General features: G+C 51.6%; 2 protein-coding genes across 2 annotated transcripts in view; one reads left to right on the forward strand and one right to left on the reverse strand.

Annotated features, from left to right (window-relative positions):
- Positions 1-7,410, forward strand: part of LOC119094454 (DNA polymerase alpha subunit B) — a 24,358-nt gene extending 16,948 nt beyond the window's left edge. Inside the window, exons 7-10 of the mRNA XM_037217511.1 lie at positions 1,222-1,301; positions 5,038-5,235; positions 5,576-5,765; positions 7,111-7,410. Of these exons, the coding sequence (XP_037073406.1) occupies positions 1,222-1,301; positions 5,038-5,235; positions 5,576-5,765; positions 7,111-7,251 (609 nt within the window). The 3' untranslated portion in view covers positions 7,252-7,410. The remainder of the gene's footprint in view (positions 1-1,221; positions 1,302-5,037; positions 5,236-5,575; positions 5,766-7,110) is intronic.
- A 6,627-nt stretch (positions 7,411-14,037) lies between these two features.
- On the reverse strand, positions 14,038-26,371 carry LOC119094621 (uncharacterized). The gene is made up of 4 exons (XM_037217711.1): positions 26,288-26,371; positions 20,424-20,624; positions 14,737-14,800; positions 14,038-14,371 (listed from the first exon to the last, which is right to left on the reverse strand). Exons 1-4 carry the CDS (start codon positions 26,312-26,314, stop codon positions 14,346-14,348), a joined length of 318 nt encoding a protein of 105 aa, XP_037073606.1. The 5' UTR covers positions 26,315-26,371; the 3' UTR covers positions 14,038-14,345.
- Positions 26,372-72,089: the final 45,718 nt, after the last annotated feature.

The following is a 72,089-nucleotide window of genomic DNA, read 5'->3' on the forward strand; positions in this document are numbered from 1 at the left end:
GGGAAGGTCAGAATGCTTGTAATCTCTCCTGCACGGCATTGACTGATGCTGACCCCCGTGGTACGGAAGCCGTACGGGTTTTCCGTGTTCTTTCCGTCATTGGTGTCCTTGCCGTCTTGGCATCGAACTCACGAGTGTTAGACTGAGCGTCTGCCCGGTCTGGTGCGATGAGTTTGTCTTCATAAACATGCGATTTATGCCTCAGATTTTACCGGTTGCTGATCTTTGAAGCGCATTGCGCTGGTTTGTAGTAACTCTGAGTAAGCAGTCAGTCGGGACTCTTAAACAATCCGTCGAAGCACTTAGTAGTCAGTTGGGGCTCTAAGTAGTCAGTAGGGTATCTTAAACAGTCATTTTGACTCTGGAGCAGTCGGTCGGGGCTCGTCATCATCATTATCATCATCAGGCGACTGGAGTAAACGTGTGCTCACTAGACAGCAGCCATCCATCACCGGGGACTGCGCAGCTTCCGGAGACCGAACGGGTCCGTCTGCTGCCGCTGTAGGCACCCGCCAGCGGTCCAGGCATGTTCGGGTTGAACGCGCTCTGAAAGCTCGAGCAGCCCCTGGACAGTCACGACTCGCAACTCGCTCATTGGCGAATCACCGGTGGCTGATTAGCGCGCGATCTTGATTTTTTTTTGTCGGATTCAAGGCGATCTTGAGGTGTTTTCCTGGTCGGATTCAGGGCGATCTTGAGTTGTTTTCCTCTTTGGATTCAAGGCGATCTTGAGTTGTTTTCCTCGTCGGGTTCAGGGCCGTTTACTCACCAGCTAAGAGCACCGGAAAGCCGACAGAAGACATGTCTGGCATGGCCAGAACCGGTCCGGGTATGAAATGACTGTGGCGGATGACGCGTCCGTAAGCACCAATGTTTAACGTCATGGGGAATGACAACTCGGAGGTAGAAATGCTGACGTTGCGGAGTGCGGAGTGCGGAGTGCTGGGGAAAGCTTCTGCTGGGCCAGCCATTTCTCCTGTTGCAGGTTTGAACAGTGCGCTGTCTGCCTGGCTACCAGGTGGTTGGGTGCGTGTGGACTCGTGCCCGTGTGGCTAGGGGTATGGAAACGCGTGCAACGCATTTGTATGGGGTCGCAGGATCGTGAACATGAGGTCTGTTCGTGCCGCCGATTTTAGTACCGATGGCCCCATCGTCCGCGTAGGATGTTGACCTCCAGTTGACCTCCAGGTGTTCGTCCCGCTGACGGGTGTTCGTTTTCAGATTATTGAGAACGAGCTGGCGGAGACGTATCAGCAGCTGTGGAACCGGCTGTTGGAGCTGATGCGCACTGCGCTGGCCGGGTAAGTCAGATCAACATCATCCGTCGACTTAGCTGTTGGGGTACTCTGCCGTAACCCGACTGCTGAACCGGCAAATCAACACCTTTATTGGTCAGATTGTTCTGGATATCGTTCCTTTGATTATGTGATTCTCTGAATGCAGCTATGTTACTCCGGGCTCGATGGAAGTGGTGGTCGTTGAGGTGCAGCCTAGGGCATTCCTTGTAGATCATACCGTGAGGATAACAATTGGTAGAGAAATGGCCTTATTCGTAGGAAATTCAACATTCTCGAACTCCAATTGGTGCAAGTAATCTGCTCCATCTCTGTTCACTATTTTCAGGTATTAGATGTTTGCCCCTTGATCATTGAAGGTGCGGCTTCACGTGGCATGAGAGCTGTAAAAATAGGAACTTAGAAAGTCAGGATGAACCCATGGCTTTCAGTGACGCAAAACCGTGAGGGATACGCCCCCACAGTCTATAACAAAACGCGGGCCGTCTCCCACACCATTAGACACCAAAAATTGTCGCATGCGTGCACTTGTTTCGGTGGAGCGAGTAAAAGTGTGAAATTTTTACAGAACGCTAAATTAAGTGGCACGGTCATGGGCACCGGAAGTTCTCTCAAGAAAGGAATATATTCTTCAATTTTTTCTTTCCAGCCATCATTCATAGGGGTAATGATAACTTTTCAGAAAGTTGTAATTTCCGCTCGTCTCCCACGTGCCCCTCCCCCGGGCCCTTGTTTCCCCGTGCCTCTTCCGTCGGTGTGTGTGTGTCTGAAGCGAAGTGTCTGAAGGGAAGAAACACGGCTCTTAAATTGTCGCGGAGGTGCTGAACCGAACATTGTGTTTTGTTCTCCAAAATAAATCTCATTCGGATATTATGGTGTAGTGCCGCCCTACTCCTGTCTACTACGGTGCTGCTGTGAGTTATTATAACATATATATATATATATATATATATATATATATATATATATATATATATATTTATATAAATCCCTGTCTACGGAGCTCGTGTTCTATGCACGAAACGGACTTATTGGTGTTGCTCTTCCTACACATAGACTGCAGCACACATTTGGACGGAACGCGTTGTCCGATGTTGCGTTGTTGGTGTTGTGGACGTGCTCGCTACCTCGCAACCTCCCCCCACCCCCGGCTGTGACCGGACTGCCGGGCCTCCTGCTCAGCGGGGAGCGGGCTCCGCTGTATCCTCGCCCAGAAGTGATCACCCGGGGGCGGCCCGCCACGCTCTGTCTGCTCGCGGGACTCAGCAAACACGCGGGTCGGGCAGGGGTCCGGCGGCCTCGGGCCTCGGGGCTGCCGGCTGGCCGGCTCGTGGCGTGCTCAGTACGCTCCTGGCGCGGCGAGAACGGGGCCGCCACATGCGACTCCGCGGCACATGTGACCCGGCTGCCACCCCAGGACTGGCGCCTCCCCCCCCCCCCACGTCCGCTAGACGCCGTAGGCGGAGCCGGCCGGACGCGTCACCCCTGCTGCCGGTCGCTCCGCTGTGCGTGCGTGACTCTGGCCGGTGTCGCCGACAGAGGGCGGCAGGCTGAGAGTCCGACTGAGCAGTCGGCCAGGCTGGAAGGCCGAGACGGCCACGCGGGTGGCCAGTCCCCCTCCCCTTCCCCGCACCTTCACCGTCACCCCCAGGGAGAGTGGTCCTTGCTGAGCTTGTTCGCCAGGCCACCACGTACATTATGGGATAGCCGTAACAGTACATTTGTACACGCGTTGTACAATGGGATTGAAGGAGCCTGCAAACGATTATTGCTGACCGCGTGTCTTCCGCCTGAAGACATCAGGACACCAGCCTTGCCCGGGCTTCAGTCCCGTTTGTGGCATGGGCCTTGAGCTCTAATGTGAGCCGACGAGTCGCTGGATATGCGTGAAAGGTTGCGCGACGATGTTCGTCGCGTTTCATAAAAAAGAATCTTTGTTGTACGTTTCGTTGGAAGTTCAGGCGGAACGTGCTCCAGGGGAACTGTTGGAGCACGACTCTGCAACGTCATCAGAACAGTTGTTGTTGATTGGAGTTTTAGGGCGCGTCGACTTCTGTGGTCATTTTGCTCCCATAACAGCTTATCAATGGCTACCTACGGCGGTAAATGACTAAAAATATATAACATTATTCGGAAATGAAAATGGTTGAGTTGTGTCTCAGAACAGCTGTAATGTGTGCGGTAGTACTGACAGCTCTTGCAGTCGTGCATAAACCTCAGGCACGCCACTGTTGTGTCTCAGCTTTGCTCAGCCGCTGTGCTGGACAGGAGGAGAACTGTCAAAACGGCTTGTGACTGATCAAGTGCGACAGGCCACCTGATCGTACTAAACACTTCCGTGGAAGGGTGCGTCGTGTGGTCCGTGAGGCCCGATGCGTATCGCGCCAGTCGTACGTGTATTGCATTCATCAGTGTGCTCCGCTGGCGGAAGTATTGGTCCGGGTGTGTTGGCTTGCGGGAGGTGTTCGTCTCCCGCCTGTTCCAGTGTCCACTATTGGGGAAACATGCAGCACTGGTCCGTCTGGGTGGGTGGACAGTTCGGCCGAGCTTCCTCCAACAGGGGTCGGTTAAGGGACTCTGAGCTTTTGAGGACTGAGAGCAGGGCCTCGCGGACTTGATATCAGCTCCGGAGTGTCCGATGACGCATTTAATGACGTATTTCACGCCCATGATTAGGGCCAGCGCTTTGCAGTAGTGTGCAGCCAGAGTGCAGCGGTCCGCGCCCCTGACGGAGCGCATTTTCAATAAGTCGCTGGTGCGGTTGGGCGAGGTATTCCTGTTTTGAGTCTCAGTGCACTGCTTAAGTGCGTATGGATCGGGAACCACGAGCTAACCGGTGACGGCATGGTTCTCCTTTAAAACCAGTCAAATGTGACGCCGGCCCTCTGACTGCTATCCAATTCCGTTGCCGTCGTGCGTATGAAATATGTAAGAAAATGGTCAACAGAGCTGCGTGGATGCCGCAGAAACATGCTTGGTGTGTGCAATATCGCTTAAAAGAGATTTTCCCTCTGTCGAAGATATTGAACTGCACCGAATGATCCTGAAAGTGGCTCTTTCATCTCAAAACCCCGTACATATGCGGAACACTTCCTTTAAGCTCCGGGCTGTTTGGAATTATGGGTTTCCAGCTGAAAATAGCTGAACCCAAGAATGTTATGAAGTGCCGTATAAATGAAGACATCAAACAATCATTGTGATATGTCGTGAGAATACTTGCCGTTTCAAGGTTGGGCATATGGTCACTAGTAAACGAGTTAATAGAATTAAGATGATTTATGGAATTAAAATAAAACTTGGGACGTTTAAAAGATTGAACATATTTGGAACGTGTAGCTGCACAGACAGCGTCAACAACGCAAGACAGCGTCAACAGCAAAATAATAGCTTCAGTCTGCCAAACATTTCTAGCAAGATTACGTGCTGAAGGTCGAGCCTGGAAAACGCGTCATATTGTTTTAAAGTTTGCAGAGTTGTGCGTCACACGCTATGAATCGCTGCTGGACTAAGGTGTGCAGTTGCAAAAGCACGAGCCGGAAATTGTCGACCCGGGATTTTCCACCGTGACTTAATTTCAACAAGTCATGCTCAACGGTCATAAGCCGGGGGCCCGCCGCTGCTGGTGCAGGCTTGGTCTAATGTTCTGATGTCGCAGCTCGCTGCAAGCCTTGCCTGGTTTGGCTGCGACGGCTGCGGTCCGCCGCTGACCTTTGCTGACCTCTGCTGACCTCCACCCCCGCAGGTCGCACACGCAGGTGCTGCTGCTGCCGTCGACGGCCGACCTGCACGCCGAGCCGGTGATGCCCACGCCACCGTTGGCCACTGCCGCCGGCCCCTTCACCATGCTGCCGAACCCGTGCTGCTTCGCCGTTGACGGCCTGGTGATCGGAGCGACATCTACCGACGTGCTCATGCACCTCAGTCAGCAGGATATCAAACTGTGAGGGCGCCACCGACCCCCCGGCCCTCGGAAACTAATAGGCGCGGATGAGAAGGGCTGCTGTTTATCTTTGTTACCAATTTCATGACTTTTAAGTAGTTATGTTAGGCGATGGATTATGTGTGCATGTAGTTCGCAACGTCACGCCAAAATAAGTACGCAGTTGGCGATGCAGTGCAAAATAAACCGCAAGGTGTAGGAGTCATTCATCACGTCGTGCACGCCGTAGTGCGGTGCAAGAGTGTTCACATACTATCAGTCATTCAGCGCCCGTACTGGAAAACACGAGCCTCTGAAAGGTGCAGAAGCCGTGACTGACGCGTGGCTTGTGCGTGGCCAGGCCGGGCCCCGGTTCCAGCGACCGGCTGGCCCGCCTCTCCGGCTACCTCATCGGCCAGCAGTCGTTCTACCCGCTGTACCCGGCCGAGGAGAGCGTGGGCCTGGACTTCCAGCACTGGCAGCAGCACTGTCAGCTGCCCGTGCTGCCGCACCTCCTCATCACGCCCTCCGACTTCAGAGGCTTCGTCAAGGTGCGGGGCGAGGCGGGTGGGGGAGGGGGGGGGGACGGTGAGACTAGCGTCTGGTGTTACGTCACCTCTCGTCTGACGCGCCGCGGATGATCGCCGCGCCATGCGTTACCGCCCGCTCCGCGCGCCAGTTGTCACATTTCATCGGTAGCCGGAAACCAACGCGGTCCGCAATCGGCGTGTTATACGTGCAGCAGGATTTTAATTATATCATTTTCTTTTGGCGTGCGACCGGTCGATTGTCCTGCTCCACTGTCACGTGGAGCGTGGGTGGTTGTGATAGTGTCGACGGACGGCGTAGCGGGTAGCCGACAGAACAATGCATACCGACCTCCGACTGACGGCGGGGCCCATGAGTGCACCCACTGTGCAGCGGCCGTGACACTGCAGCTCATGGTCCCCACCGGCACACCTCTAAACAGCCACTATTGTTGCTCCCTTGCCGCCAGTCGGGTCAGTCACTGGCGTTGTTTGTCGCACGTCCACGCTCCGAACCAGGCACGCCCTTGTTCTAGTCTCGTGAGCGCCGGGGTCAGTATGGTGCTCACAGTTCGCGCGCACACCCCGCCCATGCATTCCGAGTCTGCGGCCCACCTCGGCCACGCTCACCTGTGAGCGCGCTGTCATTGCTCGCGCCGCTGCACCGGGTGGGGGACCGCCGGGACTTAACCTGGGTTACCCGCCGCCGCTCGTCCACGTGCCGTTGGCGGCTGATCCTGCAGCTGGAGCAGGCGGCCGGCCGCGGCTCGTTGGGTCAGGGTGCGTCTGTGACGTGCTGTACTGTCGCCATGTCACCTCGCGGGAATCCTGCCGCCGGCGGGTCGCGGAGCCGGCGCCGGGTCCCCTGGCGGTGGGTCCCGGAGCGGAACGTAATGCGGGTGGTGGCTCCCCGGCCGGCCGGACGCAGTGCGGGCGGTGGGTCCCCGGGCCGGGGGGCAGCGCGGACGGTGGGACGCGTTGCGGGCGGTGGGCCCCCGGGCAGGGCGCAGCGCGGATGGTGGGTCCTTGAGCGGTGGGTCCCCGGTCGGGGCCCTGACGCTGCCTCCTACCGTCGGGGACCGTTGCTGGTGCAACGATCAGTGGCGATGGCGTTTGGCTCTGAGCAGCGGCAGGTTTTCTCTGGTGTGACCCAGACGTGCCCCCGGGTTCTAGTCCTGAGGTCAAGCGGCGCCTGCCGTCCGAATCCGTGTTTCGCTGCCGGTTGCGAGACGGTCCCTGACTCCCCAGTCATTTTTTTCTCACGTCGTGCTGGTCACTATTGGCAGACCCCATATGTTGTCCCGGACAGTCGGAGGCGACTGACTAACCCGTCGCCCCCGCCCCCTGTTGACGCGTTGACCTGTTGCAGGAGGTGAGCGGGTGCCTGGTGGTGAACCCGTCCAGACTGGCCCGGGGCCAGGTGGGCGGGTCGTACGCCAGGATCAGGACCCCGACCACCAAGGACGGCTTGTTCCAGGACAAGTTCGCCGTCCAGGTGCTGAAGATCTGAGGTGGCCACGGACACGAGCGGGCGGCGCCACGGGTCGGCGCACGATCGGCCGGGTTTTGTCTGCAGCGATTTTCCGCGAGGAGCGAGTCGAGTCTGTTGAAGTCTAAGCGAGTCAGTTACGACGTCCTTGTGTCTTGTTTCTTTCTGTGTATGTCAATAAACTGGTGAGTACAATGCCCATTCGTTTTTTACGCCTGCCCTGAGAGACATTTGGTACTTCGGATGCAGATTAGCCTTACGCTCATCACCACATACAAGGCGCTGTGAGGACAATGAGACCATGCAGGAAATGCAGACTGTGAGGAAATCCTCAAGCGCTGGATTATCATGCCTGGCGACAGCGGACAAGAGCCAAGCGCGAAAAATGCTGATAACCGTTATGATTTTTATGGACCTTATTTGATGTAGATACCAAAGTGGGGCCAGTTTGCATAATTTCTACACGCCGTTGGAGTTTCCGCGCGCCGCGGGCGTGTGACACGGGACCGGCTGTCCCCGGCGGGCGTGCTTGTCATGGCGGCGCTTTAGAGGCTGCCAAACGTCACGCTTGCCCTGGACACCATCCATCATCCATACATGCGAGCTCGGCTATCTGGGCCAGAGTGTCAGGGTCGGCGGCCAGAAATGGGTGTGTCGGTCAGTCGTTTCGAAAAAGTAGTGAAAGGTTTCTCTGTCGTGTGGTTGCGGTGGCCAGTTTTGATGGCAGTTTTGAGAATATGGTGGCAACTCCGAATGCTATCTTACGCGAAAAGAATACCCACAATCGGGCCGCAAAATTTACAGACAGCAAACCTGTAAATTGACGTCAAAAGGCGGATTCCCCAGACAAAAATCAATTCAACAGTGCTGGGTCATCACTTCAACAGTCGCCCCATGCCGGTGTGACTGTATGATAACTGCATGTTGTCTGTGCTATGCTTCCACTAGGGTTATGAATATATTACCAGTTTACCCATGACCAGTTAGAAGCCGGCGAATCTCATACGCATTTTGTGGTAATGGTACAGTGTCTGATGACAGCCGGTTTCGGGATCCTGCTTACGTAAGGACAGATTGGGGTCTGCGCCGGTGAGAAAAAATTAATTTCCACACAAGAGGTGTTAGACCTCATGTAGCATTACATACCAGCTCTCCGACATTAGCATTACATTACATACCGAGAAGCGGCTATAATGAGCCTCAGCTGTCAATAAATTAGTTGCTTGTAAATGGGCAAATGACTAAATGTCTCCTGAGTATCCTATTCACCTCGTTTCGATGCGCGAAATTGTGATAGCCAATCAAAATAAACCTCGTTTAGTCAACATAAGATCATATTTTTCATCAGCGAACGTGAATAGCAAGATGGCAGCTGCAACATGACGGTGATATCATTTCTTAAGACGTCAAGCGCAATGAACGTACCACTATTACGCACAAGAACAATTATTTCTAGGAAACGCCGCGCGGTTTGACCGGGTCAGGCCAAGCTGGTTCGCTCACATAAAGCATTTCGCCCTGCTGTGCCGTGCAGCTTGCTTCATGCGCAGCTGTTCCTCCACGCCTCAGTCGGCTTGCCCGGCATCCGCGACGAGGGTCGTGCATGCTCACAGGGTTATGTTGGAGCCAGCGCGAGGAGGTGACAGTGTGTTGTGGTTCCGCGACGACGGTTGCGGCCAGCTAAGGCTAAATTCAGGGACCGTGATTTGCCGAGGCGTGATGTCCTTCTCGGTCAGCTCAGTTGGTGGAGGACTGAATCGCAATCGCAAGACCTTGATTCCAACCCAGCGGTTCCACGGAGGGAATTCGGGTTGTGGAACGCACGTGACTGAAAGCCAAACATAGAGATTTTCTGAGCACTCCATAGCACCTGACGACGGTCGGAGAGGTACTTGGCGGAAACGTCGTGTACCTACCAGCACACCACACGAGGACAATAGCTCGAACAATTATTACGTCTCTGTGTAACGCAATTTGTGGACGGGCAAAGTTTTGCCTCGGGTTGAGCTTGGGCAGGCTCAGGCTGGGCAGGCGAGTGCGCGGCGGTAGTACTGTATTTTGTCAGCGGTCTTAAACTTTTCAGCACGTGGTAATGTGTGACGGCATTTCATTTGCGAAAAGTTTCTTTTCAAATGAAGAATTTGCGTGTTGTTGAGAAAGCAAACTTGGAGCATGTTTACTATTCTCCGGTTTCCTAAATGGAAGCATGACATCATGAACGCTAGCTAAATGAAGGCTGCGTTTTGCTCCTGTTGAGCGCACGCGTGTTTAGCACGTATATGCACTTTGTGACGTCTTCCTTCGATTCATGTTGAGCCACCCGAATGTTTTATCAAAGCATGTGTCGATAAGGAAGGATCGCAAACGATGACTCGGAGGGATACAGAATAGGAGCTGAGCCTTATGATAGGATGGTATATTGCGATACGCGGACTATTGAGAATAAACCCCAGAAGGAAGGGTCACGGTGAGTTTAGCTGAAACCGGACAAAAAACCGCTTTGAAACTTACGCGCTCGGGTGGCCGGTTAAATACCTCTCGCTCGGGTGGGGGTCAGTTGGACCCCCTGAGATCTCAAAAAGCAAGGGAGCTAGAAACACCAAATTCACGGGGGGTGTTGACCTGTACGTCATCGCACTTGGGTCAAAGTTTGAGGTTCCTAGATCATGACCTTCGGATCAAAAAGGTTGAACAAGGTCAAACTCTAGGATGGTGTCCAAAGTGCCCACACAACCTAGATATCTGTTCTAAGCAAAAGGTCTCATGCTCATTTAGGTTAAGTGACCTTGTTTGACCTTTGGAAAGTCATAGTGACCAAAGTCATGCAAGACCATGGAAGAAGACCAAGACCAAGAAGCCCATGGAAGATGTATAATGCGGTTCCTGTTATCAATGAATTAGAAATGAGCACCAGAAATAACCCTACACCGCAAACCCTAGAGTAAGAGAACAGGTTGGCTTTGACATAAATATCACCTTCGTGTCTGACCCAAAGTCAATGGAATTGTTCATTCAATTGCTGTGTGGTCTAATAAAGCATCGCAGAGATGTTTGGCTTCGTCTACCACTCCGTTGTTGCATCAGATTGAACGATTCCCGAGAAATTAACTTCGCTGAATTCATGGCTTGACTAACCTGACGTGGGTTAGCAAGCTTACAAGGAATATGCAAGTTGTTTATACCAAACGATCCTTTAATCAATTGGCTACGGCTGTACCAAATTTGGTGCTACTCCGCGCCGTTCGAAAACTAGTCTGGAAAAACCCTCAGAGGGTCAAAATGACCCTCACCCGATCGCGTGTTAAATGAAACCTTAAGTTTTTGAATGAAGCCTTTTCACAGTCCAACATTTAAGTAGGTCACGCCGTCATGATTCTCCGCACAGACACCACATATACGAAAATCCATGATTGCGACCCGTGTCAAGGCTTCACAAGGCTCCATTTTTGACATCTTAATCTTTTTTTCGAAATAGCATCAGCATTTCCATACCCTCTGAGGTGGCAAAAAAGCTACCTTGAAGGAACATCGATGACGTCTTTGGACCGATTTAAGCTTGAGAACGACGAATTAATAAGCCCGGCACTTCCCATAGTTATTAACATAATACTTTCAATAGAGTTTTCAACATGACACTTCTAACAGATTGCCTTAGGAAAAAGTTATGATGATCTTTGTCTGACCCACGGACCTGATTTGGCTAAGTAATCACAGGTGGGTCTCCAGTTTCATCCCGCGATGACAGCCTGTTATCTGCCGTCGAGAGCGGACTTATTTCCCGCCTGATGATTGCCTACCTGTTCGCTCCCTGGCCTCAGTATCCATTTGGTTTATCGTGTTAAGTTGGGGATATCGGCGAGCATCACGAGTAAAGTAATTTGTCCAATCGTGCGGGTAGCTTTACGGCGCCGCTGCATGTTAGAAACAAAGTAAAGAGCTTAGAAATGCTGTCAATGACAACAGTGCGCTGCGATGAATTGGAAGCCAAAATAATTTTGCTGTGACGTTGTCTGCGTACGTCTGCGACGTTATACAATCAGTAGTAACGGTTGGGATTCATTTGCTGATAGTTGTCCCTGGACCTTCGTACTGTGAAACATTCATGCTTTTATTAATCCTTCGAATACGGCAGCGATGTTCTCCGTTGTCGGCGGGTCTTTCTCTCCGACTGGTCCAGAATCAGAGCACGCGACACTGAATAAACATTTCACTTTCACACCCCGTGCGTTTGCTGTTCGCCATTCATCTCAGCGGCACCAAACCAGCGTCGCTTGCCGCCTTTCACCAAAGCATTGGTGCGCGGCCTGAAGTTGTGCCGCAGACTGGCGGCGGGTCCCTCACAAGACGCCGCCTCCGCTCGCTGAGGCTCGGCCTGTCGGCGCCCGGTCCTCGCCCTTGACCCCTGACCCGGGCGTGCGCTTCGGCCATAGCTTGCCCCGCCTGACCCGAACATGGCGGAAATGCATCGACAGCCCATTGTATATGTTTATGACAGCGGAGGCTCCGCATCTAGGTCGAGTTCAATACTTGCTCGTGCCTTCTCAAGGACGGGCTGGGTTGTTACAGCCGACGAAAGGGTGGGTCGGCGGGCGCCCAGACCACGCCCTGGTGGCCGGAGGTCAGGGAGGGTGGACCTCCGGGGCTGGCGCCGCCCGGTGGGCGGTTACTGCTGCCCCGCGCCGTGGAGGGTCTCAGGTGATCTGACGGTCTCAGCCGCGGATTGGTCGATGCAGCTGTAACTGCACAGCTTATTTGGGGGTCACGGCCCTAAGGAGGGCATTCTGCAGGTCATGGCCCTAAGGAGGGCATTCTGCAGGTCACGGCCCTAAGGAGGGCATTCTGCAGGTCACGGCCCTAAGGAGGGCATTCTGCAGGTCACGGCCATAAGGAGGGTGTTCTGTGTGGCATAGCCCTAAGCAGGGTGTTCTGTGTGGCATAGCCCTAAGGAGGGTGTTCTGTGTGCCATAGCCCTGAGAGGGCGGTGCCAGACAAAATATGAAACTAGCGCAGAAAAAGCAGTGCACTGGTCAAAACGGGCTATACTTAGTTCATTTTCTTCTTTAAGCAGATGCTAAGGATAATGACGATGTTTTTTTACTGATGCTATCAGAAAACAAACCCGGGATTCTTTTAAATGCCTGCGATTTTGTCCTGCGTGGCCATTTGATTGGGTTTGCCGCAAATCGGCGATTACCCTGTTTGTCGACGATGTCAAGGAACAGCAACCGTAGGCCGTCGTTACATTTGGGATCGTGCTACTGTTGCAGCTATTATACCTCTGCAGGCCCTTCAGCCACACTAGGCTTATGTGGTTCATCTTTGCTTACGTGAAGCCACATTGGGCTAAGTATTGAAATCAACGTCCACCGAGCGCGAAGCACAGACCGGCATGCTGCGAGAGGCGATTGTCGTGGGTAAGATCCAGCCAAAGGCGATCGTCCCTGTCGGACGGGATATGAATCGGTTTGACCTTTCCCACTGGCAGCTCTTTCGTGACTTCGCACTGGGTGACAGAGGTGGCTCATTGTTGTTTTCTGTAGGTGGGGGTTTAGTTATCTGATTCTGGTTACATATGTGATGGGGTAAGTGTCCAATCCATGCTTGGTCTCGAGTCTGGAATGATCTGGAGCGGTACAGCAGTCCACGCCCGGCCGAATTCTCACCCATGTCCGGCCCCACTCGGTGTGCTATTTTTCCGAAGTGAAATAAATACATGCGTTTCTGAGATATAAGTTACATAGCCGTTCAGTGTCGCAATGATGGGCCTTCTTCCAAGCATTCGTATTGTTCCCTGAGTGAAGAAATTGTGCGCCTGGTCGTACGGTTCCCACGCTCATGCTCATGAGAATGGTCGATTTCTGCTTTCTCGGTGTTTGCTTAAAGCACGTGTTCACACAGTATAGCGGTTAAATAAACGTTTATTCTCAAGCGATATTCTCAATACATGACAAACTATTCTAGCGCTACAACATCACACTCACCTATCCAACACGCATGACGCCCAACAAAAGCAGCTTTCAACACGGCCATCGCACCGGATACGTGATTTGACACGGTAGCGACACAGCAAAACGCTTTCGTGCACTTTCATATCGGCTAGATTACATGCAACACTAAGTGGAAATACGTAAGGACGATCGCCGTCTCATGCTCCAGTGTCCACTTCGGCAAAACTGCACCGATGTTTGCCAAACGCATTTCGATGAAAATGCGCCCTTAACTGAAAATAAATATACAATAATGAATGAAAAATAATCACAGTTGAGACCCTCTACATGGAATGTGGTATTTGAAAGGAGAACCTGAATCTGCAGCCTTTGGTCGATTGAAAGCGACTGGTCCTCGTTTCGCGTGCTGATCCGAGCCTCACTGTCACGTGCTCCACTTGCCTAACCTGTCATGCCTAGCTCTGGCATCGGCAATTCCAGACAATGGGGGCACGCGTGCTTTGCGTCTCACTTTGGCATTAATCAAAAACGTCGTTCTTAAACGTCAATGTTAGTAGTGAACAGGTACAGGTTTTGCATAAAAGCTCACAAATGCAGCCAGATTCATTGCTCCATTTTTGGTTTTGTCTTTGCTTTGTGTGCCGCGCGATGTTTGGCCTACATATCCGTCAGGCATTCAGTATCTCTGCCCGTCCCAACAATCGTCACATGTGTGACGGCACTAGGGCAGAGCTCAGAGGCCTGACCAATGGCCATTGACGTCAGAGCTCGAAAACTAGGACATGGCGCTCGCCACTGATGTCAGAGTTCGGCCAAATGCTGGGCATCTCGTGCAAACGTATGTGCAGGCGCTGTGCTGAATGCAGGTCGTTTCGTATATGTAATATTAAATAAAAGGTGTGCAGTTGGTCTCTGGTCGCAGAGTTTAGAAGACGCGCGGCTGGTCACGGACGTCAGAGTTCAGCAGGTGCGCGGTTAATTGCTGACGTCAGAGTTTAGAAGGTGCACATTGGGTTGCTGACGTCAGAGTTCAGCAGGCGCGTGGTTGGTCACTGGCGTCAGAGTTTAGAAGCTCTACGACCGGTCGCCGCTGCCCTGCCCTGGACAGTATCCATGATGGTCTCCCGTCACACTGCCGCCAGCGGTGCACTCTTGTATCCGCCGACTTCAGAAGCTTTCCAAGCCCAAGATTCCTGCAACGCAGAGTAGATCATGGTGATGGGAACCAGCGAATCGCGCACATACCATTGTTGACGTCATACTGAGTTTTTAAGTATATCTGCTTCTTCCGGCTTGCACTGACATAGGTTAGTAGCAAAGGAAAGCTGGCATAGGAACGCTTGCAAGTGCACTGCGCTCAGCATTATAGAAAAAGAGGTCCTTTGAATCTCTCTCTGTTTCACCAAATTTTCAAAATGACGCCTCGAACCTCCAGCAGGGCAAGTAACGTTCGCCGAGAGCAAAAAACTCCCAGGGCTCGAACAAGGCAAGATTAGCACAAAGAGACGACCGCGCCCGATCAACACAAGGAGTGAACGCGTGCAGTTTGATGACTTACCTCCGAACGGCTCGAAACTCGTGACGAACATCGGCCTCCTGTACTTATAGAACGGCGTGACATCCTGAAAACAACAAATACGTGATTCATTTCCATCACCTACTGGGAACATTGGCGCAGTCCGCGTGCAATATGAGGTAAAGCAAATTTGCGCTCATCCTGAAGGGATAGGGGTTTGAGGTAGTACTAAATCATGCGGCAGTTGCGGCAAGCCTGCCGTCTGCACAGAACGTGGAGTAGAGTCATACAAACACATGAAGCCTGCCTGAGACTCCGAAAATTGCCAAGTTTGTTTAAATATGTGTGTCAGACATTTGGCGATATGATATGCAACGACCCTACATGCTGTTCTTGAAAAACAATGCAATTAGGCCAGGACTGAACATCTCCCTCTCCTGAAACAGAGCGCAGCAGATAACAAAAACAGATGGGAGATGACGAGCACAGTGTCTGCAAGCGTGAAACAAGCTCGGACATGCGGCTCGCCGGTTCCGTATTGTACCAAATTCATCTCATGTTTTAATGATAGCTATAACAATTATACTTTGAGATGGCAGCACCTTCCGGACGTTATATTCTTTATTTCTTTTAGCAGTGGCTCTCTTGACATTCTACCCGGGTGAAGTTGTCGGCAAAGTCCCATTCGCATCAGCATCCGACCCAGCAGGACGCGTCGCGCGGACCCGGCTCCACAACAGTCAGGCCAACCCGAGATCATGTCCAGCGTTGCGCGGACCCTGGCTCCACAGCAGTCAGGCCAACCCGAGATCATGTCCAGCGTTGCGCCACGTTAGGGGCAAACCCGGCTGTCGAACTCCTTCGCTCTCAGAGGCAGCGCCGGTTGTCGAACCCCTCCCCCCCCAAACAGCCCCCCCCCCCTCCCGCGCTTCCTCGAGTCTATGGCATCACTCTCCGCCGCTCCGCGTCGGGCGATTCCACCTGCGAGCAGCGAACCGTCGGCTCGTCGGCTGCAAGATGAACACATACAGCCTGCGGTGCGTCGGCGTGACTCAGTCGATCAAATGGCCCGGCCCGGTTCAGGTGGGGCCCCGCCTCCAGGCGAGCCCTGCGAGAAACGGGCCACGGCCGGACGGCCGTCGCTCGGCTACCGTCGAGGTGCGATCGCTGAGATTGCAGGCGACGACAGGCACGATCCGCGGGGGCAGCGCCAAAAGAACGCCAGCTGGAGCGGTCGGGGGATAGGTCTGACAGGGTGCCGTACGTTTGGGGGATAGATCTAACAGGGCGTCGTTGTACATTTGGAGGAAAACTCCGACGGGACGCCGCTGTACGTTTGGAGGATAGCTCCGACAGGGCGCCGTTGTACGTTTGGAGGATAGCTTCGACGGGACGCCGCTGTACATTTGGAGGGTAGCTCCGACGGGGCACCGCTGTACATTTGGAGGATAGCTCCGACAGGGCGCCGCTGTACATTTGGAGGGAAACTCCGACGGGACGCCGCTGTACGTTTGGAGGATAGCTCCGACGGGACGCCGCTGTACGTTTGGAGGATAGCTCCGACAGGGCACCTCTGTACGTTAGGAGGATAGCTCCGACGGGACGCCGCTGTGCGTTTGGAGGATAGCTCCGACGGGACGCCGCTGTACGTTAGGAGGATGGCTCCGACGGGTCGCCGCTGTACGTTAGGAGGATAGCTCCGACGGGACGCCGCTGTACGTTAGGAGGATAGCTCCGATAGGGCACCTTTGTACGTTAGAAGGATGGCTCCGACGGGACGCCGCTGTACGTTAGGAGGATAGTTCCGACGGAACGCCGCTGTACGTTTGGAGGATAGCTTCGACGGGATGCCGCTGTACGTTTGGAGGATAGCTCGGACGGGGCGCCGCTGTAGATTCCGCGGTGCACTTAAAGTCGGGCAAATAACAGGCTCTGAAGAAGGTGGACAGTGCAATGTCCAGAGAAGTGGCGACCGCGGCAGTAAGCGGCCATCGTGCAAGAACATCGACAATGGAAATCCCGCGACCTTTATTGCAAGGGCGAATCCTTTTCTTTGGAGCGAATGGTAACGTGAGTGAGTCACGAACGAAGCGATTAAGAAATATGTTTACTTCGAGTCGCTGAGCAAATGCATGGACAGGATTGCGAAAGTAAGACGCTGAGTGCCATGAACGACGCAACTGGAACATTTCGTTTCCATCTTGACCTACATGCATACATATGTCATAGAGACTCGAGAATCGCGTGGTCGAGACAAATAGAGCTTAGCAAGCAGACTTATTGCTGGTTTGTTGGAAAACTCGATGGCAACCTCGCAAAGGACGTCAAGGCAGCAATACCCGCATGTTTTTTGTCAGTTCTTTTAGTGCTTATGATTGGGCGAGGAGCCATTAATCCCATGAGCCAAGCCGATGCGGACAGGAAATTAGGACAGGAAATTATTTCTCACAACTTGCTACAACACTGCCTATTCACCGTCCCAGCAGCCATGCAAGCCCGGTAGCGTATCATTACACCAGCGGGCCATCTGTCAGCCTTGCGAGACACCTGATTACTGCACGCTGCGTTTCCTAGTCCCGGGAGTGCGGTCGGAAAAGGCTGCGGACACTCCCGCCGAACGTTGCACCCGCTGCGGTTTTGCGGCATGCGGCTTACCCGCCGCACTCACATGTTTCGGGCGGTTTCCGGTGCCGTCGATCGTGAGCCGTGGGAGCGGGGGGCGTTACGGGGTGACCGGTGGGCCTCTCGCGGGAGCCGCCTCCCTGGCAGCGGAGGCCGGCGCCGGGGGCCGCGTGTTCGGTAACCGCCTGATCCGTGATCCGCTTTACCGCCGCGTGAATGGCGTCAGAACGCCCCCCCCCCCCCCCCCCCGGGGCGTTGCGTCAGGACACAGCCGGCGGCCGGCGTGACGTCACGTTATGTCATGTGGGGAGGCCGGCCAGGGTAACCAGTCTGGGAGACTGCCACGGGAGGTGACGTCATATACGGGGAGGTCGCTCGAGGGCGACGTGACATGGCGGGGGCCATCTGGAGTGACGTCACATTGGGGAAAGATCGCCCCACGAGGTCGTCACTGGTGTGGCGGCGTTTTCAACATCTCGTCGAAATGAGGAGCCAGTATTGAACAATTTAAACTTCGCCTTTTGCAACATTGGATTTTGCACTCAAGGTAAGCGTGATGAGCGAAGCCCAGACTAAAGACGAAGGATTTGCGATCCTTAGTTGCATTAAACTGAGCTGTCATCTTCTTGAAAGCGGAGCAGTTGCTACCTGACTTGCAAACAAGACGCACAATGTTAAGAAGCCTCGTTCGCTTGAATCACGTTGTAGAGTAGCAAAGGAACTAGGTCGGATTTAGCACCGTGATGGCAAGAGGACAAAGGTCTTGGTAAGTCTGGACAGCAGAGGGTTGCTCTCACCCTTGCAATGGAGTCAGCCCTTCTTGTGTTTCTACCGTGCTTTTTAACGCATGCACGACCAGTATCACGAACATGAGTTATAGGTTTAGGCCGTTACTAACACTCGGCAGGCTGGCGATATATAACGCAGGTAGTGCGTTGTGTTCCGCTGATTATCCCTGTTACCTCAGCGGAAGGATTTCTGACATAATTCGATTGAAAACCATCTCAATAACATTGTCACAAGATGACAATAACAGGAATTTCAGCAGTGAGTATTGTATTGCATAGGATGTAGCTGTGCTCAGCTCTGACTGATGTGTCACTGAAAAGGCTCTATTATTAATTAAACCGCCTTTATTTTGAATGCAGCGCTTTTACAGCAGCATTTGCTAGTTACTATTTACTATTTCTGATATAATTCGATTAAAAACGATCTCAGTGACATTGTCACAAAATGACAATAACAGGTGCCACAAAATGATAGTAACAGGAACTCCAGCAGGAGGTACTGAATAACATAGGATGTAGCTGTGTTTAGCTGTGACTGAGTTGTCACCGAAAAGACTCCAATTTTTAACTAAACTGCCTTGATTTCGAATGCCAGAGAAATGGTCATTGTATGCATTGTTGTGTAGCCAAGCATCTTGAGTGCAATCTGCAATGACATTGTGTAGAGGTTAGCCTTAATTAACAGCCTTGACAGTTGATTTACCAGTAATTTCTATGGCCGGCCCCGTGACCTTTCTCGTGTACAGGAAGTGTGCTGTGTTCTATGAACCCTTGCCATCATTTCACGGCCGTGCAGTTAGTGCGTTGACCACTATGGCGTGTCTTTTTCAATTATCAATGTTGATTATATAGACTGCAGGATGCTGTGGCTACTCTGGTATTGGTCAGCACGCGTCTTCAATCAATACAACAAATGCGGAAGAAATGATGCGCGTGTTATTTGTCTAGCCGGGAAGCCAATCGAGGTCAACATCTGGGAACTTAATGTATGCGACAACGTATGACAGCTCGAGACCACCACGTGAGATTAGAGCAAGTAGGTCAGGGCACTTTTGCCCGCTCTAACCTCTTATTCAGCTGTGTAAATTTCCATACAACTTTTTCGGACGCGGTAATTTCCACGTCGTCATATACATGAACTACACGTTCTGGGTACTCCGAATGAGGAGGCGCACGGCAAACCGTGACGTGTTGACGCCAAGATCTGCCGAATCCAAAGGCTCGTTTAAGACTGGGTCATCAGTTTCCGTCTGGCCCGCCCCCGACCCGGTGACCTTGCCCCAGTGACCGCGTGCTGACCGTGCGGCAGCCATCGGCGCGCGCGCCAGCGCCGTCGACGTGGCCCGATGAGCCCGATAAGGGAACTTCAACGACTCAGCGGGGTCTATCACCCGGGTGAGACAGGCGACTTTCCCACGCTGCGGGGGTGGGCAGCTATCGGCGGCGAGATCTCGCTGCCGCCGGCCACGGGTGTGGAAAGGCGGGCAAGGTTGACTGGGCCTTATTTTGCGGCTATTTAGCGTAAAAATGGCACGGTTCCTAGTCGGCATGGATCATTTTCTGCGCGTTTTACGATATCTTCCTGAACGCTTTGGAGCTTGATGGTAAAGCACTGAGAGGTGCCGATAAACTGCATTGGCCTGGTTTGTATTCTGTTGTCTGTCGAGAATGTTTAAGTCATGGATCTAAATATGGAAGGCTTTCTCGAGAACTAAACTCGAATATCAAAAACAAGAATCCAGGCAGATATAGGTTTGCAGCAAAATTTTATCAATGAATAAATGCAGATGCCAGCAAATGATTATTCTGAAGTCGTGATGCTATCGACATCGCTCAAGACGCAATGTCTTCCATTTTGCATTGAGTTGGCAGCTGCAGTGACGCGGGACCGAAGAAGCTGATATTCTGTAGATGTCAGCAGTGTTAGCCGGCAGCTAAATGGGGCTCCTTTCTTTAGAAAAAAATCTTATCAGCATTATGCATGAATGACATTGGAATTCCATCCCTTGTAAGTGGAGCTGGCCACGAATTCGAAGACTCTGGTACCATTAACAAGTGCTGTTCTAGTTCGAAGAGTTTTCTTTTGCTTCGGCATTCTTTTCCAAACAGAAGCGAGCATCCTTCAACGTGGCATGCAACGTCACGACGCGTCCGCTCTGATTCAGCCGGACCGTCGTGGCCAGTTGACAATTGCCACTTGGGGATGACCCGCATAAGTGTTGTAGCTGTGGTGTGCACCTACATGTCCGTCACACCGCGGTCAAGTGTGTGACGTCACACCAGCTGTGCTGCAGCGTCGGCAGCCTGCTTGTCCCTCACCTGGATGAAGTTGGAGTCGTAGTCCGAGGTGCGGAAGAGCCTGATGGCGATGATGCTGGCGGCGCGGGCGGCCGCCAGGTCCTCGTCGTCCTCGGGCACGTCGCGTGGGAACAGGTCGGCATCTTGGGGGCCCGTTCCGTAGCCGGTCTGGTACTGGGCCCGGCTGAGGTGGCCCACAGCCAGCAGCAGCAGCGCAGAAGCCTGGCGGCGCAGAGTGGCGACCGTCACACGCGCGGACAGCCGTGGGCGGACAAGGCTCCACATCCCGCTACTGTCTCTGCCTGCGGCTTAGCCCTGTGACGGTGGTACTCGTATTGTGCGTGAGACGAAACTGACTTCACCGTTCGTACATTGCAACACGTAGTGTTTCCGCCACGGCGTCATAACTATTAGTCCAATTGCTTCCTTGAGGATGTTGAAATCGACAACTCGACGCTGTGACGGCAGCCGGTTGCATCACCGGTTACGGCTGCTGGACATCCGTGGTCGAGTAAGCTTTCGTGTCGCATTCAGTTGTAGATAATTTCTTCCTACACACAATTTTATAAGGACATATCCGTAGCACAGATTTTCCCATGAAAAACTTCGTATGCAAATCTTAAGACGCATAATTTGGTGTCGCACATGCTCGTGCGTGAATGCTTATAAGCAGTTTTTCGCATCTTGAAAGCTTCTGCTGTTACGCCTTCCCTCACATCGCATTTTTTTCGGTACGTGATCCCTTCTATTGCATTTAGGTATGCGGGACGATTCTTTGCATCAAACTTTCTCCTAAAAGCAATTATTGTCATTGCATTTATTTGCATTACATTTGTTAGTAAATGAAAACTTTTCGTTGCATCTCTTGGCATCAGCAGTACTTCATATGGAGTATGGGGTATCTAGTGCAGGAACTTTGGTATTTGGTTGTCATCCTCATTGCTCTGCTGTTCGTTCCCCGTTGCACTTTTCTTACGTTCTTCCTGATATCTAAAATATTTATGCTAAATATCTGTGATATCTAGGAATTACATAAGGTTCACGCACAATATTATACCCTACCTAACATGCACGTGTTTTAAGCCATCCAGTCAATGCGTTGCGAGCTTGAATGCATGGCGCATTCAAAAGCTAAAGAAAAAGCTCAAAAGCGAACGCAAATCTGAATGCAAATTTGAATGCGATGCAAAGAGCTGGATGTGAAAGAAGGCGACACGAATGATCGCACTAACGAAAAACGCGGTTCTTAAAATTACGTATACGAAGAAACGCGACTCGAAGAATTACGCATGCATATAGCTGAGTGTACCAAATAGTTGTGGGTTCGAAAGCGAAGAAATAAAATGAAATAAGTACGAATACCACGTTTTTCTGGTGCGAAATTTTGCATTACAAGCATCTAACCGTTCAAAGCGATGCATTTACGAAAACTTGCGTCGCTGAAGATGTGCGTAGTAAGAACACTATACGAAGATGTCCGATGCGAAGCTTTGCACCCGCGACGAAATGTGATGAGGACATTTGGTCCTGGAACAGTGAGAGCCGGTGTCAGCGGCACGTTACGGCAGCGGCGCGCCGCGCAACTCCGGCCGGGCCCGGGGCCCGTCACGACGGGCCGCCGCGGCGACATGCGCCGCAATCGCCGCGACATGCGCCGCGATCGCCGCGACCCACGACAGCGGACGGCCGTGACCGGCCCCCCCCCCCCCCCCTGGGAAGACCACGCCCTCTGGCGGCGGGCTGACAGAGCGGCCGAGCCGGGGTCACGGACCTTCACCCGCCGTCGCCGGGCACGCGAAAGGACGTGCTGCGAACCGGAGCCGACGTCGGAGAGGTGAGGACAGGGGTGCGGATAGGGGGGAGACAAAGGGAGGGAGTGCCTGCCCTCTCCCAAACCTGTCGAATCCAGCGGTAACTTGGTGTAGCAATGCATGGACAAAGGCAAAACACAAACTTTATACGCCTCTTACCATGTCAAAGGTCCCAACACTGCTGGGCACAAGGAAAGGGGGTGGTGAATGCCTGTGTGGGCTCGGGTGATGGGTCGAGCTGCTTAACTGCGTGCTGCAGGCACCAGGTTATTATGGGAGCCGACGGGCGCGGTCTGAATGAAATCACTATCCCATCGTATCTCAGAACCGAAGCAGTTCCAGGGCAACCTTTGCCCTCCGGGCATTTGCGACGGCTTAGTGATGACAATGCCGCCCTGCAGTTAGCATACTTTTTGTCAGCCAAATGGCCGGAATTAGCCTTGATCTGTGCACCCCAGGCTATTTGGATCCTTCACACCATTCAAAGATGACGTGCGCCTTTGTGCTGTGCCGACCGTCGTAGCTGAGGAGCAGCGTCATTGGCATGGGAGCAACCATCACTCTGGAATCGGTGGAGTCTGGATCACAGAACCCATTGAACAAATTTGATTATATCCCTGTTTTTTACCAGAAAGCATTTTAGGCGTGGTGACGTACATGGCCGAAGGGGACGGGGTGGAGGTCAGGACTGCCTTGTGTAAACTTCAACGGCAAAGGCGAACCGCCCCTGTCCAGTGTCGTGTCCCTTAATGATCGGCATCACTGGGACACGGGTTTCGACCCTGCAGACAGACGGGTGCATCCGCTAGGCGGAACATCTCGGCGAGGCGCCCGGCAGAAGAAACCCTCCCACTTTTGGTGGAGCGGTGGAGTGCACGTCAAACAATGTGGACGCAGTTTTCGGATGAAACGTTTCAAAAACTGAAATTTGACACATCTGTGTTTAATGGTGATGGTCACTGTGCATTTAAAGTATCTATGACCTGAATTCCAAGCTATGAATTAAAGAAATCAGTGCGGGTAAACATAGCGTCTGTTCACAGATCTCTTTCCGCAAGGCTTGGTCTGTGTACAATCAGCTGATGTGAACGAGATCTGTGGGTAAAGAAATCCGCACAAATAGACTCGATTTTGCAGAAGCGTTACATTGTACCGTGACACGTTAACGAGATCGCTGATAAGGGAGATACTGCAAACTAACTGCAACTGTGCTATGTGCACTATGCACATTGCTCACACTGCACCGTTCTCCCCTGGACCGATACCCACTTATACACATGTCCGGATAGCCGAGTAGGCATCCGCTGCATTTATCACGAACAACGTCCTCGCTCTAGTCAACGTCACATTGTCATCGAGAAATGTTGTTACCAGGCGACATATGACGCATGTATTGTGGCCTACGATGCTTGAAGAGTTTGAAGTGAACTGATTGAACAGCGCATAGCTTTGAAACATGTTGGAGAAGCTGCCACATTCCCTGCTGAGTTGAGCAAGCATCATTTTATCATGTTATGTTATCATGCTATCATAAGCATTATGTTATCACACGCATCATGCTATCATAAAACTGGCAGGTGTGAGCATACAGTGTGCTCTTCATTCGTCCTCGCCGAATTCTGGCGAGCGTTCGGCATCTGATGTGGGATGTGGAACCTTGGAGGCTTAGTAAGGCATTCTTCCTGAGCTCTGACATGGCCAGTCGCTGATTGGCTCAGATTTTGCTTCAGCCGTACTGTAATGCTAATGTCTCGCTAACCGAGCTTGGACAGCTGGGCGTCTTCCGTTTTGTCACGTATGTATGGCACGTTTTGTCACGTATGTATGGCACGAGGTGAGGTCTTCGGGCCAGCGTCCGTTGGCTCCTCAGAAATACATCGGTTATGCGATAATTACCAGTTCATGAGCCTGGGAGAGCTGCACTTGCTGAACATTACATGAATGGGCCCGCCGTTTGTCAGAGTTGCTGTTGAATTCGTTTTTAGCTGTTACCGTACACGGTGTCTGCGGGAAGGTGCACCCAGTAAGGTCACTTTGGTGTCGGCTGTTTCGGCGTTGGGTTTGCTGGCTGAATTTACCAGTGTATTGTGACCTTCGTGGCATTAATCACGCGTGCTTGTGAACGCTTTAACGTATCATACAAAGCGCCAGTTGCTTCCAGTAAAGTGAAATCCTTTTAACAACACCGAACTGGTGAGTGATGGTTTATCCGTCCTCTGTGGAATCGTGCTGTACTTCCCGAAGCCATTATTTGCTGTCTGATAGTAGGAGGATGACATTAGGCGAGGCCAGAATGCGATGTATTTACAGCACTTTTTAGAAGGGTTCTATCCAAACCTTTTGAAGGATTGGTCTCTGGAATCGCCGGTCTGTCAAGAAGCGCTTGTGTTAGCCTGAACCCTGCCATCCGATCGTGCCATTCCAGGTTAAAAACATAGGTGGCAAAATTTTAACATGCCGCGACGCTCGGCATGGTCCGTCCTGTCCTCTAACGCAATCTGGTATTTGGCGCGATCGCTGCCGCCGGCCGCAGGCTATAGCTGTCAACGGAAAATTGTGAGCGCCTTAAGTTGCCTAAAGCGATCGAAGCCACCTACCTGCAACTGAGTGGATCGGAACACATGTCTTCTTACCAACTGAGCTATCGGGGCAGACATTATGGTAACACTGGTCCCCATGTTCCTCAAACACGGCTACACCCGAAGCTGAACGACTTCTAGACAGCTCCTGCTGCACAAGTATGTTCACACACACACACACACACCCGTCACTCCCTGAGTACCTGCAGGTCGCGCCGCGCGCGCTCACCGAGCCTGTCGGCGGGGCCCGCGGCCGCGCCCAGCGCCCGCCGCCGTGGAAACGGGGCTAATGGGACATTATCGATCCCGGCATCTCGCTTGGAACGATGCAGCAGCCGCGGCTCATACATCGGCAGCCAGAGACTCTGTGCCTGGCCTCACACCGGCCCGACCCGCGCCGGACCGGTGTCCGGTCTGGTGGAGGCTGTCTGGTGTCAGCCACGTCAGATATCATCGAGATCGCTGAATCAGTTTACATTTAGTCCGACCAATCAGATTGCTTGGACGGGTAGTTCCTTTCTTTCCTAACTTTAAGCCGGCCGAAGGAAGTAAAACGGCCTTGAAATGCCCCCGTGCCCGGCATAAATGATGTTTGCAATGACCGGAAATGAGTATTGACCAGGAACATACAAACCGAACATTGTTGCGTGCGCTTCTGATAGTTCATATAGTTACGGTAGGTGAAATGATGCTACAAAGGTACAGCATGGCATAACACCATATCTTCCGAAATTTTGCACCCGTCCTTGATCTTAATCAAATCAACCTTAAGTAGCTCAACTTGAAAAAAATGGCTGAGGCGGTTAGTAGATTATTGGTGTCCATCAATACAAAACGTCAAAACAATGTCAAGTAACTTTCGATTTCAAGTAACAATTTTAAGAACAATTTCAAGTAACTTTCGCTAGTTGTCAGCATTTGGTAGGCGTAGGAGCTGAACAGGCATAGCTTTCGGTTCTTATTTTCAGATGCAGTTGTTTTCTTCCGTCGGATGAATCCAATTTTTATAGAGAAGGGGTCATCCAACCATGGCGTCAGGAGACCATATTGCACGAAGTTGCTAGCATTGCTAGTTTTCTTATTTTCTCATTAAAAAACGATACCAGAGGGCAATTCCGACAACCCTTTCAAGCATATATCAAGCACATTTTTGTTCAACCCCAGCTCAACACGCATGAGGTGCACTGCAATCGTCCAGCAGCTTGTTGGAGCCAACTTAAACAATTTCGGTATCATTCCCGTTCTGATGAATGATCTGTCTTTTTTGTTGGCCTACCTTCACCGCGAGCGTTGAGCAGCTTTCAAACTAATCCCCAGCCGACGCATAGATGAATAATCGAACACATTTTGACTTTATTTTGATCAGCACTAAACCTTTCGTCAAACTACGAATTGCACCACGGCCAGGTTTATTTCGACTACCCGACACCGTTGGCAGACGCCCGTGACCCGACCCCCTCTCCGGAGCCCGCCGCCGGTCGGCGAGCGTACTCACGAGCGCGGTCTGACTCCAGCTTGCCATCGCGGCGATGTGCGGCGCGGCCGGTCACGAGCGCTCAGCGGGGTCTGCCGCGCGGAGCGACTAACTGGCGTGCAGTGGTGGCCGCCGTGGCGACGGCGCCGTCCAGGTAACCCGCACCACGCCCTCCCCTCCCCTCCCCGCGGGCAGTGGAGTGACCTCTGGGCGGCGTGACCGGGACCGCGCTCCGCCGCTGGTCGGGGGCGGGCCGGCACGGGCGGGGGAGGGGGTGCGCGCACACGGAAGCCGGCACAGTTCCGGGAGGCAAGCGCCGCCGCCGCGTCAGCGATCTCCGTGTAAGCGGTCTCGGAAGCGGGACGGCGATATGAGTCGTCCCGTGCATTGTTCTGCTGGGCTGGAGTGACGTCATGGAACGCATGAGTACGCGTGCGCACCGTGGCCATCTGGATGGAAATGCTCTCGGCGAGCTGCCTGTTGCGCAGAAAATGATTGTTCGAAGTCAGAAGCGCGTACGAAGAGACTGATCGGTTATCTAAACACGCACGGTTCTTTCGTGACTGTGACGTCACGCTGCGTCACGCGTCACGTGTGACGCAGTGTTGCGGGACCAGAAGCTTCGTACCAGCGAGGGACTGCTTGCTGGTTTCCCATATCCCGGTCGCAGCGCTGATAGAAGACGGCGATTTAGCGAGTGGGCCAAGGGTAGTTCCTTCCGTGCGGAGAGCTGAAGGGTAGGTCTCGTGGAAGGTGTTGAAAACTGCAGCGTGGCGCTATGACTATCCTTCATTCATGACGGCAGTATGGCTTATGGGCATTATTTTCAGAGCGCAATACCGCACGCAATCATGTGTGTTTTGCATTTTAATCACTCAATTATTGGTGTTTTCCCCTTCGCTGGGTGCGTAATTAAGTGCAGTGATATAACACTCACGGCTTACCAGCGTACTTCCAATGGTTTGGATACGAATTGTTTCACACGTCTCTTTACTGCGTGGAGTTTTGACGAAAACGTCGTTAACGGCCATGCCCAAGTTCTATCGATGTTGTGGGCGTTATACCATCTAAAAATACATCGGTATTCTCAACCCAAGTCGCACCGGGTAAAAGCGCATGTAACTTTTTGCAGAATAACGTCCTCTTAGAAACTTCGAGGAACAAGAGTTAATGACACTCTCACCCGGCTATCTGTAAAGTTCCGGAAAATAGACTTATTACTTTACAATACGGACGGGCATGCGGACCATTCTCGTTTGGAATCGCATTCATGGCACAGATATGAAGAGAACTGAAAGCGGCTGCCAGAAATGTTCTTACTTCTCACGAATCCAAAGCGCGCGCTGACGCCTTTGAATTGGGAAACGAGTTTTCATGACAGATCGATTTCAAGATAATCGTATTGTCTAACTCATTTCCTGCATGCTGCCAAATGTGGTGGCAATCAATACTCGCAAAAATGCACAAGTGCGTGGGTAAGAAAACCATGAAATAGTCCTGCAGGATCTAGCTGGTGACGTGGGCTCACTGTCGACTTGACCGAAGTTAAGCCCGAGTATCGCCTTTATATCAGCAAGGGAATGGTGATCGAGCTTGGATGACGCGTCACTCGGGATAGTGAGCAGGTAACACTGCATGGCTTAGTAGTGGTGAATGATTGGGGAAGTCGGAGGCGTAAACAGATTCAACTAGTTTTGCACCATAGGATTAGCATTATGTCTTACCAAACTTTGGGCAGGGTGATTCCTGCCTTCTTCTTCTTCCTCTTCTTCTTCTTCTATCCGACTAATTCACCATCACTGGATGATGGCGATGAGAAACATGGTAACTCCGCCCCACCCTGTGTAGCGTGGATAGCTGACCGGTGACGAAGCAGACTCATTGCAAGGTCGGGCCGACGTAAAAAAGCTTGTTATGAGAGAACTTACCATTGTCACGTGGGGCGAAACGGCCTGCGCCGACCACCACCGAACCGTCCGCGAAACAGCGCGTTGCCAATTGGTCGCATGCGTCATGTGCCCCGCGCGACTCCATCTTATTCATCATAGCCAGCTGACCGGTACGGTGAGCTCAACTTCACTCGAGGAAAGGCGATCACAACGGCGGGCTGTACGGGTGGCGTGTGGTTGGGCCCACCTGCGGTTGTACTTCTCACAGGATGTTTGAGTGTGATCCGCCCCTGCTATCCTCAATCTTGCTTCATCCTGTACCCCCGCGACACCCCGGCTGTCCGGGGCGGGCTGCATACACCAGTCACGAGTGGGCCGAGAGGCCCCGTGGGAAGGGGGATCCTGACCGGGTACCCGCGCATGCGCGGACTAAAGTTCGGCGGTTGGCCCCCAGGCGCATGCAAGTCTGTCCCACCGTTAACCATTTTCCTTCATCCCATAGCCCTGAAATGGCCATTTCTTTTCGAAAAGGCTCTAATGCAAAAACCCATAGGATGTTTGGGTGACAATGGTTGGACGGACCTGCGGCCGTGCTTCTCACACGCTGTATGGGTGGCACCTGGTTGGACCTACCAACGGTAGTACTTTTACTACAGCGGTAGGTAGTACTTTTCGCGAAATGTTTGGGTGATACGTGGATGGACCTACCTGCAGCTGTACTTCTCACAGGCTGTATGGGTGGTATATGGCTGAATCTACCTGCGGCTGCACTTCTCCGCGAATCACACCTAATTGATTCCAGAGCGGGCGAGACTCGGCAAGTGTTTCAGTGGAGGCGTGGATCAGCGACTGGGAAGCAATAAGGGAAGAGTGGATCAGGGGGTTGGGAAGCAATGGTAAAGGAATGGATTGGGGAGTTGAGAAGCAACGGTGTAAGAGTGGATCAGGGAGTTGGGAGGCAATAAAGGAGGAGTGGACCAGGAAGTTGGGAAGCAATGGGGAAGGAGTGGATTGGGGATTTGAGCAGCAGTGGTGTAAGGGTGGATCAGGGAGTTGGGAGGCAATAGTGGAGGAGGGTGCATCGTGAGTTGGACCTGATCCCGACGCATGTAGATTCACCTAGGCTCGCGCTGGCGTGTGCAGCGTATCTCATTGATCCCAGCCAGAATATACGATGTCATGCTGAATCAGAGTGGATCGTGGATCTGAGAGGCAACGGCGAAGGACTGGATCGAGGAGTTGAGAAGCAACAGTGGAGGAGTGGAACAGGGAGATAAGAACCGATAGTGGACTGGATCGGAGTTGGAAAGCGACAGTCCATGGCACATTAGACGACAACCTAACATGAAACTCCGTTGTATTGCTACAACCACCACCACTAGACCATCTACCGTCACATGGTGCTCGGCAGCCATAAGCGCACGCGTTGGCGACGCGGAGGTGGCGGGGTTAGCGATGGCCGTTATTAGCGCCTCTGAATTCGCTCCGCGCGAAGAAGCGGTCCCGCAGGCCAGTCGGAGTCCTGGCTGGGCCGCGTGAGACGGGTAAAAGGGGCACTTCGGTAAACCACGTGGCCGTAGCGTCGGCTGACATTAAAGGGCACGAGGCCCAACACAACTCATCAGGATCTGTACCATTATAAATGTACCAAAGTCGGAAGCGAGGGCATGGGCAAATGCCGGCTTTCTTGCCCCGATAGCCCCACCTGCTCTTTCGCTCATGTCGCTCAAAGCCGACGGCTTCATGCATACAAAGCGATAGTGCCGCGGCTCGGACATGTCCGTGCCCTGTCTGATGAAACACCTGCGATACAATGTGGCATATGATCAACAACATTTCCAGCTGCCAGAGCGCTGTACGCCCTTCATAAATCATTTGTACTCTCCTGCCAGCGACCACTGGGGTCAAATGTGAGCATACTACCCCATGCATGCACAAGCTGAGCCGTGCCTCACGCCAACAGGGACGTTATATCGAGCACATGGCACAGCCTGCGAGGAGACAGCCTGCGACACGGTAGCCGTTGCTGGGTCGGGCGTGACTCGAACTGATGTCTCGTGTAGAAGACCCTGATCACTCCCCAATGACGGAACAGAATCGAGCTGAGCGCCAAAGGAGAGCGAGCGACACCAGTGTCTGAGGAGAGTCGCTTCTGAATGCCGCGGAAGTCACGCAGTCGATTCGCCAGAGCTAAGCCCACGACAGTCCGCGTCAGCATGAACTGGCCAATTCTCTGGCGGGCTAGTTGGGAGCCTGTGCCGATAGCGTGACGGCGCCAAGGAAAAGTGCGGAGGAAAATGAACTAGTTTGGCCTCTGATCTTACAGACAACGATCCCGCGCAGAGTTTGGCCTCTGTGCCTGCTGCCTTCCAGCGGTGGAACAGGGCTCTGTCACGCTTTCCTCTGCCGCTAGGCTATTTCACATATTTGTCCCTGTCAAGTCATCGATCAGCATTTTCCCCGATCATGCTATGACTACAAGTGGCCCAACTGTGGCATTATAGCCCCTTTTTACAATGTTTTCAAGATTAAAAAATTGTGATATCAACGTGTGAAATGCTGGGCGGCGGGGGCTGTTCCACTTTTCACAAATGGATAGTTGCAACCACCTTTCAATGCGCCATTTTCTCGGAGAACTTTCTAATGGAATTATTTTTATTTAGTCCATATATTTATCGATTCAAATGGTTCACCTCGTGGGCAAATCTGTGTCAAACTCGCCCTCCGTGCGCCTGTTTTCCCACACCTGCCGCATTGGAGTTGGCAGCACGTCAACGGCGGGCTCCTTCAAAAGGGGTCACCTTCCAGATCATCAATGATGGTAAAAACGAATTGCTGAACCAATCATCAGTCGCGTGTTCCTCTTTCGCCATCCTTTCAGCGTTCTCGCGAGCACCAAATAGGCACGGCGCGATGCGGTTAAGTGTCGCTAGATTTTCTAAGGGAGTACGGCTTACCAGATTTTTGTCACAAATTTCTCCAGTTCTAGTGGAAAGCTCAGCCATTTTTTGTCGGGTCCGGTTGTGGTCCGTCGGACCGCCGGACTCCGGACCGGACCCGGTCCGGTGCAGGGCCTGGCTGTTGTATGAGCTGAGTGCGTTACCGTGGTCACATCAGGTCGCACAAATCATATCGTTGGATTTAAAGTGTGGGTAAGCTGACGCGCATCTTTGCAGGTCTACTCATTGGCATGACCTGTCAGGCAGTTCGACACTATTTTCTCTGGTGGAGCCGCAGGGAAATTATCTACTTATCTCAGGCAAATTACCCAATATGACTATCCAAGACATATTTCCGGCTACATATCTCTATGTGCCACAGCCGCCTATAACCGCCATTGACCATTACGTCATCTACACCAGGCTATTGTCGGTCATCATATCACGTGCAGCTATGACGCACCAAGGCTGAGTAAATGGAGCATGCTTGACACAAAGGAGATATTGCAATTTCCATTACCTTCCGGTCATTTCCATCAGATTTTACCTTTGAACCTTGTTTTGCCTTTTAAGTTATTTCTTGTTTACGAGTACCTGTGTCACACGTGTGCTCCCGGCTGTCATCATGTTGCTGCATTTTGAAGCATGGCAGCGTAATGAATTAATTCAGGTATTTTGACGTACTAAAATCTGATTTACGTTACCGATAAACGGCAAGTGCGGAATGAAAGAGTAATGTGCATCATATCAATAACCATGATTTGGTCCCCGGACTACGAGACTGTGCTGCCAGATTTGCACAAATGTAGCGGGCAAAACTTGCGAACGGGTTCGCAGTCTGAAGAAATCCTCCTTGAGTTAAAAAATTCAGCTGGAGCCACTTGGTCTACTTATTCTTACTCGAACAGCAGAGAACTTCAGCTGGGGCGGCTCAGCCCAGTCGTCACGCTTTCTAGGAATCCATTTATTTGCAACCACCAACCGTAGCGCCATGCGTTTTTCACGTGGAAAAGGTATACTTTTTATAATTGGTGATGCGTACTTTTAAGACCTCTGCCTATAAGCTTTTATCCGACATGCCTTTCCTGTAAGGCTACAGTTTGACCAAAGTGCGGCCTTTCCCGTTCAATAAATATGGAAAAAGGGAACTTCGCTCATCGCAACAAGTCGCACTGCGAAGACACCGGCAGCCGGGCTGGCAAAACTGTGGCTCGATAGGCTTTAGCAGTCACGTGGTCTCGAGCGCCAGACCTGGACTCGACTGTGCGGAGGCGTTTTTAGGCAATTATGTCAGACATTATGAACCAGAGCAGACCAAGACCCGAAGCTAAGTGCATGTGCAAGGGAAGTATCTTCCACAAATCTCCGACCGATCTGAATGTTTTCTGACCTATAGGTCCGCCAGTAATTGAACGGAAGCAACCAACATGGCCTTTTTCGAAATTAGTCCCCAAGCCATGTCCAGAGACCCAAACTACGGGTACTTATTACTCCGGCATCCTCACAAGTATGTTGTCCAATTATCTGTGATCAGATAGTTGCGACTGAAGTTGGCTGAGGCACTTCGTGATACATTGCAGCCACCTAGGTGACATGCACCGCACGATTCACTGTCCATAACTGTTAATAGGCATTCCAAATGCCACGCTCCATATAATGGAGGTCACCTTTGCAATAGTTTAATGTACGCTTCATGTCCATTTTCGCCCACTTCCAATAAGTGTCAGGCCATTGCCAAATGCCAGGCTTGCCCAGACCCATAGCCAGCCAATTTGCAGACTATGTGATGCCCGAATAGGAGCTTGGCCGCTACAATACCACAGCGCTTGGTTAGACCGGCGACATCTGTGCACGTCTTCACCTGCCAGGCTCTCATCAAACACAGGCATTTCAATGCACGGTCAAAGCCTACTTGCTTTTCCGCTTCCTACTCACCTACCTCCTTGTACGCATGCCTTTCCAGAATCGGTCAGCTCCCTCCCCATTCGTTTATATGCATGTTGGTACAATTGCCACAATGGCAATGCTTGTCTCTAATCATTCCGCTCGTTTGCCTGAGACTGCTGTTGATAAGTGGCATACAATTTTCACACGACTATCCCGGTCGTCTGTAATCGTGTGATGGCAGGTACCGAATGCAGTCAAGGGACCGGTTTTACACAAAAAAAGTTTCAAAAAGTTTTACTCTCATGGCTATTCCGATGCATTATCTATGAACGTTGTTCATGAATGCGGCCATAAAAATGTTGATTTTAAAATTATTTCATGTGTCCCACCCACGCACAAGGTTTCGTTTTGACGATTGTTTTCATGACATGTGCGGCAGCACCACGGATTGCGTAGCCAATGCTCACAATCACTATTCACTGACGGTAGCTAGTGCATTATAAATCAACTGGCGATAAAACCACCATTCAACCTCCACCCTGTGTGTTTAAAAGTTTGCACCAAAATTGGTAATCTATTAAGTGCAATATTTCCTTATAGATGGCGGCGGCATCGCAGCTTGCGCTTCCTGACGTCCCCACAGCGATTAATGCCAAGGACGTTGTTACCTTGGGGGAGTTGTGATCTTGCTAAGAGCCCGCTGCGCCCCTTCTGGCTTGCCATCGTGCCCTCTCTCTGCCCCCTCTTCCGGCATGGATAATTAGTGGCACTCATGGCAACATGATACTTAATGCTTTGGCGGCATGCACGCCTTGAAAGTGAGTGAAGCAGCCTTGAAATGGTCAAGCAGGGTTTTCCTGCTGATGAGCTGTATCTTTTAGGAACAATTGTACGGGAGGGGTGGACGTCTTGAGGAGCGGAGACACCTGGTCGCGGTGCCCATTCCCTAGATGCACCAACAGAGGGTAAACTATTGTTTGCAATCCCAACTCCAGCATTGCCGCCATTCGCGTTGGACTGCACTTTAATGGCGAATCTGCGTTCTAAATGTGCTTTGTTACTTTTTTGGCCCTTTACAATACATGCGCATTACCAATTACGATACAGACTGCAAGAAGTTGCAATCCTACTTTCATGTCTTGAGCTTTTCTGAATATTCAGTACGTCTATCTATTTGCTCTTTCGTTGGGAAAAAGCGGGAAGCCGCGCTCTGCGTTTGCTGATATAGCTTGTGATATTTCTACAATAGTAGTCGTATGGTGGAGGTGTCATTGAGAACAAAATCACCAGCTAAAAACACAATTCGTCATTCGAGCTTGTTAGCTCTCACTGCATGAATTAGGTGGTTGCGCACAGGCCATTGACAGGGCATAGAAGGCTCATATGATGATGAGCCTTCTAAAGGTGAAGATGACGGAGGTGGGTGACGATCAAGAGCCAATGAGAAATGTTAGATGCGTCAGACGAGGCGATGGGCATTTCGAGACAGGCCTCACTTACGGTGGCTCAACAAGACAAGCTGAAGGTTGCAGTGATGATGGTATGCAATTGAAAAAGCTAGGATAAATGTTGCGACGTGGCTCGAATGAAACCGATATTCCACATATGTTTTCAAGATATCAGGAGCCGTAAGATAGCTCTCGGCAGCTCAGAAGACGGTGAGATTGACATTTACAGAAGGCCGCGGTGCGATGGCAGAAGCGGGAGGATCATTGTTGGGAGGAGATGATGTATGGGTATGATGATAGGTATGGCGATAGGTGTGATAGTTATGTTAGGTATGGTATGATGCATGGTATGCTTTGATAATCAGTACAATGGGTATGGCATGTGATATGATCGGCATGGTATGGACGATAGGCACGGTGATGTGCGGATGTGATGTATGCGTAGAGATGGAGCCGTGAGAGCGTCTGCTCACACTGCTGGAGGTAGCCGAGGTAGCCTGGAGGTAGCCGGGTCCAGGCCACTGTCGGTACCGAGGTCAGGCACAAGTCACTGTTCTCGGAGGATTTGTAATACAGCTAATATTCTACTAGGGTGGCAACCGAACCTACAACGTTGCAGGCAGGATATGCCTGAAGACCTACAGAAAATCGCAGGGTTCCATTAACATGGAACTCTATGGGCTCCTGGATCCACCTTTGGAATCCAGACGCATGTCTGGGCGTAGATCTTCTGAGCAAAATAACACGAATGCATTAGCATGAAGAGCCGTGTCAGTATAATAAGGATTACATTGCCCACTGTCTTGTGTATTGTTTGGCAGCAGATAGCAAATGATGAAAAAATATCACCGGTGTACGATGCCATGGCTGCCTTTTTTCATTGAACTCCTTCATCACTTCCATGGGCGCGCCTATGGAGTGGGCGCTGCGATCAGATGTCCCTTTTTACCATTTCAAGGCTTTCCACTCACTTCCAAGGCATCCAAACAACGTTAGGTACCGAGTATGACATATTCCACGAGTGTCACCAATAATTTTTGCCGTAAGAGGCGGCTGGGAGGGAGGCATGATAACCAGCCAGCCAGAACGGGCACAACCGGCTGCTGTTGAGAACACAGCTCCCCAGGACCAGGGCCACGCTATTGAGAACACAGCTCCCCGGACCAAGGCCATGGTAGCGGAAACACAGCTCCTCAGAACCAGGGCCACGGTACTGAGAACACAGCTCCCCAGGACCAGGGCCATTGGCATTGAGAACGACAGCTCCCCAGGACCAGGGCCACGCTAATTGATAGCCACAGCTCCCCAGGACCATGGTCCACTGTACTGAGAACACTGCTCCCCAGGACCATGGCCATGGTATTGAGAACAACACAGCTCCCCAGGGACCAGGGCCACGGTAACTGAGAGCACAGCTACTCAGGACCAGGGTCACGGAATAGCCTCACTGGCATTAGCTGGTGTGAGAACTGCACAACAAACGCAACTAGCGAATGCGAATATGCAATCTATTAGGAAATATTGGGTTTACTTTTAATTTTTTCGATTTTGATGCAAACATCTTAGGACGTCGGAAGGAAAGGTGAAGTATTGTTTTTGTGGTTGCCAATCCATTTACGATACATTACCCAATGCCAGTTATTCATGGCATATTTGCGTCTCTTCTCCAACGGTAAAACCGTTGTGCCTTCATGTGTTCAGAGCAAACATCGTTACAAGTGTATATCATTATGCACGTGGGGCACCCCAAGTAATTTCGAAATCACACTGGACGTGGGGAGCAAAACTTTCGAAACTCTTTGCGAAATCGGTCGCCCTACGGCAGCACAGTGTCCCCTGCAGCCACATTTGTTTCGCGAACACTGTCCTCTAACTGGTGTTCGTCACGCGGCGTGGCTCGTGCGACACGGCGCCGCCTGAGCGAGGACACCGGGGGACCGATCAGCGAGGTCACTCCACACACACACCGCCGGCGGAGGCGCCGCTGACAAGGCAACTCGGCAGGAAGTCGAGCTCTGGCCACCGGGAGCGTGCACAGCGCCTCAGCACAGCACCGTGACACAGCACAGCGCTGCAGCACAGCACTCGTGACGCAGCAGAGGGCTGTAACATAGCACCCGTGACACAGCACAGCGTAATAGCACAAAACCACAGCACAGCACCCGTGCCACAGCACAGCACCACAGCACAGCACCCGTGACACGGCACAGCGCTGCAGTACAACACCCGTGACACAGCACAGCACCACAGCACAGCACCCGCGACACAGCACAGCCCTGCAGCACAGCACCTGTGACACAGCACAGCGTCACAGCACAACACCGCAGCACATCACCCGTGACACAGCACAGCACCACAGCACAGCACCCGTGACACAGCACAACTGCAGTACAGCACTCGTGACACAGCACAGCGCCACAGCACAGCACCCGTGACACAGCACAGCCCTGCAGCACAGCACCCGTGACACAGCACAGCACCACAGCACAGCACCCGTGACACAGCACAGCACCACAGCACAGCACCCGTGACACAGCACAGCCCTGCAGCACAGCACCTGTGACACAGCACAGCACACAGTACGTACGCTGCGGTGTGATACAATCGTTTTGAGGATTGATATCATGGTGACGAGCGCCAGTCACCATGGTGTGCATGGTATCAACAGTCATTGTCATGGTCACGGCGAAGGTTAACGCGCTGGCGTTGTTCCCGTTATTAAGCTTCGAAATTTGACGAAGGAAAGTTCACCTTTTGCCGTCAATATTTTGATGTTCGCAGGGTGTTTACAGTTTCCACCCAATGAGTGGCGCCGTTCTAGATCATAAAAGCACTTCCGCTTACATGTGGGTTTTTTTGTTTAACACTAAGGCGATGCATAATGTATACCTTTACATGATGCATATTATGCCACTTACTCTTCAGCATCCACCAGCGTCAACCCTCCGCTACACAAGCCTCGCCACTCTTTTTGCATCACTCGCCGCGCGTACAGCTGGCTGGAGTCGTACGTGAGCAATCGTTCAAGACGCGTGGCGCTGAGCCAAGGAGCCTGGCTGGATTCCAGTGCGATCTGGTGTCCGGAAAGACAGGATTCCGGTGACTTTTGCTCTTCGCTTGCTTTGTGGCTGATGTTCGTGACCAAAGTGAAAGTGAGTGCCTAATGTATAGTGATGATGTGAATAATTATTGCTGAATCGACATCATAGCAGATTGTTTCACACTTCAGGCGAGTTTGGATCGCCTCTGTGAATGGTCCAAAAACTGAAGGTTAGAATCAAACCCAGCTAAGTGCAACGCCATGTCATTCACCCTTTGCACGTCACCTACTGACTTCTCATATGCACTAGACGGACGCCGCTTGGCAAGCTGCCAGCAGATTCGCGATCTTGACGTCCTGCTGGGCACCACTCACCTTTGCCAATCAGAAACATTCGACTGCCTGAAAAGCAAAAAGGATGCTGGGCCTTCTCATGCAAAGCTTGCAAATGCTGTCGTGTTTCCGTCATGCGTGGCTGAATCATAAGGTTTTGCTGTATGTCTTCAACGCTCATGTCAAATTATTGATATAGCACGGTAGCGTTATTTGGAGCGGTGCTGCCGTTTCTCATCTCGCCCGGTGCGAGCGACTGCAACACCAGTTTCTCATGTGGCTGGGTTCCAGTGCCCAATCCTGGTGTCCTCCACTGGATTAAGAGCATTTTCTCGCTGATAAATAAGACAGTAGTTATAGCCTAATTCCTCATAGAAAAACCGGGAGAATGTAGATATAGATGCGTTAATATTTCGGCAACATGCCTTTATTGAAACGAATAGCAGTAGCAGACTAAAAAGCGGAACTAGCGGAATAGCAGACTACTGCTATTCGTTTCGATAAAGGCATGTTGCTGAAGTATTTACACATCTATTCTCCTCCATTCCCCTAGTTTTTCAACATATCTATTCTAGTCCATTCTCCTGGTTTTCTATGAGGAATAAGGTTATTACTACTGTCTTAAGCCCCTCGCAAATGCACCGTAAAACTTACACCTCACTTACCCAAAAGCAGCACGTATCAAGTCACGCTTTACTCAGCCTGACATATTGCTTTTACGCAACGTAAGTCACCACAGGCCCGACTGCGCCCATCTGACACCACTGTTGGATCTGACCACACCCATCCGACGCTCTCAGCACACCGGCTTTTTCCACGAGCCATTTGCAAGGGTCGACACTGTTAAAATGGACTTGTCACGCACCTACTCGTTGCTTGCAATCGTTTTCTACAGCGTTCTCCCTCAACTGACTTTTTCCAACCAACGCAATCATTTCGATCTGATTTAGTTAGGTTCACAGACGCTCGTGGAGCGTTCTTTTGATGACCGTTTTGTCTGAGTGTGTAAGGTGTATGTGTGATTGTATGTAATGTGCATGTGTGCATGTCGGTCTAGGTTTTTGTGTTTTGCTTTTTTTGCTTGCATGTGTACCGCGTATTAATCATTTTTTTTATAGCTGGACTGGTTCCGCTGTTGGAATTTGCCTGTGGATTGCTTATGCCCTAAATCAACAGTAAACGATACACATGGATACGATCACATAGTCTGTCTGCCATCTATGCCCAACTCAAAGCACCAGTCACGACAAATCACGTACGGACTCATCACGGGCGAAGCCATGACGAGTAGCCATCCTGCGCCAGACATGCAGCAGAAGCCATGAAGAGTAGCCATCCTGCGCCAGACATGCAGCAGAAGCCATGACGAGTAGCCATCCTGCGCCAGACACCCAGCAGAAACCATAATGAGTAGCCATCCTGCGCCAGACGCCCGGCAGAAGCCACGAGTAGCCATCCTGCGCCAGACACCCAGCAGAGTTTCTCTGTAGACATCCAGCAGGATTTCACCGCACCTTCTGACGCCTGACCCTTAAAACCAAGCCTCGGAGCTTTACGAGCCAGACCAGCCCTGACCGACCCACTGGGCTGGGCAGGCTGGCCACAGCTCGATACCACCGTATCAAGGCTCCCAGCTGGCCGCCGCCGTCGCGGTGCTGCGGACGCGGATATAAGCCGAAGGTGTGCGCCGTCTGACCCCGCCGCCCGGCCCGCCGCCCGGGGCCTTGGTGCCACCTTGCTGTGCACAGAGCCCCGGCTCACTGTCTGTCTCCGACGCGGAACGGCGCGCCCGAGCGGCGGAACTGCTCGCGGGCGGGGCTCGGACCTCCGGCTGTAACCATGGACCTTGCATGTGCACCACCAGGCAAGAATATCAGCCGCAGCCGGAGCTAGGAAGTTATCTGCACCAAACGCCCACATTACAGGTGTTTATGAGCACACCAGTCATTTCCCGTACAACGGGATGGATTCCTCTAGCTGGCAGACAGATAGGTGATATGTCTCAGGCAAAGAAAACATGCACCATAACTGTATTTGTCAGCGGAAGAAAGCTGCACTTCAGGAGAGCACCGAATTGCAGTTATTTACTCTCGTGATTGCTTGGCAAGGTTTGCCCCTGGGGCATATTGGTGCATCAGGCGCGAACTACGCTGGAGCACACTGGAGCACACTGCGTTATGCTCCTGCCATCAATCTTAACCGTCAGATCGTCAGTGCACTGGCCCGATCAGTAACTTTGACCTATCTGTTTCCGTACACATATATATATATATATATATATATATATATATATATATATATATATATATATATATGTGTGTGTGTGTGTGTGTGTGTGTGTGTGTGTGTGTGTGTGTGTGTGTGTGTGTGTGTGTGTGTGCGTGTGTGTATGTGCGATATCAACACACAAATTAACCCGAACTGCACGATACGCGTCCGCCATGGCCGGGTGCCGATGATGGGCACGTCACCAGCGTCATAGCCGGCGGACGGTGAACAGGCTCGTCCCGCCACAGCGGCGCAGCTCCAGCGCCGTCCCGCGCCAGGGGCGCAGCCCAGCGCCGTCACCCACAGCAATGCAGCTCCAGTGCCGTCCCGCCACAGGGGCGCAGCTCCAGCACCGTCCCGCCACAGCGGCCCAGCTCCAGCACCGTCCCGCCACAGCGGCCCAGCTCCAGCACCGTCCCGCCGGGCGCTGCTGGCCGAGGCGCGGCCGAGTTCCTCGGATGACTTGCAGCTCGGATAAGTGCCGGGCGCGCTCTGTGAAGGCTGGGCTGGGTGGTAACGGAGACGGAGGGGCGGGGTCGGGAACGAGACAGGGAGGGGCCGCCCCAGATACCGCTGGCGGAAGTTATGGACCGTGTCCAAAGACCGGCAACCCCCGAAAACTTCACCTCTCGTAACGAAGTTTAGCATGTTTCACGCGAGGTGTTTGACGTCACCCAGCCGGATCAGACTCGTGACCAAGGTACCAAATAAGAATGCACCGATTATATTCGCAATCCTACAAATTTGTAAAGGCTGATTGCCTCGTGTATATGAGCTCCAGAAGTCCCGACGCTGCTCTTTATGCACCGTGCACAGCCGGTTGCCACTAAAACACCAAACCTGACACAGTGAATGCACAGATGTGGGTGCCATCTCTATGGAGAATCAATGAAGCATACATTCACAGCCTTGTGTCCACGTATTTTACTTACTGATATGTTCAATGGCTGGAGATAAGGCATGTAAGTGCGCGACTTAAGTCAGTACGAGCAAGGCCGAAGACGCAGCGGGCTTGCGTAAAAAACGATAAAACATGTCCTCAAGTACCCCGCTGGGATATGCTAGGCCGTTGCGTCTGATAGACGCCAATACCCTGACCACCATCGACCGCAGTTTTAAGAAACAACAAGCACGATTCTTGAAACATTGTGATGTATGTTCGCTGAGACATTTTCTTACCATGTATTTGATCCGTTCCGATTTTCCTGCACATTGCCATGCGAAAAAGTGCACGGTTTCAACTCCAATGCCGCGATAAGCGAAAATTTTTCGATCGCCGAAAAGTCGCACCACACGGATGGACCACGCCCAGATTTCAGCGGTCCATCGGCGTTGCAGCACAGAGCCAACGCCGTTTCAAGGAGGAGAGAGCTGGCGATGATAGAGGCAGAAACGCGGCACGCATGCGCAACGAGACACACGTGCTCGCATGCCAACCATTACTATGTCCGATTTTGGGACGTTTTGTGAGGATTGAGACCTCTCGATAGCCAGGATAGACAAACGCGTGAAGTCGGCTGCGCGGTGTAGGCGAATGCGCCGCAAGCGTGAGTGTTTTCAGCACTGTCTGATCCATAGACACACCTGCGCTCGGCCGGTCGGAGGCCATTGCCTCCTGTTCGCAGCTTGGCTCAAGTACAGTACGTTGAGACCTACACTGAGAGAAATTGTACGCTGACGACAGCACTAGAGCGTAGCGTAGTCCTCTGTGACGTTTACCAAGTTGTTATTTGTTGTGCCATGTTTCGGCAACAGTCAAGAAGGCGTACCTTGTTGCACATCCATCCATTTCGTCAGCCGACTGTGCCAAGTATAGCCAGAGTTATCTGTAGGCAGTTAATCTTTAGGCAATGTGGTGTGTGTTAGTTCACGAACGTCCTCCGCCTTTCCGACTCGCATGAAAGTGGAGTTTTTGAAGCACCACAGACCCATTTTACGTGTGGTTAATAGGGGCTGTCTCCGCTAGCCTGGTTTAAATATAGTTTATATGATATTAATTGAGAGTTCCTAACCGAACTGTGACGTCAGTTATAGCCTTGCTCGTCCCACGCCGCACGAGATGTTTCAGTAGTGTAAAATAGCCCCAAGGTGGTAAGGCGTTGCATATTTGTGGCTCTTAGTGCTTTATGCAAACCTACGTACGTGCAGGTATGAAGGAATGTCCAAATGTTAAGATGTTTGCATAAATGTGGACATGTTATTGATAGCAATAAAATCAAAGATGACTGTTTTCATGTTATGAAACATTTATTTTTAGGAGAAGAATCCTTATCGAAAAATTTCATTTTGGATACTGCTCACAATTATGCTGTGTTGTGCCGATTGTTTGCGTTGCAAAATGGTGTAATGTGCTATGCATTCGAGTATCTACCCGTGCGCAGTACTGAAATATCGCCGGGAATGATAGAAGTTTGGTCAATCTAAGCTGAAAGCAGGTCAAATATCAAAATTTTCCAAATTAAATTGTTTTACATGCCGGCAAGACAACTTTGCGGCGTTGGACGAGCGAGGCGGCAAGATGAGTGAATATTATCATCATGTGGGCAGTGTATAAACGAAGCGAATAAAGTTGGTCGGCATTGACATCCCGTTCACGGGTGCCCAGCTCTCGCGCAAATGCACAAACAGCTTGCTTAAAACTGGCCGGGTTTGGGTGCGTTAGATCTTGTCTCTCTAATCTATAAAATTGGCGATTTCATAGCGTTTCGCATTTTAAGAAGCCATGACATAAGCTGTGAGCAAAGACGCGCACGTTTTGGATGCGACGTCGTCACAGTGAACTTGCGTGTACACCAGCGTAGCGTCTATTGGCTTCTCTCAGTTTGTACTTCAGCGTGTCATGTTGTACACAGAGTCCCAAACAGGCGACGTTGAGAATGTGGTCAGTGAGCTAACGCCACACTCACGTGAACAATGCCATTGGTTCCACATCTTTATTTTGGCGGTGTGAGAGAACCCCGCACCGCCACTAGAAACACTACAAAACGGCGGATCCGTGATTTGCACTCGACTGCACGTGACCGCCTGCACACATGATGTTCTTTATAAAAGCAAAGAGCGGATTATATTCAGCGTACGCTCTGTCATAGTTTGTGTCCTTTTCTGATGACACTCTGATTTGAAACGTCTCCCTGAATTTTGCTCGAGAACATGCCTACTTTGCATCCGGTGTAACTGTTCCTAATCACAATCGTTTTTGACTGTAGCAATATTTTTCGAGAATACGGAACCGATTTTGAATCAGTTTCGGGGATGGCTCCGTTCACCGCTCAGTTGAATCGGGTACACAATTGATTCACATGTTTTGCGAGTTATGATAGAATCCAAAGTATTCAGCTCCTCTTCTAAATTTGCCCGAAGGACAAAATGGCTCTACCCCGACCTCTCGTGTCTTTACATTGCCGGCTTGCACAATATGGGCTTCCCAGCTGGTATGTGCTTGCAATAAATGTACATGCGACGCCGTGAATTACCTGTTTGCATGATTCCAGACAAATTGCACTGGAATAGTCGATTAGAGTTGTGAAGACACCTGAATACCAAGGTTGAAGAAGTACAGAAACATACAGATAGGTAGCCAAGGGATGGGCACGGGGAGCATACATCTGAGCCCAGCAGCTCACACTGGATACCTGGCGATTACCTGGATACCTGGGATACCTGGGATACCACACTGGATACCTGGCGATTACCTGGATACCTGGGATACCTGGGATACCACACTGGATACCTGGCGATTCCGCAGGAATGCAGCTCAGCTTCCCAAAAGTTTGGGAAAGCTGGACGTTCTCTGACTGAGGAAAATTTTCGTCACGTGCCGGGAAACAATTTTTTCGCACACATGTGATATATGTGCCTAATTTAGAGCCCAAACAAAATAGACATACTTTAGAACATAACATAATTTAGAGCACAAAGCCTGGTGGGATATATATAGAGAGAGAGAGAGGGAGAGAGAGAGAGAGAGAGAGAGAGAGAGAGAGAGAGAGAGAGAGAGAGAGAGAGAGAGAGAGAGAGAGAGAGAGAGAGAGAGAGAGAGAGAGAGAGAGAGAGAGAGAGAGAGAGAGAGAGAGAGAGAGAGAGATATATATATATATATATATATATATACATGTATATACGTGTATGTATATGCATACGCATAAATGTGTATATATATTCCGTGTACCTAGGTACAGGAACTGTTTTCAGGGAAACAAGCTTGATTCATGTAGGAAGGAGAATCGGTGATTTTAGCTGTGATTAAGTCACTTCCAGATTCGGCTCCACTTTCTGCGATTGCTCTGAATCAGCTTCATTTCTGCAGCAATTTTTCTGGCTTGGATTCAGAATCGATTCCATTCGGGTGGAATCAAACACAACTCTGCTTCCCACGCAGCGTGGTTTTGAACCGGAAGACACGGCACCGCGTCTGGAAAATATGCAAGGCTGCTCACAGATGGCACTAAGATAGTATTCCTAGATGGCAGCACCAGCGCCTCATCACTTATGCTGCCAGTTCTGCATCGGCACGAAGGTCGGTCTTGCCAACGCTGCCGACGAGCAGCAACATTTGCTGCAACAACTTGTACAGTTGATACCACTCGTGGCATGATTTTGAAAGGTCGGGCTCACTTAGGTGAAATAATACACTGAGCTAAAGCGTTCCATAAAACGGATTGTTCAGCTTTGTATAAGAGTGCCTTGAATAGCAGAAGGTGTTTGTTTATCTTCTGATACCCAGGGGTAAGAGTTCCTGAAAAACAACCCTACTCAGTGACAGCAAGCACGGGTGAAGGGCTTATTTCTCGGCATGGCTTCTGTGGCAGACATTTTTTCTAAACCATACCACTCCATCTTGGGAATCGCGCGATAAGGCGTGAATGGGTAAGTTTCGAGTCTTAAGGCAAGCGCGACATGTCATGTGTAGGTAGAGATCAAAGAAAAACTCATGCCAAGTGCACAAGCATACTGCCCTGTCACAAAATCACTGACAAGTTTTTAAGTCATAACTGGAAACGGTGTTTCACTCAGACGTTTCGCGACATGCACGTCAGACAGAGTCTCTGCCGTCCGTCGTGTGCGACGGCCCTGCATTACCAGTTTGTTGCACTTGTGGAGAAAAGGTCAGCGAGAGGGCATCCGGCGCTCTGCAGTTACGGAGCATTATTCCAGAAAATGTTCAGTTGTTATGGTTCCGCGCGCCGCACAACCATTCGGAAAATACATAAGCACTGTGCGCCGCTCAAGTCCTCAACCTTCGCGCGCTGGCCTTTTCCTCAGTTTAAACCTCCACTTTTCAAGGTCTTATCCTCCACTGGGAAATCATAGAGGCACGGCGGAGCCCGCGTCACGATCACCTTATCGAATCATGCGTGACATTTACGGCAAGCGTGTTCAGTAACGTTTCAGTGTATTGTGGTATAAACAGTATATACTGCGCATAAGAGCACACGCGACAGCCGGTGACATACACCACTTAGGGGTGTTGCATGCAAGTGATCATAGGCACTATTAGTACAGCCGTAATTTTGTGATATTATTTACATGTCATATCTTGTAAGTAACTACCTAAGTGCAGGTATGATTGTCTCAAAACGTGTGGCATAGTTGTCAACTTAATTCCAATGAATGCACAGTTGCAGCGGCTGGATCGTTACAAATATGACAAGAATTGTTCCGGGATACGCAACACCACCTGGGTTCAACTAAAAAGGCGCATTGGTTTTTATCGGGATTGCACAAACTCGGCATGCAACTTCATTCCTACTTTGCTTCTCCGGGCGGACAAGCCAGCATCGAATGCTGAAGTTGCACACCGATTGCGTTCTCCGCGCCGGAAGTCGCAATATCTGGCGTCGAAGCGACAGCCTTGAGCCAGGGTAATTCACCACCGGTGTTGTGCCGGCTCGCCTCCGACGTCCGGTGCATCCCCTACACGCAATTACTGCGTGTGGTGCTGCAGTGTAGTGCTACAGTGCTGCGCTCGTCGGCTGGCCAGTGCAGCGCACCATCCTCCGGCTGTGACACGCGCGACGGACGGACGGCGCGTGACAGCCGATGTCGCACGGGTCGCCGACTCCGTGCGCGACGCTCGGGGAAATGACGCTCTGCGAGGCGACGCTATGCGCCGTCCGGTGAAGTGACGACAGGCGCCGCTCGGTGGAGTAACAACAGGCGCCGCTCGGCGGAGTAGCAACAGGCGCCGCTCGGTGGAGTAACAACAGGCGCCGTCCGGTGAAGTGACGACAGGCGCCGCTCGGTGGAGTGACAACAGGCGCCGCTCAGTGGAGTAACAACAGGCGCCGCTTGGTGGAGTGACAACAGGCGCTGCTCGGTGAAGTAACAACAGGCACCGCTCGGTGAAGTGACAACAGGCGCCGCTCGGTGGAGTAACAACAGGCACCGCTCGGTGGAGTGACAACAGGCGCCGCTCGGTGGAGTAACAACAGGCGCCGCTCGGTGGAGTAACAACAGGTACCGCTCGGTAGGGTAACAACAGGCACTGCTCGGTGGAGTAACAACAGTCACCGCTCGATTGAGTAACAACAGGCGCCGCTCGGTGGAGTAACAACAGGTGCCGCTCGGTAGAGTAACAACAGGCGCCGCCCGGTGGAGTAACAACAGGCGCCGCTCGGTGGAGTAACAACAGGCACCGCTCGGTGGAGTAACAACAGGCGCCGCTCGGTGGAGTAACAACAGGCACCGCTCGGTGGAGTAACAACAGGCGCTGCTCGGTGGAGTAACAACAAGCACCGCTCGGTAAAGTAACAACAGACGCCGCTCAGTAAAGTAAAGTAACAACAGGCGCCGCTCGGTAAAGTACCAACAGGAACCGCTCGATGGAGTAACAACAGACACCGCTCGGTGGAGTGACAACGAGCACCGCTCGGTGGAGTAACAACAGGTACTGCTCGGTGGAGTGACAACAGGCACCGCTCGGTGGAGTAACAACAGGCACCGCTCGGTGGAGTAACAACAGGCACCGCTCGGCGGAGTGACAACAGGCGCCGCTCGGTGAAGTGACGGGGCGCAAGTCGCCGCCGCCCCTGCAGTGATTTAAGGACGGCCAGGTGGACAGAACTAGTCATGACAAAGCATGTGCTGTAAGATATGGCGCAATACGGTGCTCGGTGGAACTACGTTGTTATAAAACTGATGCACATCTTCGCTGATGACCGTGATGATTGAGTTTTACAACACATAATTTCTTCTGGTGATCCCTTGGGCGGATTAAAGTCGAACGGTGGTCGCAGAAACAGTGTACACGTTGCGAAAGATATGCACCGGGGTTTTGCCATCACTTGAAACCAGTGGGTCAAAACCAGGCATATTGCATGAAAATTGATATCTTTTACGGGCAATTTCAGGCACTTTAGTTTGCGAATTTTTCGCAGTTTTCTCCCCAATTCCTGAAAAGATTGATTTCCCGACTCATTTCAGTCACATTGCGTGCTTTCGAGACGACATTTCGGTCTCCATGGCCTCTTTATTGCGGTAGTTTTGGTGCACTGCTTGCAGCCGGGCTTTTTTTGTGAGCATCATCACCAAAGTTCTCGCCACAAGCATATGATCTTTGTTCGCCTTCCTCATTGAACAGTTCCATGTCAAACGGAAACAATTATCTCAACGGGCAAAGCCGTCTTCCATTACTTATCCAGGATTCCAGACCATCCTGCGACCCGGATCCGACTCTAGTGACGTCAGCAGGATGGCTGACAGGGTCCCGGGGAGTCCACCTGAGCGTACAGACCCGCCGACCGTCCGGGGAGAACCGCCCATCACGCGGCCAACTCCGGCCGACAAACAGGACGGCCGCCAGGCATTTCATACTCGGGGTGCCTGCCCGGCGTGCGGGGTGGGCCGTGTTGCCGACGCGTCATCTTCCCTCACAAGAAAACGTGCGCTGACCCGACGCCAGGCCCGTGTTGTCGACCCCTCCGCCGCTTCTTAGAGAGACACGAGTTGTGGTACCCGTGAGGTCGTGACCCCTCCCCACGCTGCCTGACACGACCTGACCCGCCGCGTGACCCGTGCAGCGTCGACCCCCTGCCCGCGCGACACGGCGGGCCCGGTGCGGGGTCAGTGCTGTCGTGCCCCGCCCCCTCCCCGTGCGACAAGGGTGACCCGCTGCGACGGCCTGTACCCGGTAGAGCACAGGGCCCGGCGGGGAGACTGGCGCCAGTGTTACGCAAGCTGGGGCAGTCAGCGGCTGCGCCTCGCACGAAGCAGTGAGTGTGCGATCACGGACCTTGCCAGGCGCACACAAAATGGCGTTTTGCACGCTCACGGATGTACGCTATCCTGCTTTGCGAGGAATAAATGCATTGCGATAGGTTTTGCTCGGAAGATTAGCACTTGAAGAGCATGCTTAGCAGAGCTTCTTGGTGCTCACTGAATCCGAGCCTGCCAACCAACCCGGAACCCAATCGGCGCACTCGTATAAAAAAATGTATTAAGCGTCGCCCGTAGCTGCACCCGACGTTGTTGGCCACACAGTTGTGTGTGGCAGCGATCCGCGCTCGTTATCGATTTAGTCTGGTCGCCAGATGCCCCAGGTATCCCCGAGCGTGGCGACCGGTCGGCCCGCAGACCAGTCGCCGCTTGACCCCGGCCCCAGGCGATCGACTGTCCTTCCCAGGTCGGCGGCCACCGCGCAGCACTGATGATGAAAAACGACCCCATTTGCGGCTCACCGGTAAAGCGAGATGTTATTCCCACCCATAAATTCGGCCACTAACGTAGGAATGAGCTTCGGTCGGATTATAGCTAATTGAGATGATGCATCATGCAGGACATTGCCTTATAAGAATCGTTGTTCGGCTTCGTGGTGATGAATACGATGTCGCAGACAGCTGACGTTCTTAATCGTTACTGATTCATTAATGAATAATAGCTTCGATTTCCAGATCATACATATCTCGGTTCTTCAAGGCGGTCTGAAACGACGCACCGGAAGAGTTTTGAAGCTGTCGGAAACGTTTAAATGATGGTTATTTGATTTTGTTATCACTGCGCCTAAGGCGCGGTAGCAAGATCCCTCGCATTGCACCTGTGGTGTAACATCTGCCAAGCACCAAATTTACTCTTGACGCTTCACAAGAGCATGAACATTTTGCTTAGTGTTAGCCATGAAATTGATTGAAATGTCCCTCATTTACTGATTCTTGCAAACGTCTTTCTGGGCAGCCTGCAGAGCTCGCTTCTTCAAAGCTGAGGATGCCGATGATATTGTCAGCACCGCTCAATATGCCTACCGGCGAGGCCACTGTAAAAGGACACTCTGCTCGACGCCGCCGGAGAGCTGGCGAGGGACTGGGATATCTTCGCTAACAGCTGTCGACCTATCGAAGGTTTTCGCCAGCGCTGATCATGGCTTGCTAATAACAAAACTTCTGTGGTTCCGCGTGCACCCTGATTGGCTCAAACGTTATTTGAGTCGTCGGAGACAGGAGGTGCGTGGAGGACTGACGGTCCTACCGACAACCCACGAGACCTACCGACAACCCACGAAAATACCGACAACCCACGAGATGCCCTAGAGATCCATAGTCAGCGTCCATTTTTCTTCACAAAAGACTTGCCCGGTTAGCTGTCACAGGCAAGCCCCATCTCTTATGCAGATGACACTCAGCTTCTGGACCACGCTCCTCCCAACAAACAGTCTCGAAGCACTGAAACACTGCCTGGAAATATCAATCTGCGAACTTCAGACTTGGTTCGGCGCAAGCTCACCAAAAATGAACGAGGGCAAAACAGGTTTTGTTCTGATCAGTTTAAAACATGCCTCAAAGAAGTTTGTCCTTTTCATTTCACGATAGATGGAGAGCCCATCCACCTTCACGGCACATCAAATTGTCTAATGTGATCATGAACTTGACGCTTTCGTGTGAGAAGCATGTCGCCAAAGCCGTGCAAAAATGCAACGGAATTATAACCTCGCTGCAGCGTCTCAGCGTTACTTTACGCCCCATGCTCCCAAAATTATTACCGAAGCCTACGTTTTTTGTTTGTACGTATGTGGTAATACGGTCGAGTGTCAGGTGCACAGGAATACAGATGTTAGAGATTTTGTCGACAGGATTGTCTCTGGCGTGAAACGCACCCAGCATGTGTACAACAGCGGCTCTGGAATCTCTAGACTGGGCCCGGATCGATGACTTGGTGAAGGAGAGGGACGTGCTGAAAGTATTCAGAGCACTAAGATGCAAAGTGTCGCCCCTGGCTTTCCAATCTCTTTCCAAGCCACGTTCCTCTGTTCTACTGAGGAGACGTGCTCCTCCATGTCAATGTCTCTCCGCCTGCCCAGGTGCCGATTGGAAGCCATCAAGCGAGCCTTTCATTATCATGCCGCTGCAACTCGGAACTGTCTGCTTCCGACCACCACTCTCTTTTCACCTCTGAGGGTTTAAATACTTGCATTTCAAAGCGCAAATGAGTGGTCATGCACCTTAATTTAAAGCCCATGCGAGCTACCTGTGTGGTTGTACGTCAAATGTATGTACGCGTGTAGCCTTTGCATGTCAGTGCAGATCTCATGTTTGTTACAATTTATATCCTTCCTTGTTTGTGTGTACACACTGGTTTGGCCCATTCTGTTGTCAATTTAAAACATTTATCGCGTTCATTGTTCGGCTTCGTACACATTTTATAGCATCGCATTTTACCGTACCGCATTTTGTCGCATCGTATTTTACATCATGTTTCATAGTCGTAATCAGCATCAATACTATAGTCTCGTTACATCATATTTTGCTGTATGTTTCACGACATCATCTTTCATAGTATTTTTGTAACGTGTTGTAACGAATGAGTATTGTAACGAACCAAACCTAGCGAACGTTGTGTCGAGCCGCAGACCTGATAAGCCACCTCGTGGATAGTTTTCGAGCAAATACAACAAATACAAAACCTCGCAAATCCTTGCAGCGCGAAGAGAAAATTCTTCGCGGGCAGCCTATCGCCAAGTGATCAGAGAAGTATCGAGAAGCTTAAACTTAAAAAAAATTAGCATGAACCGCCCCATTAGCCCTTCGTGCAATCTGTGTGGGGTTGATTTAGAGCCCTCTCGGATTCCTTCTTTCGTCACAAATTCGCTTGAGATGGCGAATGTCTCTTGATGATTTTGCCCTGATTATCGCTTTGACACATCATGGTGAAGTTTGCCCCTCCCTTCATTGAAGAGGGGCCGCTTCATGCGTGAATTGTGGGGGGTGGAAACATGTTTGGACAAACTGGTCTTTTTATAGCACAAACAAGTGTAAGTGGCGTACCGCACGCTGATATTTGATCGAATCTCGTCTTTACCGCATCAGATATATCAAGTAACTGTTCATCATCGCTTAGAATGCTGAATTGAGGTAGGCGAATGAGGGGGGGGGGGGGGGGGGGGGGGGGGGAGGGGGGAGGGGAGATGCGGGAGGTGGCGAGATCGCAACCAGCTCATGTTGTTTGTCGTGCTGAAATGGATGTATATGCTCTCACGTGGTGGCTGCTAACCAACCGTCGTCAACAGCTTGCTCTTGGTGATAAAGGCCGAAATACCGAAGAGGCCGATGAAGGCAGTGAGCGGAATCGCGCATGCAGAAATATTAGGGAAACGATGTCTCAGGTTTCACTCTCGGCAATTCCAAACGAGTTGCTTGTTGATATTCAAGGAGCATGCTTTCCCAGCAGTTCTAAGAGTGTAAAGATCAATCCATCAGGTCACCGAGACAATGCCACGTGTCGGAATACGCTGGAAGAGCGACATTTGCAAATACTGTTTATGATGACTTGTTATTTGAATTGATTCTACCTGTCTGCATCTCAACGCTGCACTTGCATCATACGTCACCAACTGCAGCTGTCCTACACCCGTTACTAATCTGAAATGACGCCAGTGACGGACACAAGTAAATCAAATCAAATAAACAAATGCAGCGTGAGGAAGATGCTGGGCTACCCCTGGCACAGCGGCCAGCCCGCACAGCAGACCCCAGCCAAGGGTGAGTGGGTTCTCGGCCGTGACTCCCGACCAGGGCGCCCGGGGGGGGGGGGGGGGGCAATGCCCGACGGTCACAGCCAGCTCCCCCGTGGGTGCGGTGGCGCGGTGGCGCAGGAGGCGGCGGGAGACGAGCAGAAGACGGGGCGTTAGGTTTGTTTTTCCGGGCGTTCATGCGGGGTTACCTCCTAGCTTTATGTATGGTCGGCTCACTCACTTTACACTGAACTGACGATCAGTATTGAGTGGGAGAGAGGGTGCAAATCCGGGTTACAGTTTGCTCAGAAGTGTTCAATGCGCCTTGAGTGTTTAGCGTCGCCACTACTGTAGAAAAGGCGGCCCTACGTCGCTGCCTATGCACATCGACCTGGCGAAGGCAGCGACCATCACTGGCGATGGCTCGATAGTCGGGCAGAACACGTCAGCTCACTGTCCTGATAATGGCATCGATGCGGCCATGATTAATGGGAGCCTCATTACGGGTTTATAGTAGGCAATCGGTTGCGTGATGATCCATGGACCAGCAGAAATTTAGAAAGATGTGATAGTTTTGTGGAAAGAGGCCGCGCTCGCGATCAATCCAGGAGTCACGCCGAAGCCTTCCGCGGTACTATCGCGGTCGGCCATTGCGGAAAATCAGCTCGGCTTAATTACATTGGCATGAGTTACGTGCCCATAAAATCCACGCAGAAGCAGTCGCTGTCAATGCGCAGTCCATAACGGCGTTACATGCGATGCTAAGACATTGGTCAGCAGGACTCTATTATCTATCATTATGTATTTTACTAATTACGCATTTGCTGACTCATGCATCATCAAGATACATTACCTGTTGCAAAGTGCATCGATAAGTTTGGAATTTCATGGGCTGTGGGTGAAGCAGCTATTCGTTTCATTGGTAAACCCATGTGTGGGCAAACCTGGCGCATACGTGCCGATGCAAAGTGGTGTGTTGACATAGTACGGTGGGACTGTGCACTCATGCTCTGCTGATCCACTTATGTCCAGCCTTTATTTTGAACACCCTGAACATGCATCGAAAAGAAACGAACAACATGACGGCGCAGAAGATAAAGATGAGCACCTTGACCACTACAACTGCAAACAAGAAAAATCACCTCGGCATGATTTCATTCCAGGGGCTTTGGGCACGTAACCAATCACAGCTAAGTGAGTTTGAATTATTGACATTGCAGTTGGCGGCGACAGTAAGAAAATTGGATAGCGTATTGGAGTGGGGACCGTCGGCTGCTTACAACGCCAACCATTGATCATTTGTCCACTTCCCGGATGCAACGAAAAAGGAGGACGAGTCGAGTTCATCGTAAAAAAGGGTGCCGGAAAGGTCTCCAGTTTTTTTCCTTTTTCAGGCCAAGCGTTGTTTTAGTGTTCCATGCTTGGCTTTTACTAAATAAGAACGGAACTGGTGTGCCTTGTCGTGTTTCCAACTTGTCTCAAAGCGTCGAAGAGAACTCTGAGAGCGCGCGTAGGCCCACTTCCCAGCGCGCAAACACGTGCACGCATCGGTCGCGCACACAGGGTACGCATTCAACGCTAAAACTGACCGTGGAACTAAGGTTGGTGATTTGATTTTCCTCGGGACCAGCACGTCCAGATGAGAACGATACCCCGCATAACCAGGTTTTTGATTTTCCTCGGGACCAGCACGTCCAGATGAGAACGATACCCCGCGCCTACCCAGGTACTGAAAAGCCGCGTTGGCAACCGGGATGAACAGCTCCAAGCACATTCCGCCAAAACCTGTTGCATTTCCACGTGTTTTTGGAGTCTATGAAAGCTCTGTGGGTTACCGTACAGCTCACAACGATTTGGAAATGATATGCAAATTTCTGAAACCGCAGTAATCGTAACGAATTCTTTGCTGACTTATCAGCCATGTGTCCATTACTGACTTGGCCATTTGACCATTACCAGTGGAACACATTACGAAGCGCCTATATTATTGTCAACGTCCTTCTTCAAACGGTGCGTATCTGCGGCGATCCTGCCACAGAAAATACTGGCGCGACTTGGAAAGACATCCAGGGATTCAGCGCGTCAAGCGATAGGAGCAAGGGATGAGCATCAATCACACTGCTGGGACAGCAGACTTAAAAACTAATCATAATAAAGCGACCAGCAGGACACGACTTCATGATAGTGGCGCGGGTCGGCTTACCGGAACGATCCTCTGTCCCTGCATTGGTCGTTCAGAAGGTTTGCGTCCGAACAATCTGCATATGTATTTTGCCTTGATTCTCTGGAGGCGTTGTGACATTGTTAAGAGGTACTTGATTTGGCGCCTGTTAACAGTTGCAGAGGGCTCGGCTATGTGATGGCCTGTTGTCTGATGTTATGCTGCCATGACGCTCGCGTCGATGACCTGGGACTAAAACTAGGTATTCTGGCGCGCTGCCCGATTCTGTGGCATGGTGCTTTTAGTGACAAGTGCCTCTTGATACACGAACACCGATTATTCGCGTTGGATGAGCAATATTTTGAGGCTGGTTTCTTCGGGATTGCGATCGGCAGATTGACATTAATGTGCAGCTTTGGTTGTTGCGTAATAATCCCACGTATCCAGCAGGACTAGGAGTTCTTCTGCGGAGGATAACTGACCTTCAATGTACCAAAAGGTGATGGCTTCACAAGCCACCATGGACACTGCCTTTAGGTATCGAGAATTCTCATGTTATATTCCAATGATTATTCCATATATTCGTAAGGCCTTTTCTGCTTATATCAATTGCTCAGCACGACAAACCAGCTTCGTCCGGAAGAAACTGAGAGAGGCTACACTTTCAGAAAGCTGACAGTTCGACAGCGTTCGTCATCATCAGGACGAGCTCCTGATGATGTTGCCGCACACTCAGACCACATCCGGGACTCGAGTGACCGTGTGGCGCGCGTTGGTGGCTTCGGCTCCTTCAGACCCTTCACCGCTGCAGGCGTACCCTTCCACGGCGGCTTCAACTCACGGCGTTGTCCTTCCCGTGACGCGCTCAAAAGGGAGACGAAGTCTCCGTAAACAGAGATGCATATTTTCGCGGCGAGTCGCGCCACCTGAGCAGTTGCCGAAGGAGGCTGGTCGCAGTGTTTGCAGCTCGTAACCCAGATGGTAGCTGCCGGATAGTGGTAGCCAGATAGGGGCACAGACTGACAAGGTCAGGATCACTCAAAGGTCACTGCCGGGAGTGCCATGTCCGCCCTGCCCCTGAACAATATCTGCCGCATTCTGCGGTTCATGATACCGTGGAATGGCCCACCCGGGCTTGCGATAACTCACTGCTTCTCATTCTCCGCGTTCTTGATATGTGTAACTTTAATGCGCGCGATTAATGCGACTATAAGCCGCTTCAAACGACCTGCAGTCGGCAAAGTTTTCATGCCATTCATCACCTCATTATTCATCTAAACATTATACGACATCTGGACAGTTAGCAGAACGGCCGTCCATTTAGCGTCCACGGGCGTTGCAAACTATCGCGCCGGGCTTCAGCCTCCATTAATCATGCGCCGATGGTGGCCAAGTGCTATCATCACCGTCGCGTTAGGGGCCCCACACCCCGCGCGCCGCCACGGAAGACGTGCGTCGACAGAACGCGCAGCGAATCGACGGGACTGGGGGCTGGGCGTGACGGGTTCACGGGACTGGGGGCTGAGCGTGGCGGGTTCACGGGACTGGGGGCTGGGCGTGACGGGTTCACGGGACTGGGGGCTGGGCGTGACGGGTTCACGGGACTGGGGGCTGAGTGTGACGTGTTCACGGGACTGGGGGCTGAGCGTGACCGGTTCGGAGTTCGGATGTGTCATGCGGATGTTCCGTCCGATGAGAATGGCGTGACGGGTTCGGAGTTCGGATGTGTCATACGGACGTTCCGTCCGGTGAGAATGGCGTGACGGGTTCGGGGTTCGGATGTATCATGCAGATATTCCGTCCGGTGAGAATGGCGTGACGGGTTCGGGGTTCGGATGTGTCATGCAGATTCCGTCCGGTGAGAATGGCGTGACGGGTTCGGGGTTCGGATATGTCATGCAGACGTTCCATCCGGTGAGAATGGAACACATATAACGCGTCCATCTGAGATCAGAAACGGTGCCAGTGACTAGAGGCAGGACGTGTCACCAGTGACTGGAGGCAGGACGAGTCACCAGTGACTGGAGTCGGGGTGTGTCACCAGTGACTGGAGGCGGGATGTGTCACCCTGCATTCCGCCCACTGCAGTCCGAGATCGGAAGCCGGGTGAGTCGCGTGTTCGTGCGGGAGCTGTGTGGTACCGTCCGCGACACACACGCTGAAGCGTGCTCCAACGTCGTCTGGCTCGTCACGGTGTTACCCGCCGCGCCTCAGCCGACAGGCACTGATCATGTAAAACGTGGCAGCAGTCCAGCGTGACCTGGAGCTACGGGCGTAGTGGGCTCGCGTGTGTGGACGAGTGTGGTCGGCAGGTGTATGTGGACGAGCGTGGCCAGCAGGCGTGTGTGGACAAGCGTGGTCAGCACGCGTGGTCAGCACGCGGAAGGCAGACGTGAGTGGACGAGCGTGGTTGACAGGCGTATGTGGACGAGTGTGGTCGGCAGGCCCGTGCGGACGAGCGTGGAAGGCAGGCGCGTGTGGACGAGCGTGGTTGACAGGCGTATGTGGACGAGTGTGGTCGGCAGGCCCTTGTGGACGAGCGTGGAAGGCAGGCGTATGTGGACGAGTGTGGTCGGCAGGCCCGTGTGGACGAGAGTGGAAGGCAGGCTACGGCGGCGTTGCAGAGCCTGTCTGTCCACAAGGCCGCTGTCACCATTCCTATCCGGCAGGCCGACCCTGGCACAGGCACAGCAGCCGTAATCATCTGATTAAACACAGGGCTAAGTACGAGCGAGGAGGCTTTTAGCTTCTGGTTTTAGGGATAATGAGTTCCTTTGCTGTAAATCACTGACCTTCGATGTACCAAAGGATAATGCTTACAGGTCGTTATCAGCCAAATGTAAATCAATGTTCGCTTGATAGCATCCTTACACCCGCATCTCCTGCTGTATTGAAGGTCGATCACTCACAGCATGAATACTCAAAGCGATTAGATCCTGTGCTGGCCTTCCGTCGCCAGACATGCCCCACCGAGCCAAACCAGAATGCTGCCGCTGCCAGCCTGCCCGCCAGATCCGTCAGACCGTCAGCCTGCCGCCAGATCCGTCCGACCGCCAGTCTACCACTAGATCCGTCAGACCGTCAGCCTGCCGCCAGATCCGTCTTATCACCAGTCTGCCTCTAGATCCGTCTGACCGCCAGCCTGCCGCCAGGTCAGCGAGCCTCCGGTGCCGTCGCTGCGGAGAGTCCGCGTCAACCCCGCCGGCCGCCGCCGCCAGCCGCCGTCGACCCCGCCTGCCTTCGCCGCGCCGCGCCGGTCTCCGATTCGCCGGAGCCACGCACGCCCGTGTCGGCAATAAGCTGCAAATTGCCAATCAGCGTCATTGAGGCGTGCTGTAAATGAGGCATGCTCGCACTCAGACGCCGCGCGCAAGCCGGTACAATTTAATGGCGTGACGCAGACGTACCTGGCGCGACGCAGCCGTACCTGACGCGACACAGACGCCCGGCGTGGCGAATCGATGCGGAGACAGCATCGCGGCGAATGCACGCGAGGCTGCGACACCACCCAGAGGACGACCCAGCTCTGGGAAGGACGCCATCCCCAGAGCTGCTCTGTGGGAGGCTGATGCCGGAACAGAGAGCGGAAAGGTGCAAAGGAATTGCAATTACAATTTGAAGGGCTTGGTCGCGTCGAAACATGTTATCGAGTATCTTACGCACCACTGGCCCATTTTGTTACGCATCGTCTGTAGTTTGGTTTCAACTTGAGGAGAATAATGCAAATAATACGAATACGCACATTATGGTGACAAGTACTGAATCACCCATTTTGAAGTGAAACATTCAAGTAAGTACACCGAAGGTAGATCGTCCTCTTATCGCACACGCTAAAGCTCGTGCTTTTGAGACGACTGGCTTGAAATGGACAAAGGGCTGCCAAACTCTTGAGCAGGGGGAGATGCCGCCACATTCTGTACATGCGGCCTAAAAATCAGCTTTCATTTGGCTCCATACAGCCTATAGCTATAGACACCAATATTTGTTAGAGCAAACCGATTGTTTATATGAACTATGTTGGTGCGTGTTTCCCATCATGCGCATTTTCATTTTGAAAAGGCGTGTCGTTTTGAAACGTTTCGAAAAGGTCGTTTACATAAAGAGCTGTATTCAGGCCGGCATAACAGCAGCCATTCCTTCTCCAGGGTTCTCATGCATTTTTGAGTGCTTTGCTGTAGCGAAATTGCCTCCTTTAGGCTTTTTTTCTCCAGACTGATTAGGGGCTGCGCCGGCACCACCTTCGCTGAGCGTCGAGCTGTGTGCTTTTGTATGACACTGGAATGCAATATTACAACAGTGATATTTTTCTCATGTCCCAGATCATTTCCGCGGAAATTCCGTGTTGATGAAGAGTTGGGTAGACTCGTTTCACCGAATGGCGGACCATATACAGGCAGCAAAAGACTTCTGTGTGAAGGTTTTTTCTGCGAGGGCCGGAGCCTCCGGCAGCTCCGGCAAGACGGTCACGGAGCATACTACATTACGCAAATTAGGTTCATCGGCGCAGACAACGAAAGAAAGGTTAAGCTTTCAGAACTTTCTTGCTGAAATATATCTAACCTGGTGCACCATCAGAACTCCGACACAGATAGAAACTGTTCAGACAGTTGAGGATAAGCCTCCGGCCGTACCCAAATTGAGCGATCTAGGCAGGATACCGATCATAAGACTGAGCCTGCGGCTATCGCAGTCGGCAGCGGATGGCGCAGTCGCCACCGTCAGCCGTGGGTGGGCGGACGGCGCCCCAGGTGGCGCTCACGTACCGGGGCGTGTCCTGCCGCCGGCGCCGGCCAGACTCCAGCCACAAAGCGTCACCGGGGAGGAGGTGCGGGAGGAGGGCCCCGGCTGGGAGGGCGTGCAGGAGGACGAGCACGGATGAGAGGACGTGCGGGAGGGGGATCCGGCTGGGAGGGCGTGCGGGAGGAGGGATCCGGCTGGGAGGGCGTGCGGGAGGAGGGCCCCGGCTGGGAGGACATGCGGGAAGAGGGATCCGGCTGGGAGGACGTGCAGGAGGACGAGCACTGCTGAGAGGCTTGCAGGGATGGGTTGGAAAGACAATGGAATGAGAGCCACGCGGCCGAGAGGAAGTGTAGGGAGGATAGCCGAGGAGGATAGCCGAAGAGATGTAATGTGAGGACAGACCCGACTGAGAGGAGGTATAGAGAGGACCTCTTTGTCTGAGGAGAGGTAACATGAAGACTGCAACCAGGCTGAAAGAGAGAAACAAATTTATGTCACCGACTGAGGGGACACATTTTGAGCTGTGCAAAATCATCGCAAGTGAAGGCTATACCGTTGAATGACTTGGAGGCAGAAATGTGATCGTCGACATGGGCGAATGTGTACAGAATAACCGCCTTGGGAACAGCATCCCATCGTCCGTCCAGGAAAGGTTAAACTAAGTTCGCCTTTGCAACAAGTTTCTCTCACAAACAGCCTGTCTGTTGGCCATTCAGCCCGTGCGACGAACTTCATTAGTCGATTAGACATGTCGCGAGGAACACTCCGGAGAGTAGCCTCTGGCCCGGAAGCCTTCTCAACCTCCCGCGGAAGGTCCGTCAGGCGCTCCAGGAGGGAGGACGGCAGTGGCCAGCGGGCGACGCCGCACCCGGCGACCCAGGTCGGGAGTATTGAGCGCACCGCGACGGCGGCGACTCCCAGGGGCCGTCCGGCCCGGTGGGCTCACTTCTCATGCATGCACGGCCGTTTGGGCCGGCCGAGCGCGCCGTGTCCAATGGCTAAGTGTCGTCCGCGCGCCGATGTGACCGCGGGCGGGGCGCGGCGCAGGAGGCGCGGCCGGACGTCACGCTCGTGACGGGCCGCGGCCCCAGCCGCAGGCGGCGGAGACAGCGGGCACGTTCCGCACCGGCGTCGGGCGGCCGAGGCTGCCGCGCCTGCACGGAAGTCGACCAGCCGTGATGCTGTCAATCGCCATTTGCGGGGCATGGGCACCCACCATCGTGACGGCGGGACCTTTGGTCATCGGGTGGTAGTCTCAGGATCACGTTTCAGCGTGCCGCTGTCATGCACGGCGTGTGGGGCTGCCTGGATAGCAACGTGACACTAATATGAGCCGCAGACACATGGGCACATGCTCAGCGCTGGCGAACTTTACGTGCTTCGCTCGAGCCACGCTCCTCTGCGTGAGGTCTGTTACAGCAGCAAGGTTCTTTCACAAGGCCGCATACGTGCGTTGGTTGTTGCCTGCGGTTTCATAAAAGCACGCTAACGACTAGAAGCGCAAATGGTCGCGCCCCATCATGAAGCTCACCCAAGCCGGGCTAGAACAGCAGCAACAGTCTGCAGCGCGTGAGGTTGATGCTGGACGGTATCTCCAGCATCTCCCGGGGGCGGGGGCCCCAGCTCGCTCTCCCATTGAACTGCACTCGTCGACTTCGAACAATGTCTCGCAGCATTGTTTTCACATCACGTGCCCTTTTGTTTTCGACGATGCCCGGTGGGGTTCCCAATGAAGGAAGCCGAGCCCTCTCCGTGCGCCGTGTCAGCCATTTGAGATCGGACCGACAGCGAGAATTGAAAGAGCGTCTTGCCTCGGGCGCAGCGTAAGCATCCGCTCTCAGGTTTCGAGCGCGGCATTCAGCGAAGGTCAGGGCGGAACAACATTGTCACATATCTGGTGCCGTTTCCTCTTCAACTCCGTTCTCTCGTCTGTTGTGTGCCACGCAAACGCACAGCTTGAGCCCGTTGACGACAGTTGTTCCTAGCCATAGGAAGAGCCGTCATGAAACCGTCCAGAGCTTCAGGGCTAGGCCAGACATGAATGTGGATAAAGTTTTGATTAAGTTAGACGAGATTGCAGCAATGAAACATGACTTGAGCTCTCCATATCTCACGCGCCTTCAACAGAGCCGACGACAGGAAGCGACTTCCCATGCATACCTAAGCTCGCCTTTACGTACTCGGGCGTAAACGCTGTTGTGAGCTGGAAGGAAGAGTCATCTGCCTGTCTGGTGTGAGTGTGAGAGCTGAAGAGCACGAAAGCCTCAACACTCGCCACCCTATTTAATTATTTTCCAGCTTTCGGTCGCCTTCCAGTTCGCTTAATGGGCTGAGATAAGCAAGCCGAGCTTGGGGCCAGCCCGTGCAGCGTGCTGACCGCGCCCGGTGGCCCAGCCAGGTCCGGTGGCAGGCGTGATCTGTCTGGCAGGCGTGATCTGTCCGGCTGGCGTGAACTGTCCGGCAGGCGTGATCTGTCATCTGTCCGGCTGGCGTGATCTGTCCGGCAGGCGTGATCTGTCCGGCAGGCGTGATCTGTCCGGCAGGCGTGATCTGTCATCTGTCCGGCTGGCGTGATCTGTCCGGCAGGCGTGATGTGTCCGGCTGGCGTGATCTGTCCGACAGTCGTGATCTGTCCGGCTATCGTGATCTGTCCGACAGGCGTGATCTGTGATCTGTCCGGCTGGCGTGATCTGTCCGGCAGGCGTGATCTGTCTGGCTATCGTGATCTGTCCGGCAGGCGTGATCTGTGATCTGTCCGGCAGGCGTGATCTGTGATCTGTCCGGCAGGCGTGATCTGTGATCTGTCCGGCTGACGTGATCTGCCCGGCAGGCGTGATCTGTCCGGCAGACGTGATCTGTGATCTGCCCGGCAGGCGTGATCTGTCTGGCAGGCGTGATCTGTGATCTGTCCGGCAGGTGTGATCTGTCCGGCAGGTGTGATCTGTGATCTGTCCAGCCGGCGCGATCTGTCCGGCAGGCGCGATCTGTCCGGCTGGCGTGATCTGTCCGGCTGGCGTGATCTACCCGGCAGGCGTGATCTCTCCGACTGGCTTGATCGTTCGGTCAAATCAGACCAGATCAAGTGATTTCGGAACGGCTGTCATCTCAGGACCCAACGACAGAATCGGACATAGTGACATAAATGACAGTCTGACAAACTTCAACGCCGATCCGTAGCTCTGGCGAGTGTGCAGAGGCGCGCCGCTAGCGCCGTTCACGCAAATCGACGACGTCACAGGATGTGACGATTTTTGTCAGGTTCAACACACGTGTTTGGCGCATCCAAAGTCATGTCGAATCCTTCGTACCATGCAGGGATGCTTCATTCCGCGCCTTTGGACATAGTGTGTGTACTTCTACATGACACCGTTTTCATTTGCACGGACTGAAAAGGTTAGGTCCGGTCAGGCCAAGTCGAGCCGATCTGTATAACTTGATTACAAAGGTCCTTGAAGGTCAGGTAGGTCAGGTATGATCTGAATGGAAAGGCCTGGTCAGGTGAAGCCGAGTCAATTAAATTTCTGAGTTGAACGTCGGCAGCTGCTGATGCCCATCTTGAAGGCGGTATTTAATTGTGTAAATGATTGAGACGAGGTATTAGCGTTACAAATATATTATCGTACGAACTATCTCCCGGGTCTGGTGTGTTCTTTTATGCACAACGTTTCCGCCAGTTACTTCTTCAGCCGTCGTCGGGTATTTTGGAGCCCTGAGAAGGGTTGGATGGGGTGCGCGTGCAGCCATGCACAGGGCACAACACGTATTTTCTCCTTGAAATTTCTGGCGTTTAAGCCGGGTCCTTTTCATTTCCATCATGCACTCTACCAATGAGCTAATCGGGAAGAAATGTACTATTTTTTTTTGAGACACATGATCTAATGTGGCTTAGAATGACGCAGAAAAAATGAAATATGAGTTTGATCTACGGAGTTTTATGCGTCGTATTTGTATGTTACGTTAAAATGCAATATCCCTTTGACAAGCTTTAGTCCGAATCTTGATTGGATGTATCTCTTGGATCAGCGCTAAGCGGCGCCTGTAGTGTGAGGTCTGAATCTCACCGTCCGATCGCGAAATGCCGGGTCAACGGCAGAACGTTGCGGCGCCGGCTTAACGTGCTGCAATGCTTTGCACCGCCAGTTCTGCCCTCTGACGTCACCTGACCTTTAGTGCGGCCGCTGTCAGCGACCGTGAACCACGCTAGCCGGCGGCAAGTAGTGAGTGTCTTTATTATGTACAAATGTCATCAGACCATATGTCTGCCAGTAAGACATATTTTGCGTCATGGCCATGGGTGGGTTACCACGTAGATGATATCAAAACTTAAGTGAACTGAGCTGGTTGCCTTTGGAAGCCCATGAACGCTTTGACACGAATTGACAACTGGCATTGCATGAGTATTTTCTGACTTCAGCCCTGACATTTCAAACGGAAGAAATCAGTGAAATCTGAGTGTTTTACATGTTCGGTGACCAGGACCAAACTATTTCGAAAAAGGCAGATGTTTGGATGCACACTGCTCACGATAGATTGTTTCACATACCTGAGGTTTTTTACAGTCTGATCTTTCTAGCTTTGGGTCACGGCGTGCTGCATTGGAGACCGTCTCTCGCCAAAAATACAGGCGCTCTCCACATTCCGGTCCGAAATTGGCGCACCTGGCGATGACGCGCATGTGGTTCTGGTATTGCTTGGATCCCTGCCCGATTTGCAAGCGGTACCTTCGTCTGCACCGTGCTGCTGGGTTCACGTCTTTGTATGCTCTGGGAGCCTTCATCAGCGCTTAGAAACAGCCCTAAAAGTGGGATCCGTCATCCCCGGATGGCACTTGACAGCCATGACAGTTCGCACACGTCGACTCAAACGCCACCAGTGTGAATGTGTGCTCTGTCCTCCAACATGATATGCTGGGCTGACGTCGCTCCGACATCCGGTCGTTGCTGTCTAGGTCTGGTTTCGACAGCTGCTCTTCAACTCTTTCACAACGCTGCAGGAGAACTTCGCTTGGTCAAACAGCTCGCCCACAAACACCGTCATAATATTGCGGCGTAGCTTCAGATAAATGTACTATTTCTTGACGAAAAATTCATCGCGCTACAATCGGCCACTGCAAAGATATTGCCCATCGAATCGATCGCTGGGGAAATATAATCCTGTTAAACGCGTGACTGGATCGGCAGAGTCGCTGAAACTGTTCAAAATGAATGAACAAAATGCTCGACCAGCTGACGTTCATACTCATTTAGAACGTGGCCTCGTTCGTGACCACAAGCCAGTGTCGCTATATAATTTCTAATAGACATTTATCAGTTTATCTAACAGCCTTCCTTCGTGAGCTATTGTGACTATGCATTGAAAAATCGGCCCTGACTAGTGCAAGTGAAGGCATTTCATTTTTCGCGCTCAATTTGAAACAACAAATCAATCTAGCATATCCAGAGATTCTAATTTTCACTAATGCCACATTTCCATTATTTGACTCAACACAAAACTGTATTTCGTCACCCTTTGTTGGCCTGGTTGCTTCATATCAACTTGCAATTGGCTGCCTTGCAAAGGGCGTCCAGAAGTGAGGACCATGCGTCATCTGGGGAAACTCAAGGAATAATTGTTAAGAGGATATAGGGACAAGGAACGGTTTTATAGGAGATTATGCCGCCGAAGCTTCTTGCCTCCGTAACTTACCAACCGCACCTGATCATTTACTTCCAGTTTAGCCATCTAAGAATATGACGACAATCTTCGTCCTTTCTTTTCAGCGTGCTGTCCTAATGTGTAACGACAGTGGTTACATTGCAAAGATGTAAGTAAAGCTGAAAAGAGCAGTTGGACAATAAGCGAGGACATGTATTTGTGCGCCAAGTTTTTGTCATAGGCTACGCGCGTGCACTCAAACGTGCACTTTGGAAATCAGCCCATCATTTCGGCACTCCTTTGATCACGTCCAAGAAACCATAACAAGATTGGGATTAACTAACGTAGAAGGAGACGTCATGCATCTTACACTGGCAAACTCATTGGTCATACTATCACGGAAGGGCCAGTGGTAGGCTTTCGACGGCAATCAAATTAGGCCCTTTGATTTGGCACTCCTGCACCTGCCCGCACACAAGTGTCAAGCAGATGTGTCAGCCTGAGTCAGGCTGCGGCTTCTTTGTGTCAGCTTGACATTGCATTTTCGGGCACTATCGAAAGTTTGAGGTTATACTCTGTTTAGTTCTGAGAGTACAGCGATGACCTAAGAAATAGTCCTGAGAGACGATCGAAGCTTTAACTGTGCCGATCGCCTTGCTGCTAAAGGCCCTTCGGCTGGCAAATGGGTCACTTGGTGCTAAAAGATGAGGAAAAAAAGTTGGGGGACGGTAACTTTCGGCATTTCCCATAATCAAGTGGGTCGAGAAAGAGCAGAAAAGGAGGAAAAGGAGGCGATATGCCTAACCAAACATCTGCCACTGCCGGTGCTGGATTGGCCGTTCAAAACTCCACACCAGTCTGATGTCGGCTGACCCGGTTGACTGAAAACGTGACGCTGCTATCTAGTGGTGACATGGTGATTGAATGAAGTGCCAGTAGATGGTGTGCATGTGGAGGGCGCCAGGCAGTGCGGACCAGAGCTGACAATGACGGTGCTAGTCTTCGGGCAGTCTGTTTTCATAAGGAGGCTTTCGAAATTTCCCGTCGGTTTCGTCCTTGCATCTGCGCAGAATGCTACTGTGCGGATGTTATGCGATGCGTTTGGGCGACTGCTCGTATAAGGTCGTATAAGAATGTATAGGAAAGCTCGGGTGACACAAATCGTATAAGATCTACAGACGACATTCTCGGCGCACAACGATTTTCAGTCTGGCTTTTGAGGCGGCGCATGTTCGATATCCAGAGATAGAATACGGTACATATATATATATATATATATATATATATATATATATATATATATATATATATAGAGAGAGAGAGAGAGAGAGAGAGAGAGAGAGAGAGAGAGACAGAGAGAGAGAGAGAGAGAGAGAGAGAGAGAGAGAGAGAGAGAGAGAGAGAGAGATAGATAGATATATATAGGCATATACATATATATATGCATATATATATATATATATATATATATATATATATATATATATATAGGCATATATATAGGCATATATATATATATATATATATATATATATATATATACATATATATATATATATATATACATATATATGATACAATAAGCACTCGTGAATTTGATAACAACGGTTACCCGTGATCATGACTCCAGCTGGGAAAGTCGAGAACTTAAGACACGAGCTATGCGTGTTCTATTACGGCGTTTAACCAGTGCATCCTGGTTTATTGAAGATCGATCACTCAGCATAAGAACTTTGAAGCTCACTATCCCGAACTGTCAGCTGAATGCCGTATTAGAAGCATTCTAATACGGCATGAAAGACTTGCGCTTATCTTCGACGATTGATAGTGAGCAAAGCAGCTCGAAACTAATGTTCTTTCCAAAAGCAAATGCAATAATCTACGGCAAAGCGCGATGTCAGCTTTCGCCAGAAAAAAGACGTGTGTTGTCTTCCTCGTTTTCACGTCGCCATTAATGCCTTGCAATTTGTAACTCTTTCATTCCCACGTCGTGTTGTTTATGCAAAACGCCTTGAAGAATGCGAACGAAAACAGCTTGACGACCATTGAGATGACCTGCAGAAACAAGGCCTTGATTAATGACCGGTGAGCGCCGTTTGAAGGGGATGGCGCCTCGTTCGTCTGTGCGAAAAGATATCTCGGAGCAGAGCGTGAGTGACGGTCATTTGATTTGTCGGTCGTTACGCGCACCCCGACGGAGTTCCGATAAATGACGGTCTCGCGGTGCCACTGTGGTCTTTGCCCATCCCCTGTGCACGCTTGTCATGGTTCACTAGGTTGTGGGCTGAGATGAGAGGTGATAACGAATGATGAAAGGATAGGAAAACGAATCCTGGGATGTATCCCAGCTGAGCGGCTGCACAACACTGGCGCAAAGTGGTTGTCTCTCTCTCTCTCTCTCTCTCTCTCTCTCTCCTCTCTCTCTCTCTCTCTCTCTCTCTCTCCTCTCTCTCTCTCTCTCTCTCTCTCTCTCTCTCTCTCTCTCTCTCTCTTCTCTCCTCTCTCTCTCTCTTCCTCTCTCTCTCTCTTCTCTCTCCTCTCTCTCTCTTCTCTCTCTCTCTCTCTCTCTCTCTCTCTCTCTCTCTCTCTCTCTCTCTCTCCTCTCTCTCTCTCTCTCTCTCTCTCTCTCTCTTTCTCTCTCTTTGTTTCCCTCCCCCTCACCGATTCGTCCCCTTTTTGCCCCTTGCCTTCAGATCGCCACGCGCACGTTGCAGCCGGCTGCCAGGGCTGTGCTGGGGTTGTGTAAGATGGCGAAGCCGGCTGTCAGACTGTGACAGATGCTGCCGCCCTGCCCGTCACGTGAAATTGCGACCATTGATAAATGGGCCCCAGAACCGAACGTCTCTCAGTAAGCCGCGGCTACAGTTTAACTCCTAAAGATCGCCGTGAAAGCTGAGGAAAACGGCCAGACGCATACATGGTCTGCAAGACGGCCACTGGACTTGTAACCCAGCGACTCTGGCCGCACCCTGTGCATCGTGCAGCCGTGATGAAAGGGAAGGCGAGCTGAAAAAGGCAAAGATGGTCGACCAGGCAGACTGTTCTTGACACCGTAAGACTTACGAAAGACGTCTCTATTGTACGGCTAACAAATCTCGAGGTCGCCAGTATGAGCAAAAAAGCAGCCACCCAGTGGTTGGTTCATAGTGCATGTAACGCTTCATTGTACCTTCACTCAAGCCCTGGTCATTGCTTGTGAATATACATATATATATATATATATATATATATATATATATATATATATATACATGGTCATGGATCAAATAAAGTGACGGTGAATTTTAAGCCATAGATTCATGGTACACGTAACAAGCAATTATCTCTTCTCTTCAAGCACTCGTCATTTGGAATACAGTTACATATATATATATATATATATATATATATATATATATATATATATATATATATCCTCTCTTAAAGTCACGTACATAAACACGGTAGATGGTGGGGAAAACGGTCGACTATGTTTGTTGTTGCGTTAGGATTCTGAATAAACTGTTACTGTAAACATCAGGCCCACCGGATTGTAAGAGCAGATGGTCGTGACCAATTATGAGCGTAGAGTCTAATCTGTGACATGTGTCGAGGCCAGCTTGTGACTGGTGTCAAGGTCAGCCTGAAACAGGTGTCAAGGTCAGCCTGAAACAGGTGTCAAGGTCAGGTTGCAACCGGTGTCGAGGTCAGTCTGTGACCGGTGGCAAGGCCATCCTGTGACACTGTGAATTTGTCTATCAGAATAGCTAACACGACTATGTACTGCGTGATTGTGTGGATCCAAGTCAGCACGTCGACTGGAGCCCCACACATAGCCGGCAATTCTGCCGTCTTCTGCACACTTCCTCATTTGTTATGCACAAGGCTTCGGCTTTACAATGCAAGTCGCTCCTAATGCCTCTCAACGTGTTTCCAATCTGCTCTCCGCAACAGCCCTCGTTGTGTTGACTTTCACCCAGCATTTCGGCGTAATCGAGCTATTTCTATTCTTTTTGTTTGGCTCGTGCCCCATTCGTCTGCGTCGCCCGGGAAGAATCTACGGCGGATCTCATCCGCTGCTATTGGCCTGTGCCCGGGGAGGCTCGCCGCACCACGCCATTAGCATGATTGGACGGCGGCTTCAGAAGGGATAGTCGGTCCACCCACCACTCATAATCGGTAAACACACCGCCAGTCCGCGGCGTGCTCCTGCTTACTGTGTTTGTTTCCGCACTGCGCCAATCAAATACAGTGCCTCTTCCGCCCCCCCCCCCCCCCCCCGTGTATTCAGCTTCGCTACGATGAATGTCGTGTAGATGAAACACCCATCCCCACAGGCTGCAGGTTCTGTACGGGCATTTGACAAGGTTTTCGCCTTTCGGTCACCGTGCTCGAGGCATTACCTGAAATAATGACCGCAGTCCAATAAGCGCAAGCAGGCTGTCATAGCCTCCATGCCATTTTCACTTGACGTCCATAGATGCAAGCGGCGCTTTTCATTTTGTGTCGCTTTTAGGCTAAATCGTGCGTTTGTGGCGATGAACAAAGCCGCAAAATCCTTCCAAATCTCTGTACGGGAAGTTTCGTGACTCAAAACCGCTGGGCAATCGTTGCAATTATGGATCGTTTGTTTTGTTTAATTGCTCCAAAGCATCAAGCAGAGCATCGTCATCCTGGTTAAGTTGACCAGCGGTTTTGACATGCCCGTGATGCAATTTGACACACTATTCGCACATCGAAAGCGACTACGTGTCAGACTGAGCGTACATGCTGCAGAATGACTCACGACGCACAGCTACATCGACGCATTTCTGCCTGTCTCCCACTGTTGACGTCTCCGCCTCGCTGGCGAGACTCAGCCTGTGACGTCACCGTCGACGGCGAGAGCGGAAACACAGTCGGAGCTGAGTCGGAGCCGGAAGCCTGACTTCCGACCGCCTTCTTGTGGGCCTGCCTGTCCGTCAAAAGTTCGCGCAGCTGTCGGCGCCTCAACCAGTAATTAATTCAGTTATATCCGACGAATCTGCGCGTGCCGTCCGAGATTCCAAGCTCGAGCGTGCTGAAAGCAGCTGAAAACGCACAGAGGAATGGCGAAGCACTGAGCTGTCTTGGCCCGGCCAGATTAATTAAAGACCAGCGTTCATTAGCGATGCGCCATGATCAGGAAACATCAGGCCAAGAAGGCGTATGCCGTAGTAAGACTAGTTGATTCTTTTCGACCACAGAAGCTTCATATTGTCAAAGAATATTTCGTTCTACGCTGGAAAATTCATTCTTCGCCGCAGAGTAACACATATCATTAGCTTAAGGGCACCAGAATCCCGAAGGCAGGAGTGAACCCTGCCTCCTTAAGTGTGATAATGCGTCTTGTACTTACTTTTTGGCGTTGCACGTTCCATTTCATCAGCTAGTTCACCCCTCTCATGCTAATCATGTGAGCAACTGCACGTGGACCAAGCACCCGGCAACGCTGGCTCAAATGAGACGCTGAGGGGGAATGTGTTGGCAAGCCATTTGGCCTAAAGCCACCACGGCAAAGCATGTTCCAATCACGTAAAAGCGTATCAGCACGAACGCGGCGCATTTACGACATTTCAGCTCTTACGTAGGTCCTACAAATTGCGCACGCATTGCTAATTTCAGCAGAGTTTTGATTTATAAGCATGCCGCAAACCAAAACTTTTTCAATGTCGTTGGTGGCAGGCAAACCTTTTGAATTTGTTATGACTTCTTTGAACTTTCAGTTTAATCTCTTTTTAGTTCCGCACCTCTGCTGGACATCTCATAACCGGAGCGTGAGAAGGTTACCCATACCATTCGTGTAAACACCTGCTCCACATGCGGATTGTGGGTTTGCAGATGCGCCCTTGGTATGAGGATGAATTTATCCAAAACCGAGCTTAAAACAAATCGATAACGTTTAAGCCTAAAGTAAATTATAGCCAGCTTGCAACCTTGTGTCGCTTGACTATAGCCCCTCCCCTCACCCGATCTGCCCCGTGTGACTTTCTTCAAAGCCACTCCTGCCTATGGCAAGCACAGAGTGCCCCCAGCTGCCTCATAACCAGCTCTATGTATGCACATACCTGCCCCGCACCTATTGACCAATCACACGGCTGACGTATCTCTCCTGGCAGGCGTCTGTTGTAATTGCTTTATTCCGCTCAGGGCTGTGTTTGGTATGCTTTTATAGACGGCCTCCTTCACACGTGCTCTCAGAAATGAATCCAGCGGGCTCAGAGACGGACTCACCTTCCTCCCGTCCGGTGGGTGTGGAGACCACTCACACCTGAATTCACCGACTGGACAGCAGCTTCCACGAAACGTTTCCTTTTGGCCGCTTGAGGGTAGCGCTAATGACTCCTGTGGGAGCTACTGCTTACCTCGTCCGATGCTTCTGTTCGGCTCAAGAAAAGACATCATTGACTGAAGTGCTCAACGCGCGTTGCTGTTGTGGCGCCCCTCCCGTCAGATGCACATCATAATTAGAGAGGGTCTGTGACAGGGAATAGCCACATGACAGCTGCTACCAAACATCGCTGGATCCACAAGCTAGTAATATTCGAGAGCATGCCTCAAAAAGACGACATTGTTCGCTTGTTACTGATGTAACCTAGGCCACACAGCTTATAGCTCGTTCCTTGGTTCGCAGACAGGAAATTCACTGCACCATCCAGTTGGTTTCACGTCTAACTTCTTTGATCACCGAGATCTAAGAAATTCCTTAAAATTTCTTTAAACTGACGGATATATGGTTTGCGCATGAACATTTATTAACAAACTTCACCGATCCACAACTTTGGCAGCGCGATTTCCCGCTGTTTTATTCGTCAAGCGGTGTTGGTCTTTTGTCATTGCAGCCCCAGCACACCGAAATAAGAATCTGGATTTGACTCCTGTTTAACCTTTTCGCCAGTTTCCAAATTTTTTTCCTATGTTGATCGCATGGAGAGGTGAAACCTTCGGTGCTATTTGAATACGTGAGGCCTTGAAAAAGCTTGCCTGCGAATGTTATAAAAACATCCTGAAGTAAAATCTAGAACATTGTGTTAGTTATTACCTAAAGCGTCATAACTGTGCCATCAGCAGCTTTTGAGAAAAAAGACGGTCAAAACCACGGCCGTCCAGGCCGCGCCTGATTTCTCAAGCTATAGATCTTCCCCCGAGTTGCCATTACGGCGATTCTTGCTCCGCGGCGTCGTTTACAATAACCCACATGAGCTGCCATCGTGCACATACAATGCTACATGACATTCTACAAACACAGCTGTGGAAGACAGTACACACAGCACGCGCCACTCTATGCTACATAATATTCTGCAAATACCGCTGTGGATAACAATACACACAGCACGCGCCACTCTATGCTACATGACATTCTGCAAATACCGCTGTGGGTAACAATACACACAGCACGCGCCGCTCTATGCTACATGATATTCTGCAAATACCGCTGTGTATGGCAATACACACAGCACGCGCCATCCTATGCTACATAACATTCTGCAAATATAACTCTGGATAACGCACCCACACCACGTGCTGCCACATGCCACGCCTTCACTAA

This window comes from Pollicipes pollicipes, unplaced genomic scaffold (genome assembly GCF_011947565.3).
Source record: "Pollicipes pollicipes isolate AB1234 unplaced genomic scaffold, Ppol_2.1 Scaffold_4002;HRSCAF=4701_pilon_pilon_pilon, whole genome shotgun sequence".
NCBI classification, from domain to species: Eukaryota; Metazoa; Arthropoda; class Thecostraca; order Pollicipedomorpha; family Pollicipedidae; genus Pollicipes; species Pollicipes pollicipes.

Coding starts and splice junctions, on each gene's coding strand:
- LOC119094621 (XM_037217711.1), bottom strand. CDS start 26,314: ATGGCAAGCTGGAGTCAGACCGCGCTC. Junction 20,625..26,287: donor GCTGGAGTCAGACCGCGCTC/GTGAGTACGCTC, acceptor CTGCGCCGCCAG/GCTTCTGCGCTGCTGCTGCT. Junction 14,801..20,423: donor ACGACTCCAACTTCATCCAG/GTGAGGGACAAG, acceptor TGTTGTTTTCAG/GATGTCACGCCGTTCTATAA.